The sequence below is a fragment of the Lissotriton helveticus genome, chromosome 10 (assembly GCF_964261635.1).
Source record: "Lissotriton helveticus chromosome 10, aLisHel1.1, whole genome shotgun sequence".
NCBI classification, from domain to species: Eukaryota; Metazoa; Chordata; class Amphibia; order Caudata; family Salamandridae; genus Lissotriton; species Lissotriton helveticus.
The window spans coordinates 534,224,194-534,296,282 of record NC_136071.1 but is presented as its reverse complement, the minus strand read 5'-3'; the positions used below and the strand labels follow the sequence as shown (position 1 = coordinate 534,296,282).

The window sequence follows — 72,089 nt, the reverse complement described above, 5'->3', positions numbered from 1 at the left end:
TCTGCGTGAGGGGCTGACTCCAGTGCAGTGTGCTCTTCTACGTGAGGGGCTGACTCCAGTGCAGTGTGCTCTTCTGCGAGTGGGGCCGACTCCAGTGCAGTGTGCTCTTCTGTGGGAAGAGCTGGCTCAGCTGCAGTGTGCTCTTCTTCGTGAGGGGCTGACTCCAGTGCAGTGTGCTCCTCTGCCTGAGCAGCCTCCAGTGCAGTGTGCTCTTCTCCGTGAGGGTCTAACTCCAGTGCAGTGTGCTCTTCTCCATGAGGGGCTGACTCCAGTGCAGTGTGCTCTTCTGTGGGAAGAGCTGGCTCAACTGCAGTGTGCTCTTCTCCGTGAGGGGATGACTCCAGTGAGGTGTGCTCTTCTGGGTGGGGGGATGACTCCAGTGCAGTGTGCTCTTCTGTGGGAGGGGCTGGCTCAAGTGCAGTGTGCTTTTCTGCATAAGAGGCTGACTCAAGTGCAGAGTGCTCTTATCCATAAGGGGCTGACTTCAGTGCAGTGTGCTCATCTCCTTGAGGGGCTGACTCCAGTGCAGTGTGCTCTTCTGCGTGAGGGGCTGACTTCAGAGCAGTGTGCTCATTTCCTTGAGGGGCTGACTCCAGTGCAGTATGCTCTTCTGCGTGAGGGGCTGACTCCAGTGCAGTGTGCACTTCTGTGTGAGGGGCTGACTACAGTGCAGTGTGCTCATCTCCTTGAGGGGCTGACTCCAGTGCAGTGTGCTCTTTTGCGTGAGGCGCTGACTCCAGTGCAGTGTGCTCTTCTGTGGGAAGAGCTGGCTCAACTGCAGTGCGCTCTTCTCCATGAGGGGCTGACTCCAGTGCAGTGTGCTCTTCTCCGTGAGGGGCTGATTTCAGTGCAGTGTGCTCCTCTGCCTGAGCTGACTCCAGTGCAGTGTGCTCTTCTCCCTGAGAGTCTAACTCCAGTGCAGTGTGCTCTTCTCCATGAGGGGCTGACTCCAGTGCAGTGTGCTCATCTCCTTGAGGGGCTGACTTCAGTGCAGTGTGCTCATCTCCTTGATGGGCTGACTCCAGTGCAGTGTGCTCTTCTGCGTGAGGGGCTGACTCCAGTGCAGTGTGCACTTCTGTGGGAAGTGCTGGCTCAGCTGCAGTGTGCTCTTCTTCGTGAGGGGCTGACTACAGTGCAGTGTGCTCCTCTGCCTGAGCAGCCTCCAGTGCAGTGTGCTCTTCTCCATGAGGGTCTAACTCCAGTGCAGTGTGCTCTTCTCCATGAGGGGCTGACTCCAGTGCAGTGTGCTTTTCTGTGGGAAGAGCTGGCTCAACTGCAGTGTGCTCTTCTCTGTGAGGGGATGACTCCAGTGAGGTGTGCTCTTCTGGGTGGGGGGCTGACTCCAGTGCAGTGTGCTCTTCTGTGGGAGGGGCTGGCTCAAGTGCAGTGTGCTCTTATCCATAAGGGGCTGACTCCAGTGCAGTGTGCTCATCTCCTTGAGGGGCTGACTCCAGTGCAGTGTGCTCTTCTGCGTGAGGCGCTGACTTCAGAGCAGTGTGCTCATTTCCTTGAGGGGCTGACTCCAGTGCAGTATGCTCTTCTGCGTGAGGGGCTGACTCCAGTGCAGTGTGCACTTCTGTGTGAGGGGCTGACTACAGTGCAGTGTGCTCATCTCCTTGAGGGGCTGACTCCAGTGCAGTGTGCTCTTCTGCGTGAGGCGCTGACTCCAGTGCAGTGTGCTCTTCTGTGGGAAGAGCTGGCTCAACTGCAGTGCGCTCTTCTCCATGAGGGGCTGACTCCAGTGCAGTGTGCTCCTCTCCGTGAGGGGCTGATTTCAGTGCAGTGTGCTCCTCTGCCTGAGCTGACTCCAGTGCAGTGTGCTCTTCTCCCTGAGAGTCTAACTCCAGTGCAGTGTGCTCTTCTCCATGAGGGGCTGACTCCAGTGCAGTGTGCTCATCTCCTTGAGGGGCTGACTTCAGTGCAGTGTGCTCATCTCCTTGAGGGTCTGACTCTAGTACATCTCTTTCTTGCACAAATGGATCATTAAAAGGTACAGTCTGGCCCTGTGTGCACCGAACTGTAGATGGGATGGCTCGTCTTGACTTCTACACATTTCTTGCGGATCGGCACTTATTTTTACAAATAACGAAAAAACCACACAGATCATGAAGACGGAGTATAAAAAAAAGGCGGCAAAATCGTCACAAAAGGAGAAAGCAGGGACCTGCAAGAGATAGAAATGGGGGCAGGGAGTGTCTGGCAGTTGATTAAAGAAGCATGATGTGATTTAAGACTGCCAGCCTTTGTGTTAGGCGCGCCAATGCTCAATTGCGCTGCCCAGGGCTTCCAAGCAGAGATTCAGACCCGGCACACTATCTTTTACATATTAAGCACTGTCATACTTCAGGCTCTAGTAGACCATGTGTTGTGGCGTGCATAGAGACTACCTTCAGAGCTCTCCACCTGTTGCACACAAAGAGACAGTTTTGCCATGTGCACTGTTCAGCAGAGAGACTGGCTCTAGAGCTCTCCTGTCTCACGCGACGGGCCAGTCTAGACAGGAGCAGTCTGGTCAGAGAAGTCAGCTCCAGGGATCTCTCTTTCTTGCGCATTGAGATGAATGAGATTTTAAACTGAGGCACATTACTAGCACAGGAAATGACAGCCATGAAAAGGGTCTAAGTGAGGAAACTTGTAATATGCTGCAGCATGGTCAGCATAATACAGGCTCACACCGTTGCGCCACCGCAGCGGGATCAGGGATCCCCGGTGGTTGTGGCGGTCCTGTGGCATTCCCACCACCGTATTTGTAATACAGCGGATGGGCCGACAGTCTGGCAGCCCAGGGACCGCCACAAAGTATTTGACGGTCCCACAGACTGTCGAACTCATAATTAGGCCTTAAATAATTACATACACCTATATTTAAAAGACATTTGATGGGCAGAGGGGGAATTTGCTGAGAGGTGGCAAGACAAGAAAGGGATGTGTCGGGAATGTATTCAATGTATAAAAAATGTAATTTAATTTCAGTTTCTGAAATTTTAAACCCAGTTTCCAGCAAAAGAAACAGTCCCTACATCCTTTTTGTGTAGTAAAGGATTTCCATAAATGAAGTGCAGTGGGTACTTCAAACACCAATGCTCCTTAGTGCTAGGGTGTCTGCGTGCAGGGGAAGAATGTTTATGAATAGGAAGGTCCCCCTTCCTGCACATAAACAATTTTGAAATGCTGTTTTGTCACTTCTATGTATGCTGCTTAATACAGCACAAATGGAAGTTACAAAATTTAATTTGAAAAAAAAAGATTGTTTATGTGCATAAAGGGTCTCCTTCCTGAACATACACAATCCAAGGCATTTTGCAAAAACGAGGATAAATAAAGCATCTCTCCTTGTTTCATCAAGTTAAGACCAGGTTTTCCCCGGTTTTAATGTTGGCACTGCCTTCCATTCACGCTGCCCTTGTAAATAGGGGGCAGAGCCAAAATCAATGGGTGTTGGGGTGGAACGCCCACCGTAACACCCACTGCACACACCTTTTTTTTTTTAAGTTCAAGTTTATTGAAACCAAAACATAGAATAAAAATATAATACAGTACACTCAATCAATAAAAGGCATATGAAAAAGACAAAAGTATAATTTGAGAGGATGTATGACATTACAACGCATGCTTTTACATCGCATGCTTTTACAATGCGGTTTTTACAATGCATACCATTACAACGCATAGTGCTTTGGGGCGCTGGATAGTGAATAGTTTAATTTACTATTCCAACTCCAGTCCCCGTGGATAGTAGGGAAGGTGTTGGATAGTACACTAAACCTATTCCCTATCCTAGAGCGCCCCCCAGAGCAATGCGTTGTAATGGTTTGCGTTGTAAAAGTTGCGTCGTAAAGGCACTGCGTGGTAAAAGTTGCGTTGTAAAGGATGTTTCCCACTTTGAGAAGATACAATAAAACGGAATCAATAAACACCTATATCTAAATCATGGAAAGGGAAACAATGGGGGAAGAGAACAAAACAAAAAATAAGCTAAATATGGCAAAATCGTAGAGTGGAACATTGTATGCAAATAGTAAAATGAAATAAATAGTATAAAATAGACAACAAATATCCAATAATTATGAAACTTCGTAAATCGAAGGAAAAAGACAAACGAGAAAAATCATGGAGGTTTATGAACATCATCAGATGGATTTTGGTGAGTAACAATAGTAGCGGGAGGTGGGGAAGAGAGCTTGAAGAGGTAAGTAGTAAGAGGAATCCATAATAAATCCCTTTTTACAGCTAAGGAAACGGGGGTAGCATAATTGGTATCAAGTCTATGATGGAAGCAAATAGCATTCCACCAAGCCGAATAACTGTTTTTCGTGGAGTCTTTCCAATTGGAGGTAATCAGGTGAAAGGCTACGGCCAAAAATAAGTCAAACAACTTAAAGTGAGAAGGGGAACGAGACAAATCAGGAGATAAATAGCCCAAAAGGACAGTGGAGGGGGAGGAAGGGAGTGTAAAGCCAAATACATTGTGCATACGGGACCAAACTAATTGCCAAAAGGAACCGATATTGGGACAATGAAACAACATATGGAGTAAATCTGCAGTCTGGCTAGGGCAGGACCAACACTTAGGTGAGAGGCCATGGGAAAATGAAGCCAGTTTTTGCAGGGTAAGTAATAAACGTTAGTATACGAAGTAAAGAGTTTGGGTAGCAGCTCTGGACGTTTTATGTATTTTTAACCACAGCTTGTCCCATAAAGAGACAGGCCAAGATATCGACAAATCCTGTTCCCAGGCCAATTCAGTCTTCGTTTTGAGTTGCTCAGAAGGAGTTATAAGACATTTGTAAATGCGAGAAGCGGATGGAGAGACCTCTAAAAAGCGGGAAAATAGTTGAGCAAGAGCAGGACAACTCAGAGGAAGAAGGAAGAGATTGAAGATATTGGGGAAGAACAGGTATTAAAAGGTCATATTGTTTTCTAAAGGAAGTGGGGAGAAGAAATTGAATTTGAAGATCAGCAAAAGGTAGAGGAACAATATTGAGCAGGAGTTGGGAAATCCAAGATAAACCCCTGGTTTTCCAAGATTTCCAGTAAAAAGAACGGTTTTTAATGGGAAGCAATTGATTTTGCCAGATGGGTTGGTGGGACAAAGAAGCAAGAGAGGGATAAGAGGAGGGTAAAAAGGGGATTAAAAGATGGCGGGTATGAGCAATGACAGAAGATTTCAAGAAAGAAGCATTAGCACAGAAGACAAGAGTCTCCGGAAAATCAAACGGTAAATAAGTAATTTCTCCATGGATAACCAAACAGGAGGATAAGTGGGAACTTCTGTGGAAAGCCAACGAGAGGCTTGTTTGAGGATAAAAGAACAATGGTATGATTTAAAGTCCGGAAATTTAAGACCCCCAAACATTTTATCTTTTTTAAGGGAAGACAAGGCAATCCGCGGAGGCTTATTTCGCCAGAGAAATTTCATCAAGAGTGAATCTAACCGTTTAAAATAATAACAAGGTATGCGGACAGGAATCATGGAAAGTGAGTATAGGACGATAGGAGCTAACATCATTTCGATGGAATCCAATCGGCCCCACCAAGAGAGAAAGAGAGGATGCCATCTGGTAATAGAATCAGTCAATTTCTTTGTAATATATTCGAAATTAGCCTTCAGAGTGTCCGAGATAGAAGGTGAAAAACATAATCCTAAATATTTTACTTCAGTCGACTGCTAGGAGAAGCCAGTATGGTCGAAGTAATGACGTTGACATAAGACATTCAGAGGTAAGACTTCACATTTATCACGATTGAGGCGATAGCCCGAGACTTGCGAGAAGGCGTCAACTTGAAGTAGAAAGGCAGGTAGAGTGGACTCAGGATTGGAACAATAGAAAAGGATATCGTCTGCATAGACAGACAATTTGACTTGATTAGGGCCGGGGTTGAAACCAGTGATTTGGGCGTCCTGTCGTAGTATGGTAAGAAATGGTTCCAATGCCACAATCACTGCACACACCATTAACACTAAGCATTGGGTGAAAGGGGCTCCTATTTAAAAGGCAGCGTTAAGCCACGTTTACTGCTGCCTTGTAAATAAGGCAAAGCCCCTATCGCCACGGGAAAGTCTCAAAAAGTGACATTCTCATGATGATAGGGGCTTGAAAATATGCCCCTAAAATCAATCCTTAGTAATTTGAGTATTTATTTTGTGGGCACACGTGTGTTTATTTTTTTTTAATTACTGTTTTAATGTTTGAAATTTAAATCCTAAAATTACTTGGGGGTCCCCGGCTTCCAGTGGTGACTCAATGGGGGTCCTCAGGAGTCAAAAGTTTGGGAACCACTGGTCTAGATGATACCCTTCCCCTCGGAGGTTCTGGCCTAGGTCTTTCCAGCAACTTCTTAAACAGTACTAGTGTGTCCATTACAAACCATGTATATGGCAAGCGATATTATTACTTAATTTATTAGTATTCAATTGACTTCAGAATGATTAACATTGACCTTGGGTTGCATCAAACGCTAGCAGCAAGTGCTTAACTCACTGAGCTGTGTTCATTACGGATGCTTCCAGCTACTGGAGGGAGTCGCTGGTGCCATAGATATGGCAGAAGCGCCTGATTTCACATACATTTTGTGTTAGCAATAATAAGAATTTTGAAGCGCAACAAAGGAAACAGAAATAAATATACTCAGGAAACCTACACATTGGAGATATTGTAAGTTGCAGCAAGGGGATGGAATCACTAAGGCTCCCACGAGGGGCAGACTCTTTACTTTGTAGAGTATCTGAACTATTTTTAAAACTCCACCCAAAAATTGACAGCAAGGACAAATGCAAAAGTAAAGCTGTTTTGACTTACTTTATTGGTCCTAAAGAGACTGCTTGCTACAGTAGCTCATGTGGTTAAGGCACCTGTTCCAGAGAGCTACATATATCCAGCAAGTCACAGTGTATTTATGGATAAAATAACTGTGGAAGTTAATGTACTTGCCTAAGGAATGTACATGTAATCAGATGGTCAGAAGTATGCTTTACCATAAAGTAGCTCAGGAGGTTAATGTGCCTGCTGGACAGCACTGCCTGCAGCCTGCAAAATTATTGTCCACATGCTAGTGAGATATCGAGATGGTTTCATGCTTTTATACGGAGATCTCTCTGTAACCTTCAGGCCACAATTTCCAGTTCTGCTAAAATAGTTCAGGGGTAATATTCCTTCTGCAGAAGGAGCCATTTTAGTGGCTGACAGCATTCCCATATAAGCATTCAAGTGTAAACTTTACAGAATTGTTGGATTGCATATTTATTGTTGTCAACAGTGATAAGAACTTCTGAGGTTGTAGTGATAGAAATGCAAAACAATTTGCTCACAGAAACATGAACTTAGATGGAGGAAGAATTCAGAAAAGGGATGGATTCAAAAGGTTTTTATTAGGGCAGGGTGTAGTTTGCGAAGTAGCGCTTCGCGAACCTGTGTGAAGTGAACTTCGCACTACGCAAGCTACGCGTAACACTACGGGAACTGCGTAGTAGCATGTTCGCACTGTGCAAGATGCCGTTTTCAATGATTGCACGGTACCGACAAGCATCCGGCACTGTGGAATCATTGAAAACTGCATCTTGCACATTGCGAGCTGTAGTTTTCTTCCGCTCGAGGAGATTTTTACTTGAGCAGCAGCTTTCTCAACACGGACTGGTAGTTTCACATCGCGAGCGGTCCCAAGCATACCCGATCAGTCGCAGTAAGAAACCAGACCTCCCGCTTTGAAAATCTTGCAGGGAGGTTTATTTTCCACGCTCGCGATCGGCAACTTGATGTTGCTGATCGGGAACGAGGAAAAAGTCTCGCCAGGATGTCATTTTGCTTGCTCGCCGTCACCAACTTGACGTTGAGGACCGCGAGCAAGCAAAAAATGACCGCTGCACTACGCTACGTGTGTTCGCACTGTGCTACGTGCAATTTGCGTAGTGCGAAGTTACACAGACTTCGCAAACTACCCGAGCATAGCATAGTGCTTCGCCCAGGCCTAGTTTTTATGATCAAGCCTGGGGTCTGCCAGTAAATTTTAATATCTTTTAAAACCTCTGCCCAAAAAAAATTCATAGCTAGAAACAATGAGAAAATAAAACTGTTGTGGCTTACTTATTTGCCAGAAATGGATCACACACTAAGATTGCTGATGTGGAAATATACCTGCCTCACAAATCTATCAATGGTGAGATAGCTCAGGGGGCTAATGCATTTGTTGCAAAGATCTTTGTGTATAGAGTAAGTTACAAGCTCCAACTCTGGTGAAAAGGCTCTGTGGATTTTACACCTGCTGCACTTCTTTCTATATAACATATAAGGTAAACCCATGAACCAATGCTGTTTCCAAGGTAGATACAATCAGTGTCATAAAGTAGTAATTAACACTATCACTTTTTGCTCTTTAGTTGAAGATATGCTACTGAGGGAAAAATACAATTCTGGTTAACCTAAGAAACATTCTCTGATCACAAAATACCTACAGAAGGCAAAGTGTCATTCCTGCCAAGGGGCACCTCATGAGGTGTGTTTACACCCTAGACGCAGCACCCCTCTGCCTACCGAAAAGAAAAAACATTGGAACCGCCCCCTCCAGGTGCGCCTATAAAGGACCACCTCTACTTGGAAACCTCCTGTGTTGATGACCAAAACAGCCCAACAGACTACAGTGGAAGCAGGGAGGGCAGGAGGGGAGTAAGAACTGAAAGATGGAGTAGGATCATACAACTCATATTAATGGCAAGTAATTGATGCATTACCAGTAGTGTCAGAGGAGAATAGAGGGGCGTGAGAGTGGGGTGGGGGAGACATTAACGAAAGGGGGAGGGACTGACCTGCCGCCTGCTGCATTTCCAGTCTTCTGTTCCTCTCGTGGCTCCACTGCAAGCACAGGCTCCAAGATTCCCCTGACGCCAATCCTGAAGCTGCTCTTATACACGAGAGCAGCTTCAGGATTGGCCTGAGCGCCAATGGTTTGAGCTTCCAATGAGACTGGGAGCCTGTGCTTGCTGTCTCCAATCCGGCAATGCAGCTCAGATTGGAGACAGCTTCAAAGTGCATAATGCTTTGGCCAACCTGAGATGGCTGGCCAAACCATCATGCACACTGATAACAGTGCATACCACTCCTCGTCGTGCCTTTCATCCCCCTGGCCCACCCACAAGAAAAAAAATAAAATGATAATAAAGCTGGGTTTATTATCGTGTTACGTTTAATTTTATGTATGCTGCTTGAAGGGGTTGCAACGCTCCTCCGCCATAGTGGAGGAGTCTCTGCTGTGCAATACCTCTTCATTACTGCCTGGTCCAAGTTCTCATGTCAAAGGTATATACAAAAGCAGGCAGGACCATTATCAATTGCCCACCAAGGCAGTCAGCCAGAAGGCAATGTATGACCAGATGGCTCCTTGCCACTGGGACATTACTTTTCCATTCCAGGACCTTTTTATTACATATCATTGGTCTGAGAAATATTGTTCTAATCAGCTCAATTAAAATTAACCAAGACTAAAATGCCCAGAATGCACTGATATATAAATGCAAAGCCCAGGCATGGAAAAGTGATGCCCCAGTGACATGGAGCCATCTGCTCATTGAACCCTGGGGGAGCTTGTTGTGCTCTTTTTAATGCTCAGTAAATCTTTATGCCGAGTTGCCTCAGCGCTGGAGTATGTAGAGCATAAAAAGTAGCACTCTGGAATCTTCGATCACAGTGTGTGAAAAGGCAGTGCACCAGTTACTGTTGGTTCCTGAGCGAAAGCCTCAAGTAGGAGTGTGACTTCAAGGAATGACTCTTCACTTGCAGAGGTCTTCAATCTGTGGGGCACGACCCCCAGGGGGGGGGCCTGAAGTCCTGGGAAGGGGGTCGCGCATTTCCAGGCCTAACTTCTGCCTCAAATTCAAACCGTGCGCTTCCTTTTGGACAAATACAACTGTGCTCCGTAAAATGCTTCAGTTGACATAGATTGAGTGGCATGTGCTGTAAAACTAAGAGGCCCAACAGACAGGTAAAACAATCCTTAAACTAAGCCTTCATGCCATGGTTCCTACTTGCAAGTATGTGTTTTTTGTGTTGTGGTTAGCAACTGGGCTGTAACAAAAACTGTATTTACACATGCTTAGTACCCCTGAAAAGGTGCTGAAGGGACAGTTATGTAAAAAAAATGCACTACTTACCGTCTGATCTACATTACAATCTACATTTTGGAAGCAAGTATAAAATAATGACTTACAAATTCACAGTGGTTTCTGTCACAGGCTGTGACCTCATAGCACTAAAAATAGACAAGTGACTATTTTCCACTGCACCAACCAATTGTAATTCTGTGGCTCTCTGGTTACACACAGACCTATGCAGTGCATTAAATAATAGAGTTTATATAATGTACTGTATAGTGAGTGCATTTACCATTGAGTAACAACTTTTAAAATATATTTTCCTTTTAAGCTACCCATTATTTTGTCTGTAGCTACCTGATGGTGAAAGACCTAAAAATTAACAAAATATTTTAGGGCTGATTTATGAGAGGCTTGCGCCACACAACTCCCATGGATTTTGATGCTGCCCCAGATTTACAAAACCATGTAAACCTGGGGCAGTGCCAAACATTACGCCTCCCTACAGCAGGCATAACAAGGGGAAATGTTTCATCTGCAGCACACATGGAAAGAGGAAAACCCCTCTCAGGATTGTTTTTGTGTAGGGAGGTGCCCCTTCCTGCACAAAAACCATCCGGCCTATGTTGGCGCCAGGCAGCAATTTATGTGCCAACATAGGGGGAAATTCCATAAATAAGGTGCATTCCTGCCCTTTCACATTGGCGTAGGGCAGCGCTGCAAGAAGACTTGTGGCGCCTCCCCACGCCAGTGCCTCATAAATGAGGCCCTTTGTTTTTAGCCACACCTTTGACCACGCCCCAACCACTGACCTTTGGTTTGCTAAACACGTTTTAATTTATTTCCCCAATGTATAAATGATTTGCTGGGGGAATTGGAGGCGTTTATGGTTGTCGATAGTTAGCAATAATGAGGAGGCTCAAGTTCTAGAAATTTTCGTCAGGAGGGGGTCCTTAATCTAGTTTTTGACTGGGGGGTCTCGGCATCAGAAAGTTTGAAGACCTCTGACTTAAATGGTCCGGACCAGTGCTTAATTTAATCTGGTGGTTTCCGGTGCTCAGCAACAGCACTTAATTGTCAACACCAGTGCTTGTGACAGTCTGCCACATGGTGGTGCAGTCTATCTAATTTAGAGAGGAGCAGAACAACAGTGTTTATTCATTCAAAATAGATTGAAAATGACTATTACCTGCCACCCAAGCCATTCTTATAGTTTAGGGGGCTTGCAATGGTCAGAATTGTCACACTTGTAGGAGTGTGATGGTTAGTAGCTGTGTTGGTACTATCATTGGCAACACTGGAAAGGCAATTCGTGGTGCAAGCTGAAGTGGCATCTTGAGAAGGGCCCTGGTGCTTATTTTTTTCTCTAAATGAAGCACTGAACGTAGCTTCGGAGGGGGAGGTGGGGGTTGGGTTGTCACTTAAGTCTCTGCCCCGCCATATTTTGGTAGGAGCTTGATTTAAATGGATGGCCAGGTAGAGACCTGTTCCAAGGCCTGATTTTTTTCACTTCCAGTGCAGAACACTGCCTGCTTAAAAAAAAACATTGACTAGCAAATTAAAAGTGACATACTGCTGATGATGGAAAATAGCGTGTCTATGACTACTGCACAGATTCTGCTTATGTTTCTTTCAGTTGTCTGGGAATGGCACAGCAGCAAAAACCATTTCCATGGGACACTAGTACAGGGCCGACTTTAGCACTGGTGATGCCCGGTGCGACAATCATTTTTGGCAGCCCCACACCCCATGACCGCCTCTTAGGATTTTCTCACTACCACCAGGCAAAATTGCCTCTCATCTCTCCAATCATGCGTTGCTACTAAACACAGTGCCCTACTGAGATCAGCGCCTCCCTACACAGGTCAGCGCCCAGTGCGGCCGCACCAGTTGATTTGCCCTAAAGCCGACCCTGCACTAGCACATGGAAGTAAGTGGCTAAACGACTGCAAAACCAACATGCAGTTGTAAATCAGATTTAAGAGTGTAAATGGCTTTTTGAACCAGGCCCAGTTTGTAATCTCTCCTGCTCTGGACCAGATTGAAAATGTCCTTCAAAACTCTTCCACGCACTGTGGCTTTGAGCAAAAAACACGTGACAATTATGTTTAAGAAAAAATCGTGCATGAATAGTACAACAACATAAACCTATTTTTTAAACATATATTTTAATAAAGGAGCAGTAACAGTGATACATTAATGAAAAGACAGAAAATACTGAAAATCAGCTATTATCCAGGTGTCCTAAGAGGTATATCCTCTGCCTCCTCTTCTCTTTACTGTACATATCCCTCTGACATCAGAGGTACATTTCATCTGTATTTGGAGGTCAGCACCGCAGATACTGAGGCCAGGAACTTGTCCCAGGCAGCCTGGCACTGAGGGGTGAATTCAGCAGGGAAATGGGCGGCCAGCACAATCTGAATGCAGTGGGACAGCAGCTGAAAGAGAAAGAACAAAACGGCTTGAAGAGTAACAACACCGCAGATAGCGCCCAGATTCACCATGCAGCATTAAAGGTCGGTAGTCCGTGTACAGTGAGCTGCATACTGACATGTAACATAGGAAAAAATACAAGAACGGAACGGGCAGCTATAGTACCGGTCAAGAGCTGCCCTGTAGAAGACAAAACCAGAGAGGAGTGTTGAATGGACCGCAATCCGGGATTTAACAGCTGTTTTACCCACCAGAGCCACAATCTCAGAGTAGTATTGATGTAAACAATGGCCATGACCCATAGTTTTGTTTTATTGGATAGCTTCCATCCACTGCAGGGGCGGGGGGGGGGGGCAGCCATTGCCCACTTTCAATCAGTGCTTCAAATGGGCCGGTACTGTCCGGTACGGAGTACCTACACTTCTTTAATTTGAAAGGGAGAGTACCTGCACTTTTCTGCAATGCTGAAATATATTTAATGGGAGAGTACTGGCACTTCTCAGGAGCAAACAGCGAATCTAGTGAGTACTAACACTTCTATATTTCCATGTAAAACACTACCTATAATCCACTCGGTGATGGTGGCTCCATAGCTGCTGGGCGGTGGTTGCCCTGCCTCGGATGCAGCCCACATGCAACAGTTTGGGGTTTGTGGAGGCCCTGCCCAGACTGCAGCCCACCTAAATCCAGAAACAGAGGCCCTGCCCCCGCAACAGCCCACACACAAGTTAAGTTCCATCTCAAGGGCTTGCGCCCCTCTTCCATACTCATTTATTATCAAAAATGTAACATAAACAACGCGTAAACCCAGTGGCAACGGATACAAATAAAAAGTGGTGGGGTGGGTGGAAGGGGTACGGGGGAGTGCGAGGGGGTTAAAATAAATGAATAAAAGACTAAACTGATGCTGCCGGCCGCCTCACGCCTCGGTGCTACTCTGCCCTCATGCTCCCAGTCAACAAAGACATTCCGGATTGGGGAAAAAATCAACTGCTTTAGGCATTCATCTACTCTCTCTCTCTCCCTCTTTCTCTCTCTCCATCAGTCGATTTTCCCTCTCTCTTTCTCGCCTTCTCTGATTTTTTTCTCTCAATCCCCTACCTCCCTGTCTCTCTCTTGGAGCCTTCTTGTGCCTTCTACAGTTAATGGCAGGCTTGGGGGGTGACCGTGACGGCGACACAAGAGCGCCCCCTGCCCTAAACACTGACTTGCAAGCGCTCCAGCCCAGCAGCGGTGCGTCCATTGGGGCGTAGGGGCGTAGCCCCACTAAGCCTGGTGGACGCACCTGCTGCGGCTGCTGCAGCAGAGAGCTAAACAGAAAACACCTAAATAAAATACAGCGGCGCTTAATTGACTCGAGTGTTCCGACCGGGACAGACCCGATACAATAGGGAGTGCGCAGGGGGTGGGGCTGGTTTACAACAACAATATCAGTGTGATGTCACAGTCTGTCTGACTCGACTGCGCATGAGGAATTAAGGAGAAAACTTGCCCGCGCATGCGCTTTAGCCAGGTTAGCCGTCAACTTTGAAGGGGCCAGGGGGGTGTGTCTTTGGCTGGGCCCCGTTCTGTAAAAATGCGCCAGGGCGAGTAGACTGTGTGACCCCCCAGCCAATCCTGGTGCTTATGCAGCCCCAGGATTGGCTTGCCCACCGCGCCGAAATACAGGCAATCATTATTGGATGCCGGCGCGTGGGTGGGTGGACTGATTGGCCCTGGATTTGGGGGACGTGCGCCGGTGCGCGCCGTGACGTTTCCACTAATTGCGCTGCTGAATTTAAGTTTCTTTAGGGCAGCCGGGCGGGGGCTCCCTCTCTGTCTCCTCGTGCGGGCAATACCGCCTCCCTCGAGCCCAAGTGACTTTCTGCCCATTTTCCCCGCACTTCTATGGAGTGGAAACTAGAGTGTCTGCTGCTGCTGCCTGCGTAACGGTAAGTTATAAGTTATAACTGCCTGAAGGAAAATAGCACTTCGCTATAAGCTGGCATGTACCTGGCATCGCCCCTCCACATTGGGCATGTACCTGGCATCTGTGTTTGTTTTCTTTAATGAGCGCGGCACTTCGAGCTCTTTTTGAGGTCCGGTGCGCCTCGCGCTGTCCGGCTCCCCGTGTCCCTGTGGCCCCTCAGTGCCCCCCCGTTCCTCTCAGTGTGTGTCCATGTGGCCCCTCAGTGCCCCCCCGTCCCTCACAGTGTGTGTCCATGTGGCCCCCCGTCCCTCTCAGTGTGTGTCTGCGCACCCCACGGCCTCCACCCGTCCCTCGCAGTGTGTGTCCGTGTGGCCCCTCAGTGCCCCCCCCCCGGTCCTCACAGTGTGTGTCCATGTGGCCCCTCAGTGCCCCCCGTTCCTCCCAGTGTGTGTCTGCGCCACCCACGTCCTCCATTATTGACATGAAGCGCATCGCTTGCCACGCCTGATCGCAATCGTGATCACTGTCACTTTTGCGGCCGCTTTGATGTTTTAACTGAGACACGTGGCAAATGCTTCTTGCTCATTTTATTTGCTTTGAGTTTACTTTTGTGTGTGTGGTTTTTTTTTGTGGCTTTGTAATCATGTCAGGCGGGTGTAATTTTCCTATGTCAAAATAAATACAGTACTTTTTAGTGATACCTTCCATGGATGAAATACCTTTCCCACCACAAACCTAAGAGAGTGTCCTGCTAGAGTTGTAGGAACCAGGAGGAGAAATGTCGTTTTAAATACCGTGGCAATGTCGTGGCCGCACCTCCAGGCTGCGTTTATGGCCTCCACACCCCGCACTGACAGGAAGGGCAGCCTGCCATAAAACTGCAGCCAGCCTTCATCTCTGGGGTGGGCTGAAGGGAATGTGAAGCTATCAGCTGCGCTGCTCTATCTGACTGTCACTAAAATCAAGGGCAGAAGTCAACATAAGAATATGGCTTGCTGATTGATAACACTCTGAATGCTGCTGGTGCAAAACTCCCCACTGCAAAGAAGAAAACGCATGTCTTAAGGAGTTGGATGCTATTATAAAGAGAATATTTTGCACAGCATTCTCTATTTAAGCAGCAGTTGTTCTAAACGTGTCATTCAGTCGCGCAGGCCTTACATCCTATTAACTAATATCTTCAGGATAATTTAGAGGCATGGAACGGGGTGGAGCGAGGCTATTTTACCTACACTTTGTTTTGATTGTATTCAGTCAAGTAAATATAAAGGCGCTGCCACCTTTTCAAAATAATGAAACAATGCGTTCCAGAATCGGAGCTACAACTGTCATGTGACCGTCATGTATCTTCTTCCAAGGTCTGTCCGCATATAGCATAATACCCATGTATTTTTAGATTGTATTAACTTCGAGGGAATTATGTTATGGACTTCACGACACCACCACATCACTCAGGGGCAACACTCTGAGACACCATCACATCACTCGGGGACACCACCACATCACTCGGGAACACCACCACATCACTCTGGGACACCACTAAATCGCTCAGGGGCACCACCAAATCACTCAGGGATAGAAGCTCACTCATCAGCCAGTATTCTATCATATTTTCGAGATTGGCGTGAGACAGAATATAGCGCGCTGGTGTGTGAGCTTATTCTAGCAAGAACGTTAAATACATTATTTGGTAAATTAATCTTATTATTATTCCTACTCATGTTATGAAATGCACTTAACGAAAGGCATTGTAGTGCAAACATCAAGTATTCTAAAACTATCTATCGGACAATTGTATTAGTGAATACAAGTGAACTCTCTGCCCACTGTCCTGTTCAGATTGCTCCATGTAAGAGTATTCGTGGTATGACTCGAGTGTTCTGGGCATGAAAGTGCATAGTGGAAAATAAAAAATACGTGCCCTTGTATGGGGGAAAGAGCAATGCAGGAAATCATGTTCCTCTCAGTGCAGAGCCTGTTTTATTTCCTTTACACTGAATGTGCGCTTGTACATCTGCTAACAGCTACGGTGCATCATATTCTGTACATCAGGCTTAGTGTCTTGGATGAAAAATGTAAGGCCCTGCTCTGCGACGCCGTGGTCCATTTCTATGAGTGAGTGCTTGTTTGTTTGTCTGTCTGCGCCAGTGTTTGTGCTCATGAGTATTTGTATGATTGGGAGCATATTTAATTGTATCTGTGGGAAAGTGACATTTTCGCAAGAATACCCTTGAAATGATGGAATAATGTGTTTGAGGGATTTTAACACATTAGTCTAAAATGAGAATGCTTTATTTCTTCATGGAGAAGATTCTGTATTTTGGTAAGCTAATGTTGCCAACAAAAGGAATGAATTTCTGAAATAGATTTAAAGCTAATATTTTAGCGTGAATCCATACTAGATTTAGTACACTTTTTTTTCTGACTTTATTTCTTTCGTTCCACAGGACATTTCTATGGTTATTATTTCGCAGCATGGATTGAGACATTTAATCATCTGTGCTATTGTATTGATAAAACTTTTGTTATGTAGTGACTACTGGGCACTTAGCATGTGATTAGTTTTACCCATATGCTGTATGACCTTGTTATCTCTTTGCAATTTGAAGCAGAATTGAACTATTTTGAAGGTTGTGTAACTTTTGATTTTTTCACCCTGCCCCTACCATGTAGATTCTGAGTCATAATACATAATTTAGGGTCTTCTTGGAAGGAACAGGATGGAAAAATAAGTGATGAAAGATGCTATATACATTTAGAACAAACATTTGCAATGCAATAGGTCTTGCATGTACGCAAGTTTGAGCTATTGAAAATGACAATACCTTTTATTTATGTTTTGGTTTTTAAAATTGATTCTGCTCTCTGCCATCAGCCAGCAAAAGCCTACTCTTTGCTTGAGGAAGGAATGGAAACCATAGAAGAGCATGCGGGGTACTTGAAGTCCTGTTTACTTCGGTTTCGCCTGAGACAAGGCATGCACTGTTGCCGAAATATTTTGTTAACAAAAAAAAACTTTAAAACCGTCTTTTTGCTCCCTTATTACTCACCATGATTGGCTTCCACTTTCCCGTGCTGCTGTGCAACATTCTTTCAGTTGAAAAAAACACGATGACTCCAACTCTGGCCTAGTCATAGCATCTTTTTAGGTCAAGCCTCTATTCAAGTATGGCGTTGAAGCTCTGCCCACTCTCTGCCCATATTTTTCATTGGCTTGTCATTGTCCTTTGTAAAGGCTGGCTTCAGATTCGTTATTAGGCTTGTTAGTCCCTCTAGTACCGCATTGTCTTCATTTTTAACCTCCCATGATGACTGACCCTTTTACTTCTTTTACACAGTACGTCTTATTTAGTCTGTAAGGACTATTTTCTTTAATGAGTTTCTCCTACTGCAGGCACGACCTAGCCTCCTGCAACATTCAGAGCGCCATGCGCGCTTTCACTTTCCAAGCAGCCCGGCACAACGGCAGCCGCTTCTTTGAAATTAAATATGTCTCACATTTGCAAGAATTTGAGCTATTGGCATTGTAAATGACAATGGCTTTTATTTACGTGTCAATTATCAAAACAGATAAATAAAAAGCATTGTCATTTACAATGCCAACAGCTTAAACTCTCGCTAATGCAAGACCTATTGCATTACAAATGATTGTTTTTTCTTGACCTCAAGCCATGTTGCACAGCAGCTATGCAACCAGCCTAAATAAAAAATGAGGTTAGATCTTGCATAGGTGAGACCTATTGGCTTTGCCAATGCCTGTTCTGCTGCTTTCATTTTGCCAGGAACCAGGGGTAGCATTGGCACTGAGGAGTAACCAAGGGCACACAGGGCTGCGTACATGGCAACATTTTGAAGCTGTAAAGTGGGAGTGTTTGGGAAAAAGAGGGATGCATTTTCCACACTGACCTATTGAAGCAAAGGCAATTTTAGGCAGGAGGCGCTAAAATAAGGAGTTGTGCATTTGAGGTGGCTGGAAGTCATTAGGTCACTTTCCGCAGCTTGGATCGTGAGAATAACGTGTGCTGGTCCTGTTTCTAGCTACAGCTTAAAGCAGTGGTGGTTTTGACTGTTGCTGGTGGCGCGCAGCTTGCCCCCACTGTTAGTGGTCTGCACATTATGCCAAGTCACCTGTTGGCTTATGTTATATTTACAGTGCGATAAAAGGCAGTTTGAAAACTGTAAGGAATGCATCAAAATAATTGGTTCAATGTCATTTGCGAAACCATGCATCCAACTGCATTGTCACGCAGGTCAGACTTGGGAACGAATGTCCAATTCAAATTGATGGTTGACAGGAGTCCTCGGTGTTCTGCATGTTTTTTCAAGGGAAATATCGTTGCTTAAATGCTGAATCCAAAAATGTGTCTTATACCATGCAAGGTAATTATTGTGCATAATGTACTGTGTTTACGGTTGAAAAGGCTGTCTTTTGTTCCCCTAGGAGGTGCTTTTAGTGTTTGGCTTGTTTTTGTCCCATGGGCCTTCCATTTGGCCACATAGGTTCCCCAGGGTGGCCCTTTGGCAGCTCTAAGCCCCATCTGCCTGACGCTCTTGCAGTTTTGACTCAGTCATAAATTGACTCCAACACAAGGCCCAGGTTACTCCCTGCGATCATTTAGTTACCAGCGTGGAACTAGGAAGACTGAGAGAGCCCTGTATTATTATTATTATTATTATTATTAATAATGGTTTTTATTGGGCGCAGACATATCACCCTGTTGGATCTCATGGCGCTGTTATGTATGACATTGATTGTTGGAATAAATTTGGAATGAATGACAACAAATTGTTCAGGACGGCATTTGTTTTAGCACTTTGTGAAAGCTGATAATCTAAATCATTGCGACTGACATGCCTTTATTTAATTGCCTCAAGCTGTGCATGGTGCGAGCGTGAGCCACACTGTTAAAACATGGTATTTCAAGCTGGTATTTATTTTCGAGGTGGACTCAGTGTGCCCATAACTTTTAGCGCGATCTTTGTGTGCACCATGTAGCCGGTTCTTGCCACCGAGATACACATATTTAATGCAAGTGGGTGTCTTTGCCATTCAGGAGTCAGACATCACTTAAGACGAAGTTGGCAGGTTTTGGAGGTTTTTCCAGCAGCATACGTAAAATATTTGCTTCCTTTGACTCTGGTGACAGACTGCTGAGCAATGTTAAATAAATGCTTGGACTTAGGGGGTCACTTTGATGTTACGAAACTAGTGCTCATGTAAAGCCTATGTTATGCCATCTATTAATGTAATAACTGCACTTTCACAATTGCTTTATTAACCTTCCTGCTTTCTCAAATTTGCTTGAAAATGCACGATTTTTCTTCTTTTTTTCCAAAATTTTCTTGGGGGGGGGGTTATCCCCCAAAACCCCCCTTTTGGGGTTCGGGCTCGCTCGCTGCGCTCGCTCGCTACGGTGCTGTATGCAAATCACTTTGCGCCCCACCACTTTCAAGTGTCACCCACCGCCCCTGCTCCAGCCCCCTGGGGAGCTGGCCGCTAGAATAAAAGACTGGGCCTGCCTGTTTTCCTTTTTGCTGATACTGTTGCTCAGTGATGTATTATGACGGCTGCACAAAGACCTGCGTTCACTTGTTCTCATTCCGGTAAAATACGTCCCTGATCCAAGACATCTGCTGCAGAGGCTTATATGTGAAGTTATTGGGTGCGTGAAGAGCACTCCGTGTTATACTGAATTAGTTGTTTAATCAATTGGTGCTACGATTATTAAGGATAGTCATTCCTTATAATGTCAATGATCAGTTATGATGGGTGAATCCGCCCACCTAATCGTGCACTGTTCACCTGGTGCTCCGCACCTTACGTAATGTTACTCTTGTTTATTCAACTTAAACACCTTTTTGAATCTTTTGCTACAACTTCTTTTAATCACATTTGCATTTTAAACATTTTTCTCATGTCATTTACTCTTTTCAAACAATGTTCTTTTTGAACCACTTCATTGCAAGTAAATCATATTCATTTCTTATTTATATCAGCAGAGGCTTATATGTTCATTGCAGGGGAGACAATGCCTAAAAACAGTTTACTGGGTAAAAACACAATTTACAGACGCCTGAGTTTTAGCTACAGGAGGCACCGTTAAACCCCTAAAAATGGCGCGGTGGGTTAACGTGCCAGCATCAGTGACCTGTGTCGAACCTGGGCTTCCATCTCCAATCCCAGTAGGTTACAAGCCTTTTGCAAGCATGTTTGTGGAACCCACAGATCACATTTTCAATACGAATAAGATAGTTGATAAGGTTAATGCACCCACTGCAATGATACAAGTGTAACCTGCCGGGATCTGGTTTAAATTGAGGAAGAGAGGACACAACCTTTCCTCATACTAAAGTCAATAACATCAGTGCCATTGAGCTTGGAAAAGGGCAGAGCAATTTCCAAACAAGGAATAAAATCAGTGCCGCAGATACTAGCCACCTATATTTGCAGTAGCTTCTTATCCCACTAAGCTATTGCAAGGATTCGTTTTTCTAAGATCACAAAAAATATTTCCTTCTAATAATTTCATTTGTTGCCTATTACAAATTATTTTTCAGCCTACCTGGTACCATCCTGGTGAATAGTTCTTGACGGAAGTTGCTGTGTTGTTTAAACTTTATGATCACTAAATAGTCGACACGTCCTTCAAATTCCACAAATCTTTTTGCCCACAGAAGGGGGCGGGGCCAAAATAAAGGGTTTCCTGGGGCAGAAGTGGGTATGTACATGGGAATCAGAAAGGGCTTGTTCTTGGCGAAAACCAGTGAAGCAGTGATCTTCGGGTCTAAAAAGTGGGCGTTTTTGGGCTGTCTTCTTGGCGCTAGAGGAGTCCTGCGAAAGCACTGAAGAGAGTGTTGCCACTGGGCTAGAAAACAGGGTGGCCTTGGGAAGCTGTAAGAGTGGGTGTATGTTCTAGGGAGGCCACAGGCTCAGCAGAAGGTAGGCCTTTGGGGACTAGAGAGACAGTGCCCTATTGGAGCCTGAAAAAGCATGTACTTGTGGGAGCAGAGGGGTGTTTCTTGGTGTAAAATCGAATAGAGGGCTCATGAATACTTTACGCACTCCTATGATCGAGGCCTAGCGCTGTGGTACATATAGAGGAGTGTCCTACAGGGGACCTAGACACCAACATGGCCTTCTCTAAGGGAGGTTTAACTGTGTTATTCGAGTACATTAACTAATCGAGGAATGGTCCTTGCCTGAGCCAGAGGAATATTTACCATGACTGGAGACATTTCTGTCAAATCTAAAGGTTTCCAAACAGCCCTATGGCCACAGCGGGCTTGGTGAGCTCAGGGGGTTTCTCCCCAAAAATACTTCACAAAATTAGACCCAAACAATGCATTGTCCAGAAGGGGAGCTTATTAAACAATCTAATTCTTTGAGTTGAAATGAGTAATCACGAGCAATATATTTATGTGGCAATCAGAACACTACATCTCTAGTAGCCACACTAGGTGCATAGTGGAAAATATTTGTTATTACGGATGTGTACGCTACTGATGACATAGGGTTGTGTGTCTTGTGATATGTCCTCTCTCTCTCTTTTTTATTCTATTATATTGGTTTCTATAAAATGCAATTAGGTTTCTCTTAATGTTGTGTCATATTTGTTTGTTAGATAGCGATGATATTATGGATTATTGTGTTTAGGATTATTTGTATATTTTAACTGTTTTTTAACACCTTGGCTGCTAAGGCTTTTCCCCTCCTGTGCTGCAGAATTAGGTTTCCCATTATACATGACGAGTTGACCTTGTCATGAGCACAGCTCCAGTGTGCCTCATGACGAGTTCACCTTGTCATTAGCATGGAAAAGTTTAATCAATACATTGACTTTGTACTTTTTTACATCTGATGTTGTCAGGATTATCTATTAGGAATATGTGGTCTCATTCTCAATGAATGCAGGTGGTATGAGTGAGCAAGAATGAGTGGAACAGATTGATTAAATAGGTGATATTTTCTCCAAAGGATAAAACTTTTGTGATACTTTGGTATATTACCCAATTCCTTTGGATAGAAGGGGGTCTCTCTTAGTTTTTGAATAAAGGGAAATATTTCACCATGTCCTGCTCCATTGGTGTCATACAAGCCCCAATCTCATCCCCATAAAATTGAGGCAGAATTTGAAAAAATAGGCTCACCTAAATGATGGTCTTATTCCCCGTGTCCCTCCGTGTCAACCATCTTTGACCTAATTATCTTGACTTCGTTCTCAAATTCGCTAAAGATCCCATGAGGGTACAGAGTTGGCATTGGATGGGCAGGGAAACATGCAGACACAGTTATATGGCTAGACAAATTAAGTGCCTAGACCAAAGAACGAGGGGTGAAGAAGGAAATGAGGTAATTAAATGGTCACAGGAGATGCACTATGAAGGAAGTCTAAGACCTCATGAAACATGGTCCATTGCAGTGGTGACTATGGACTATGGTAGGCTGCTTGTCAGAAACACCTTCAGAAAAAAAATCACAAAAATATTGAGTCCTAAACATTGTTTGCAAACATATCATTCCAATGGGTATAGCTTTTTTACTTTTAACTCCATTTGGACAATATTTCTGCAAAATATATTTCGGACGCAATGTTTATGTCAAACAATAGTCTTACTACGATATTCTGTACCATACCATTATGCAGTGCATGTGGGAAATGGCTTGCAATAAACATATTTCAGAGTGTTTGGGGCTGACAGGGCAAAATGTTGCCCCAAAGAAGAACTACAGCCTACTATGAGAGAAGGCAGCCAGAGCCCCAGGGGAGTGAATGAAAATGAAGGACTGCATTTTTTTCAGCAGTGTTTTGGTGTCCCTATAAAATATCTGCTTTTTTCATTTGTAAGATAATTTCTAAATTACGTGTACATGTATATTATCCAAGATGATTTATCTGAAAGAGGCATATGCATTCTTTTTTGTGTATGGCTTTGATCTTACTTAAACTATTACATATCATGGAATTGGTTTCTATTTTATTTTTTGGCGCCTTAGGGCCAGATGTATCACAGGGTTTAACCCATTCTGTGTCTATGGGAAAATGCTTAGTACATATGGCCCTTAGTAGGTAGTTAATTTGTAAAAGAATAAGTGCTGGGGTTCTCATAAAGAGACAGCTTACACCAGCTACTTTCTCCTGTTAGAGCCGCCTAAAACAGAACCAACTACTAACTATGAAACCCTACAAGTAGGGAAAGTATGTGGTGAAATGGCCAGAGCTGCCAACTGCATATCTGGGGAATCAGGTTCGACTCTCTACGTCGGCTCAATATCCTGTGTTTCTGAGAGAATCACTTAATCTCCTGCTGCCTACCAAAATTAATGTGTCCTTTACAGGTCCTCAAGCCCGGTGTTGATGAATAAGTGCCTGTGCTGAGCACCGGAAACCACCAGATCAAATTAAGCACTGCCCTTAGTGTGTTAGCTTGCTACTACTTACTGATTCGTTTACACACTGGCCTGTATGTGGATTAAGCTGATTTGGACTGTAACATAAAGAGTGTGATCAAATTTTAAACATAAAATATTAAATAAAACACCATCTTGACCTTTGATCTTTTGCTGAAAAGTGAAGGCACTGCAGAAAGAATAGTAGTTCTGTTTCTGTGCTTGCTATAATCTGTGATATTTTCTCACCTTGAAGTTCCCGGGGTCCACTCGGAGGTTGTAGGCGTGCAGGTCACTCAGTTTGGAAAGCGCCTGGTCAAGGTTGTCAAGGTTTTTAGCCGCTTCTCCGAGGGCGCCCAGCACCTTGGCACCATGGTTGCGCAGATCAGCAGATCCTGAGCTGGTGTCAAAATGGCGGAAATAGGTCTTGCTCTGGGGAAAGCTTCTGAAAAGCCTGTAATGTAAACATATTATTGCAGTTATCTTTCTTTCCTTCAGGGTACACCTACTCTGTTAGGAAGTGATCTGAAAGCTTAGGGTTGGCTGCACTTTAATAATCTTTGCTTCCTAGTTAGATTTCAGCATTGTCACAGCTAGCGTTCATATGTCCAGATTATAAATAGGCCAGTAAAGGCAGCTGAAATAGCAACAGCACTATTTGTGTTGCAGGCAGGCAGTATTTCTATTCTATATTTGAAAGGTGTGATGTTTATTTATAGTCATTACTATTTGACCTTCCTGGAAATTTTCAGAGTTGTTTGTAAAGGGTATTGTACATTGTTACAATTCTGCATCCAGTACTTAATTTGCAAATAAATGAGTGGTGCTGCCCGAAGCTTTTCTCAGAAGCAGCTGGAAGGCATATTTAATTTCAGCGCGTGAATACCAAGGCTGCGTAGTTTTAAATTGACCTCATGCCTCTTAAATCCACTACCAGACACCCAATTCCACTTTATCCCACTCTGCAGGTTCCTGCTTATTCCTTAGTGACATTCTTTCCGTCTTTCTTTTCTTCTGCCTTTCCACTTTGTGTGTGCTTTTTTTCCCTTTCTTGCTATGCGTAATTATCTGATGGGAATAATATGTGCCTGTCCCCAAAAACGAGTGCCAGTGGCCCCCACTGGCAACCACCGGCTCCAATTAAGCACTGTCTGAATAATTACAAGCTGTTTTGGTGACTGCAAAAAAATTAACTAACTTACTGCAGGTAAAACAAAATGAGACTAGTGAGTAAAGATGTAGGCAGAATGCTGTGAAAACGCAGAATGCTGTGAAAACGCAGAATGTTGAGAAAGCGCGAATGCCGCCACAGGGTGCAGAAAAAAATTGATTTACACTGCTGACCAATAAATGAAGAGGGCTCGCTGAAGCCCCTCACAAATATATTATATATGGGATAAAGTACCCCAGCTGTTCATTATAAGGGTACCGCAAGTGAGTTCTATACCAGTAGAAGAATGAGGTTGAAGGCTGAGTTCCTTTGTAAGTTCATGGAACTTCAAGCTGACTTGCAGTATCCTTTTAATGCATGGCATAGACAATTTGATTCCTTATATAACATGGTTACACCATCACCATTACCACAAACTGCACAAATCATTGGTGTCTTTCTATTTCATTTTTAGTTAAGACATGAAAAATAAAAGCCAAACCTGCACTGCAAAATTGAACACACTAAAATGCAATTAAAAGTTTTTGTCAAAGGATATTAAAGTCAGTTTCATGTAAATCAAAATTTTAAAATGTTGTGTTGAAACATAGAGGGATTCAAATTCTCTTGTAATAACTTATTGCGAGAAAAACATATATTGCCATAAACATCTCCTTTCTGCTGAATGCTTTTAATTTTAGGAAAACTTATCAGAAGTAAAGCGAGTTCCCGTTTTCCTTGTTTAAACGTATGCTTCGTGATATCTGGAGTCCATACTGTACTGTTCCTTGCCACAGGTGCAAATTATATCAGCCAGTGACCAAACACATTTTCTAGCGGCATAAACACACTTTGAAATAGAACCAGGGCTTTAGGTAGAATGAAAAAACTGGGGGGCGGGCCTCTCAAAGGGGCGTGGCCAATGTCATTAAGGCCGTGGTTCAAAAACAGTTAAGCTACAAATCTGTGCTTAGCATAGTGCACCGCCCGACTTGTATTTTGCTGTTTCTGTTATTGCATCCCGATATATGATATAAAAAATGACATCATACCTACAACAATTCAGGACTATTGGCTTTGTCAATGGTTGTTAGTTGCATAAGATAAATAAGAAGCAGCTATGGCTTGTATGTAATATTGAAAAAGCTTCCGCTTAAAGCTCTGTGACACCAAGACAATGTTGCTGCTTCTGAGTTTCAAAAAGAGAAAGGAAATCCAGAGAGAAAATGACCCTCTTTAAAGGATCTCCCTTCCCCCACAACGCTCCCCTGGCATGACGTCATGCCTTAACTTCTCCACTAGTGAGAAGTGAGCAGTGTGAGCATGCCCACATGATGTTCCTGCTGTCACTGCAGGCCGGGAAAAAACGGACCGTCTGTGCCAGGGCACAAAATAGAGCCCCGTTTCGAGGCCTCCTTTTAAAAACTGGCACTAAAGCCCTGAATAGAACCGTAAATTGCACGAGCTTCATTTCACTAAACTTCAAACTCACCTTGCCTGTATGAATGGAACCTAGGAAGGCCATTATTTAACAATGACAATGAGAGAGCACAAGTTTGAAAAAAATGTATAAGTACACCATATTTACAAGCACGTAGTTAGTTTAAACATGTTTTGCACACGAGTGTTTTATATTCAAGAGTGAAATATACAGAGTGTTTTATATTCAGTAGCGAAAGGTATAGAATGTTAAGTAGAGTAACTATAATTATAACGGTCTGAGATTAATGTAGAAATGTTGGGATATAGGTGAAAACCTCACGTTCTCATGTTAAAAGAATCATGTCCGAATTAAATGTAACTTTGAAATCCAGTATTATGTGTAGGCCTTAGGGCAATTCACAGCAAACCTGAACGTGCTGCTAAAATAATGTGAGACAAGGTTGACGTGGTTCTTCCAAATGTACTATTGAACTTAGGGTTAAAAGTATATGCTTTATAGATGTGTTATTTTAGAAACGTATGCTAGTTAAGAATGTTTGCTGTTTAAATCAAGTTAACGTTTTAAGAGTGCAGGGACCTGCTGCATGTAAATCAAGTAGGCCAGAGGAGATAATGTCATGTCGTTTAAATCGTCATGTGCTCGTTAGAGGAGAGGTCGCGAGGTGTCCAGCACAGAGCTTTGAGAGTGTTTTACGACTAAAGATATGGTGGAGTCTGGAATTTGAGGCCCACTGCAGGACGAGCTGTATGCAGGTGCGAGGGTCCTAATCAGCTCGAATGAAAGGGACTTTGTTCAGTGGCGCCTTGCGCAGGCCTGTAGGAGTTTCCAGGAATTTCAGGGGGTATCAGCGCACTGGAGAAGAAGCCTGGGAACCAAGGTCAACTTTAACGAGGGTCTTCAAGAGTACCATCATGGAGTTTGCCGCGCACAGAGATACCACGTGAGGGGCGTCCCAAGGGGCGTTCCTATCAGAAATGTGATTTGGTATTAGGGAAAGAGACCCGGGAGGAGAGCAGAGCAGATGATTTTGGGAGCCTAAGGAAGCGGATGGGTAGGCAGATAGGCTGATCAGGAGAGACCCATCATCAGAGAAGAGACAAAGAGAAGTGCGTGATCTTCTTAGGAAGTCACCACGGCTGACACCTAGAGGGTTAAGATCTTGTTAAGTAGGGATGTCACTTAGTATAGCGTAGGGACAGACTAACCTTAATTTTCTTTTCTGTAATGACTTTGAGATTGCAACTTATATCTATTTTGACAACCCTTATGGTTTTTGAGCTTGTACTTATTATTTTGTTCTTCAGACTTAGATTATTCAAGAAGTTCATGTTTATAGTGATACCTATTTACCTTTTGAATCTCATTTTGAGAAGTTTGTATCTTCAGTTATCTTTGACTTTATATTAAATCTTTAAAACTTTAATCCTGGTCAGTGGTCATTTAGAGTGGTGTAAGTTCTTAATTGACTAACCTAGTAGTAGATTATCTTTTACTCAATGACAGGTACCAACGATTCAGTCGACTTGGTTTGGGATCTGGTAAGATAACTAGTAACCAGAAATCCCGCGTTAGCAGTTGGTAGCAGAGTGAGGATGGTTATCTTCTTGAGGAAGGTAATCTAGAGAGGTTAGTTTACCCCAAGGCCCGAGACGTCGAGAGACGAGCAGCGGAAGAATCGTGTGCCGAAAGGTGCAGACGGTGCGAGAAAAGCAGCAGTATCGGAGAGTGAGTATAAAAAGGGTCATGCGTGAACAGATTACGGTGTTTTGTGTTGTATTTGTATTGTGATGTCTTGCGGAGTTGAATGCCTGTAGTGTGAATGAGAGAAGGTTGTGAGCGCGCGCAACCTGGTAAGCTGGTAACCTGGTAAACGGGTGAACTGGTGAAATCTTAAGTTCAGGCCAGAGCTTAAGTGGTTTTGGGTGTATCGAACATCCAGGGTAGTTGTCGACCATAGTACGGAGGTCACGAGGTACCATTGACCGCCGTGGATCCAAGATAGGGGGAGTGTAAGAGTGAGTGTATGAGTAACGGACGCTGGTCGAAAGTTACTGTGTGTGAGTACCCTATCGGAGAAGGCGACTGTCTGGAAGTAAACGGAAAGACATTTCGCCAAGTTAAGGTGACAACTACAGAAAGACTGTGGGCGTACAGTCAAAGAAAGGTGATCGCTTGGACGGAAGTAATCATTTTTCAGAGTATGAATGGGACGCGTGCATGACCGAGGAGACGAGCTGAGAAAGGAGGGGAACTGCTGCGAAGGGGGACGGGTGACGTCGGCTAGAGCCGCGCTGTGATTGAGCGGTTGGTGTGACGTTAGCTAGAGCCGCGCTCTGGTTGGGCGGCTAGCGTGACGTCGGAGGAAAGTCGCGTACGGATAGGCCAGTTAGTAAAACGGGGCTGAGATTGGTGGAATATCATCAGGAAGTAAACGAACGTAGAGTAAAGAGAAATCATGAAGTGTTTTAAGTGTTTGAAAGGGATTTTTAAACGTAAACGAAGTGAACATTATTATGGGGAAGAGGCTCCGCCGGAGGGTACGCCAGCTCATTATATGGCAACGAATGTGGGGCTGCATACCATATTGTGGATTGGGGCTTGGAATAAGCTTACGGAAGGGAATGAGGAAATGCAGTTCCCGAGGTACGGGACGTTTAAGTTAGAGGTGTTACATCGGCTAAAAGCAACCATGTCCTCATTGAAACCCTCGCCCAGACCAACACAGTTTGAGGCCCATAATGCATGGATTAAGGCTGCACACGACCGAAATTTGAACAGGCGTCAACAAAGGCTGACGCGATCGGTAAGGGCAGTGCGAGATTCCAAATGGGATGAGGAGGAAAAGCGTTGGAGAGTACAGACTATTGAGGTGGAAAAAATGTATCCGATGAGGGAGGTGTCAGGAGGAGGAAACCTCATGGAAGAAGACGAGGAAAGCGAGTCGGAGGACAATCTGATAAACAGATTGTTAATGGATAGACCACCTCCGAGAGTGGAGTTGATAGAAGATAGAGGGCTCGCAAGGGAAGATGGGAATGACATAGAGGGATATACACCACTCCCTATATCGGAATGGACACCTATCAAAGGCAGTGAAACACCTCAAAACAACACGGTACAGAGTGTAGTGGGAAGGTTTGTGGTGCAGAAAACGCCAGCCATCGAAAGGGTTGAGTCCTTTGGATTGCCAGATGCTCTTCAGGTGCCTGTTACCATAGGACCTATAGTATCGATCTATAACCCAGAGAGAGATAGAGAAGAAGAACAGAGGCAATTGGATAGAGATAGGATCGAGATGGAAAGGAGGAATAACGTGACAAATGCATGGAAGCAATTGCCAGGTTCGGTAACATGGAACACCCCATTAGACACAACTGTTGGTCCCAATTCAGAACAGGGAGGTCCGAGAGGACCAATGGATCTAAGGGGACCGCGACCAAGACCCTATTCAGAATTAAGAGCTGATTTGAGGGAATGGGACGGGTCCATAGTATCTCCGAGTAACAGGACAAGAATGGAACCAGAGTGGGAAAGCAGGGGTAACGGGACTGTATCTCACTGTGGGGCCAGCGAAAGCAGTCAGGGCCGGGAAGGCCAAAGTCAAGAGAATAGAGGGGATGCATGTCCTACAAATCAGAGAGAACAGCCGGAACAGAATACGAGGAGTATGGATTGTGAGGAAGTGTCTCGCCTCACGCAAAAAGAGGGAGACCAAAGAACGCAAGAGTACAGAGATAGGTTTAGGTGCACTCATCATTCACACGCACCTGGGGAAAATGTACAGCACTGGCAAAGAGGGAACAGTGAAAGGTCACGTCATACGTCGAGTGATCGGAGGTCACAGATGCATGGGGAAGAAAGAGGGAGTAATGGAACATCTTACCCTGCATCCCGTGAAACTAGCCAGGATGGGGAGAGAGAGGCTAGGAGGCATGAAGGAGTGTTTCACCACCCACCCCGAGAAGATGGAAAGGCATGGGACCTAGACAGATGGGAACAGGGGAGGACTCCCTTTAACTCACCAGTGCCTAGGCGCAGGACTAGGAGCTGGGACGGGAGGGAGGCAGAAGGCACATCTGGACCAGAGGTGCTGAAAGCTGCGATGAAAGTTAAAAGGCTTGATGTCTCCAGTCTAAAATCCGATCTAGATGAGATTATAGAAGGAACGGTGCCTTTAGAAAGGATCGATTTGTACGAACAAGACGAGTTGCTGTTCATAGCGAAGGATACTACTAGGAGAGCTAGGGCATTCCACGAGAAACTGTCTAATTTGGCCGACAGATATGCTGTAGATTTATCTAGGACAAGGGCACTGCAGAGTAACCATAGGTTACAATATTCAGACCAAGACCTAGATGAGAAGAGGACTACTGGATTGAAAACTCACATAAGAGAGCTGATATCAGGAATAAGAGTGTGGAGGGAACTGGATAAATGGGAAGAAAGGTGGTCGAAAAAGGGCACGGTTAGGCGAAGTACAAATGTGATGACCCCTGAGGGAAGGGTAATGCAGATGGAGGCATTCCCTTTGCGAGAAATATCAAACGGAAATTATGTACATGTGCCCTGGAGTAGAGGAGACTTAGCTGCATTTACCAACTCATTTCCGAAGTTGCGGGACAATCCAGTAGAGTGGTACAAACAGGTAGAGAGGTTTGTTAAAATTTCGAAAGTATTGTGGATTGATTTGAACACGTTGTTTGACATCGTGGTCCCATCTGATTTGTGGACCCCTTGTAAGACTAGTGTCGAATGGCCAAATGCTGAACCATTGAGGGATGCTCGAACTAATGGACCATCTGAGATTGTCATGCGAAAGTATGAAAGGGTAATAGCATGGCTGAAAGATAAGGTACCACCACAGGACATAGATTGGGTAAAAATAGACCGAACAAGGCAGGAACCCAAGGAGACAGTTCACGAGTTTTATGAAAGATTATTGAAAACATTCAAGCAATACAGTGGACTAGATGTAATGGATCCCAAAGATATAGGGCAGTTTGTGTCAAAATTTGTCTTGGGATTGAGACCTGATATTTGTTTGATGATACAGCAACATTTAATCTGTTGGCAGAACAAACCACTAGATGAGATTTTACGCTATGCGAGGTACTGCAGTGACGAAATAGATTCTAAAGCTAAGAATTTAAAGGAGAAATTAATGGTGGTGCAAATGCAGTCCGTTGGGAAGGGTGGCCAGCAGAAGCAGGGGATGGGACGAAAACCAAACGGGCAGAACAAAGATAATGAAGAAGGGCAGAGACCTAGGATAGACTTTGCCACTTTAAAGAAAACGACAAAGTGTCATCAGTGTCACCAGGTGGGGCAGTGGCGACGCGAGTGTCCCTTTAACCCTGAAAATGGAGAGCTAGAAGTAGAAGAGCAGGTTCAAGAAGTCCCAACTCCAAAGGTGACAGTTCCAAGCATTAAGGTGGCCAAAGGGGGGACTTCGGCCCCACGGGCCCAGTTCCCACAGCCACCGAAGGTAGCGACAGGGGGAAAGGTCTTTAAGCAGATGCCTCTCTTCATCGAGGAAGAAAAGTGTTATTACATTGATCCATTGACAGGACAACGTGTGAGCAGTGAAGAGGACTGTACCCTCGGGGCAGTCCTAGAAGTGGATCAAAGAGGGCCATTTGTTGAGGCAGAAGTGGCAGGGTGTCCCACTACGTTCTTAGTGGACACTGGGGCTACTCGTTCGACTCTGAGGTCAGCGGTGGTTCCAGACTTGCCAATGTCAGGGGAAACAATTCAGGTGGTAGGAGTCGCAAATAAAAGAATGACTAGTCCCTTGACAGAACCAGTGTCTGTGAAAATTGCAAACCACATGAACGAACATCAGTTTGTGGTTTGTGACTCGAGTCCGGTATGTCTATTAGGAAGGGATTTGTTGTGCAAATTGAATTGCACCATATACTGCACCCCACAAGGAGTGGAGGTACAGACTACCGACGATGATGCTACCTTTAAGGTGGCCAATTCAAAATTCTGTGTAGAACTATATCCTACTCTGACTGTAGAAGATCTTCCCCAAGATTTAAGAGATGCAGTGGCGTCAGAGGTGTGGGATTTCACAGGAGAAGATATAGGATTGATTAAAGGGGTAGAACCGGTAAAAATATTGGTAAAACCAAATGTTGAGTTTCCAAGAACGCCTCAATACAAATTGTCACAGGAAACGATTGCAGGAATAAAACCTGTGATTGAGTCAATGATACAACAGGGAATACTGAAAGAAATCGTGGGCAGTCCTTGTAACTCCCCGATTATGGGTTTGCAGAAACCTAGCGGGAAGTTCAGGATAGTGCAGGATTTACGAAAGATTAACAACATAGTCGTTTCATGTTGTCCCGTGGTACCGAATCCATCAGTGATATTGTTTCAAATACCATGTCAAGCAGAATGGTTCACAGTGATAGATCTTTGTCAGGCTTTCTTTTCAATCCCATTGGATGAAGAGAGCAGGTATCTTTTTGCTTTTAAAATGGAAGATCGCGTTTTAACATGGTGTCGAATCCCACAAGGATTCACAGACAGCCCATCCATCTTCAACCAGTTGTTGAAGAAGAATCTCGAAAATCTAGTACTGCCACAGAACTCGGTTCTGGTACAGTACATAGATGACCTACTTGTTGCGTCAGAAACAGAGGAAGCTTGTAAAGCAGACTCAATTGCCTTACTGAATCATTTAGCTGAAAATGGACATAAGGTATCTCCGAGCAAGTTGCAGTATTGTCTGACAGAAGTACAGTATCTAGGGCACAGGTTAGAAAAAGGGAAACGTAAGGTGTCCCCAGAGAGGATTGAGGCGATAATGAAAATGAATGCGCCTACAACACAGAGAGAAGTTAGAATGTTCCTAGGAATGGTGGGTTACTGCCGACAGTGGATAGTTAATTTCTCACTGAAAGCAAAGCCCTTACAGAAACTGACGCACAAGGAGGTGAGTGATCCGGTACCATGGGATGAAGAATGTCTGGTGGCGTTTTTACAGCTGAGAGACGATTTATGTCGTGCTCCGGCTCTGGGAATGCCAGATTACGAAAAGTCATTTTCACTCTATTGCTGTGAGAGAGAGGGATGTGCTTTGTCAGTCTTGGCACAGACCCACGGAAATGCCCGTAGACCAGTTGCATATTTTTCGGCTACATTAGATCCAGTAGCCGCAGCGTTGCCCGGATGTCTCAAATCCGTTGCTGCAACGGGTGTCAGCATTGAAAGGAGCGAGAGTATTGTGATGGGACATCCAGTAGTGGTGTATGTACCACATTCAGTTGAATGGCTAATGACCAGGACGAAGACGCAGCATCTGACCAATAGTAGGCTCACGCGCTACGAGCAAGTTATACTTGCCGCAGAGAACGTGACTCTCAGGAGATGCTCTGTCTTGAATCCTGCTACTTTGATGCCATTACCTACTGTAATAGAAGGCGAAGGATGTGAAGACCACGATTGCCTTGATGTGACTGAACTATGCACGAAACCCAGACCAGATATTGTGGATGAGCCATTGTCTGACCCCGATGAAATTTATTTTGTTGATGGCTCATGTTTAAGAGACGATACTGGTCGGTTGAGAGCAGCTTATGCTGTTTGTACCATTACTGGAGTTGTGGAAGCCGCTTGCCTGGAAGGAGTACATTCCGCACAGGTAGCAGAAATCATTGCCCTAACTCGTGCCTGCATAGCAGGAAACGGAAAGAGAGTCACCATCTACACGGACAGCCAATATGGTTTCGGTGTGGTTCACGATTTCGGGCAGTTGTGGTCTCAGAGGGGTTACATGACCTCCTCTGGTTCGCCCATTCGAAATGGAGAATTTGTGCGGCTGTTGTTAGAAGCATTGCAAGGTCCAGTTGACATCGCAATAGTTAAATGTGTAGCTCATACTAAGAATACAGATTTTGTGTCACAAGGCAACAGATACGCTGATGAAGTCGCACGCTATTGTGCGGAACAAAATTATTCTTTCTCAAAGGTGGAAATAGAAGGTGCAGAAGAAAAGACTGAATTAAGTATGATGTTAGAAACTGTAGACACTTGGGAGGATTTAAGAATAATGCAGGAGAACGCACCTGAAACAGAGAAAAAGGCATGGGAAATAGCAGGTTGCGTGCGAAGTGAAATGGATTTTTGGGTTTCAGCAGATGGGAGAGCTGTGTTACCTGAAGAATTAGCTAATCCCATGGCGAGAGAAATACATGGTCCAGTACATCTGGGAAGGGATGCTATGATGAGAGTGTTTAGGCAAACTTGGTATTGCCCTAAGTTTAGAATAGCAGCAGAATCAGTATGTAAGCGATGTGTTACCTGCCAACAACTGAACGTAGGCAAGCGAACACCAGTCACACTGAGTCACATTGGGAGGTCGGGGGGGCCTTTCAATAGAATGCAATTAGATTTCATCGAAATGCCAAGAGTCAATCGCCTTAGGTATGTGTTGGTGATTGTATGCGTATTTTCCAGATGGGTTGAAGCGTACCCTACACGTAGGTGCGATACACTCACAGTGGCTAAATTGTTGCTCAGGGAGTTGATACCGCGCTTCGGGGTGCCTGCCTCTTTGGAATCTGACAGAGGAAAACATTTTAACAGCGAAATATTGAAGATGTTGTGCTCCACACTGAATATCGATCAAAAGCTGCATTGTAGTTATCGACCAGAAGCTTCAGGAATTGTGGAACAAGTGAATGGCACATTGAAGAATAGATTGGCTAAAGTAGTGGCATCCACATCTTTGAGTTGGCCAGATGCTCTTCCTTTAGTGCTCATGAGCATGCGCAGCACACCTGATAGGAGGACAGGTCTCTCTCCCCACGAGATCCTGATGGGGAGGGCCATGAGACTTCCTACAGTTCCAACTACTGCCCTATTGAATATTACAGATGATCTGATCTTGGATTATTGTAAAGGACTGTCTGACGCCATCCATTCTGTGTCCCTTCAGGTGCATGCGGCTGAAGTTCCAGCATCGAGGAACTTGTGTCATGATCTGAACCCAGGGGACTGGGTCTTAGTTAAAAAACACGTCCGGAAGAACTGCCTAGATGTTCGCTGGCGTGGGCCCTTTCAGGTAATCCTGATAACGAACACCGCGGTGAAGTGCGGGGGGCTGCCAAATTGGATCCATGCTTCCCATACTCGAAGAGTTCCAGCACCTCTAGAAGGAACAGCTCCCATCCCAGACGAAAGCCCGGAAGTGGAAGAAGAGTTGCAAGAAGGGATTGAGGCAGCTGAGGGGGTGTCAGAAGAAGTTGGGAACGCAACGGATTCAGAAGAAGAGCGAAGGCAGGACGGCAGTGAGACAGAAGACGCAACTGAAGGAGAGAGCAGAAGTGAATACGACTCAGACTCAGATCCGTATCAGAGCGACCAAGAACCAAGTGAGAGGACAAGAAATAGGAGAATAAGGCTTGGAGCTGCCACTTGGCCAGCAAGGAGAAGAAGGCTAAGTTTGAGGTCGGCCCAAGAAGAAACGCTTACTCCTATATCCGAAGACTCAGATCCAGAAGAAGATATCCAGGATCAAGCCGAGGAGGGTCTTAGAAGATCAAGGAGGGTACGAGTGCCTAGCAGAAGATACTCTACTCCCGACTGGACCTACCTTGTTGCAGATGTCTGGGAGACACAGAACAGGGAGGATCAGGGAAGTGGAACTGGTCAGAACTGACCCGATCATCACAGTGCAAATAAGGTTTCTACTGCCAGGAGCGGAGACCGAAAGGTTGCTGACACTCAACATCGTTCATCCTGCTCTCCTGAGTGGAATAAGAAAATTGCTTTTAGAGACAGTTGAGTTTCCAGTTTGCTGTTCACGATATCCAATATTGGAGGGAACTCTTCTTCGTTTGGAAATGCTTGAGCGAGTAGTAGAAATGCTAGGAGCGCTTATTGTTGTGGATTAATACCATATTACGAATGTCTTCAAAGGGGCGCAGAACTGGAAAGGTGAAGAAAGTGATCTTGATTAGAACGGACCCCTTTGTAATTGTGGATGTAGAACTGATAGTACCAGGAGTAGAAATTGAAAAAACGTTAACTCTCAATTTCGTCCGTCCACTTGTCTTGAGCGAAATAAGGAGAATAATCCTAGAAAAAGTTGACTTTCCATGTTGTGGTACGAACTGCCCAGAACCTGAGGGAATGATACTTCGGATGGACATTTATGAAGACGTAGTGTCCCTCCTTGAGCCATACATAACTTTGGATGAAAATAAGACTTTTGAAAAGAAATTGTAAACTTGTTGCAAGATAACCTAGCGCCGAGTGGAAGAAGAAAAGTGATAGGGGTTTCCTTTTAGTGGATGGAGAAGGGCTAGGGTTGTCTATTCTCTACTGGACTTTGAACTGTTTTGTGGGAATAAATTGTCAAGCTTCCAAGTGTTCAAAGAAAGACATTGCAAGAGAGAAAGACTTTGTTTGAAAAGAAGAAGAAGTGAATGCTGGAAGAAAGTCAAGAACTACACTGTTTGAGAACATGGAGGCTGGCAACCCGAACCGCAGGGCAAAATGTATAGCTGTTACACTTTTAGGAGTAGTGGTTTCTCTTATAATTTTAGTGGTAACTGTTTCATTCCTAGTGGGACACGAAGGGGATGAAACCCCAGTCAAGGAGGATAGGGGAGTATCAACACCGAAAACTACCACTATTAAAGAGAAGGGAAACATCAATGAGAAAGACAAAGCGTTGTTAGATGCAGAAATAAAAAGGCTTCACACTGATGAGTCACAGGGAAATTACAAGTCAAATGCTTATGCTAAATTGCTTTATGAATATGTTGATGCCATGGAAGTGAAGGATTGTTACGTTTGTATGCAATTACCAGCTTCAGTGGAGGAGGGTATCAGATACCATCATCTTCCGTTGACATATGGAATAACGTGCAGTTTACTGTTGAGCATGTTTTATGGACGAGATGGATTCGAGTATTACTTCTCGAATTTCGACTCGACCTTGCCAGAGGTTCCGAATTTCAAGCATTTGAACAAGTGGGACTACTACAAAAGCGAAGACAGATTACACAAATGGTTTATTCCATGGAAAACGTTAGATACTTCACATGCTCGAAGAAACAATCTGACTTGTCAAATATCAGAAGTTGAGAAAAAGTTTATAGCACAGGTAGATACTAGATACAGGAGGCAGAAGATTTTGAAAGCATCAGGACAATGGGAAACAGATTGGACCAAGGAGGAAAGGGCACATCAAAGGAAAGGTAGTATTGGTCCAATTGCTTTAGATAGGGAGAAACGGGGGAAACTGTGCATCCACAGGAGTTACTCCTATTATGAGAATTTTTATGTAGGTCAAGTCAATTGTGAACATGCCTTTCAATTGGAGTATTACTCTAAGAATTTTCTGAAGGGGATGCAAGCCATACCAAATGTATATTTTGTATGTGGAAGATATGCCTATGTGAAGTTACCAGATAATTGGTACGGATCATGCTATCTGGCTGTTGTCTTCCCTAAAATATATCATGTTGAGAATTTAGACACGCCAAAGAAAGAAATACCAACTAGATGGAAGCGAGGGCTGGGTGCAGCAGAAGTAGTTGGAGATGTACTAGGTGCTGCATTCCCTTTCTTAGGATTGATAATGAATGACATCAAAATTAGGAGGTTAGCTACAGTCGTAGATAGGCTATCTGCTAGTACTGCAAGATCATTGATGTTGATAGAAGGTGAGATGCAATCGATTAGGGCAATGGTTCTTCAGAACCGACTTGCTTTAGACGTTCTGTTAGCAAAAGAGGGAGGAGTCTGTAAGGCTTTGAAGGTCCAGGAATGCTGTACTTACATTCCAGACAATTCAAAACCTCTAGAAAAGTATATACAAAACATCACTGCCATACACTACGAAATTGAGGACCTAGCAAAGGTAAATGTATGGGAAAAAGTAGGTCATGGAATGGGTAAAGTTGGAAGTTGGTTTGCCAACTTAGGAAAGGGTATCGTTTGGTACATACTGAAACCCATCATCATAATAGTGATTTGTGTAATCACTTTGTGGGGATTGGTGCGTTTGTATCAATGTTATAGAGCAAATAGGTTGCAGAGAACTATGAGGAAACAGGAGGAAGAGTTGACAGCAATGCAGGATTCTCAATATAAGAGTCTGAAAGCATTAGAGAGTATGAAAAGAGGTGGTACTGTCCTGACTTCACTTTAAAGGGTTCTACATTTTAGTGTCCTGGTGATGATGACCCCTGAAGGTCATCAAAGGGGGGACTGAGAGAGCACAAGTTTGAAAAAAATGTATAAGTACACCATATTTACAAGCACGTAGTTAGTTTAAACATGTTTTGCACACGAGTGTTTTATATTCAAGAGTGAAATATACAGAGTGTTTTATATTCAGTAGCGAAAGGTATAGAATGTTAAGTAGAGTAACTATAATTATAACGGTCTGAGATTAATGTAGAAATGTTGGGATATAGGTGAAAACCTCACGTTCTCATGTTAAAAGAATCATGTCCGAATTAAATGTAACTTTGAAATCCAGTATTATGTGTAGGCCTTAGGGCAATTCACAGCAAACCTGAACGTGCTGCTAAAATAATGTGAGACAAGGTTGACGTGGTTCTTCCAAATGTACTATTGAACTTAGGGTTAAAAGTATATGCTTTATAGATGTGTTATTTTAGAAACGTATGCTAGTTAAGAATGTTTGCTGTTTAAATCAAGTTAACGTTTTAAGAGTGCAGGGACCTGCTGCATGTAAATCAAGTAGGCCAGAGGAGATAATGTCATGTCGTTTAAATCGTCATGTGCTCGTTAGAGGAGAGGTCGCGAGGTGTCCAGCACAGAGCTTTGAGAGTGTTTTACGACTAAAGATATGGTGGAGTCTGGAATTTGAGGCCCACTGCAGGACGAGCTGTATGCAGGTGCGAGGGTCCTAATCAGCTCGAATGAAAGGAACTTTGTTCAGTGGCGCCTTGCGCAGGCCTGTAGGAGTTTCCAGGAATTTCAGGGGGTATCAGCGCACTGGAGAAGAAGCCTGGGAACCAAGGTCAACTTTAACGAGGGTCTTCAAGAGTACCATCATGGAGTTTGCCGCGCACAGAGATACCACGTGAGGGGCGTCCCAAGGGGCGTTCCTATCAGAAATGTGATTTGGTATTAGGGAAAGAGACCCGGGAGGAGAGCAGAGCAGATGATTTTGGGAGCCTAAGGAAGCGGATGGGTAGGCAGATAGGCTGATCAGGAGAGACCCATTATCAGAGAAGAGACAACGAGAAGTGCGTGATCTTCTTAGGAAGTCACCACGGCTGACACCTAGAGGGTTAAGATCTTGTTAAGTAGGGATGTCACTTAGTATAGCGTAGGGACAGACTAACCTTAATTTTCTTTTCTGTAATGACTTTGAGATTGCAACTTATATCTATTTTGACAACCCTTATGGTTTTTGAGCTTGTACTTATTATTTTGTTCTTCAGACTTAGATTATTCAAGAAGTTCATGTTTATAGTGATACCTATTTACCTTTTGAATCTCATTTTGAGAAGTTTGTATCTTCAGTTATCTTTGACTTTATATTAAATCTTTAAAACTTTAATCCTGGTCAGTGGTCATTTAGAGTGGTGTAAGTTCTTAATTGACTAACCTAGTAGTAGATTATCTTTTACTCAATGACAGGTACCAACGATTCAGTCGACTTGGTTTGGGATCTGGTAAGATAACTAGTAACCAGAAATCCCGCGTTAGCAACAATAACGGTTTCATTTGTATAACGTTTGAACATGAGGACAAAGTTGCACATCAAATCTAGAATAAAACTGGCCGCACAGTAGCCACTTCATCTTTCATTCTCCTCGTTTTGAAGTCATAACGCACATGCGTCACGACACGCGCTCGGACGTTACCTGTCCAGCGCTTCCGCTCCCAGGGCCTCGAGGTCGCCAGAGGCCTTTCCCCACAGGGAGAGCACCGCGGCCTTCTCTGCGTCACTCAGGGTCATCTTAGTGGCTTCGGTGGAGGTGGCGCTCGGTCTGCACGAGGTGGTCGGTGGAGAGGAGTCGATGCTGGTCCCTAAACTGGGTCCACTTATAAAGAGGAGGGGGGCTGGGAGACGTGACCGTTCCCCACGGCCGTTGGTCATTCCTGGCCCCCACCCAACCTGCTTATCTTATCTCCATGGGACGAGGGCCCTCCCTGCATGACCAAACGAGCAACATTATTTTCACCTTCTTAATTACCACTGAAGTTACAGTAACATTGTTCAGGAACAGTTTTATGGACACCGTCCAAACTTTAATTTAATTTTAATATTTACACAATATATCTGTCTTTGTGAAGGCAATTACATTCTAGCATTTATGTTCTGGGATTTATTGCGCACTGGCACATCAGTCAGTGGGAAAAAAGTTTCACATTTTGAGGTCTTTCATGGTTAGAAAACTGTGCTATGATTATTTATAGAAACCACATGTGGCAGACAGAGTTAGATTTAAGTGTACTGGAATATCTTGGTACTCTGAAGCAAATCCCAAATGTAGAGGGAAGTCATCTGACTCACACACTTTACTTTGAAGGACCATTGTATATACTGTCTACAATACGTTTAATTGCACTACCCTTATTGCAATTGTCTTACAGTTTTAGTACTTGAAATCAACAGGCTCAGGGCAGTGGCATTTGCACAGCTGACAATTGTGAACCACCTAGAACAAACCCTTGCTGGACAGTATTTTAATTTAATTTCAGAACCTTTTTTTCTATGCTTCAATATCTAGAGCATTGCATAAGGTCAAGAGTGTACCTGCTTGAGTGAAACACGTGTCACTGCCTACCTTCACTGGACTGTGAGCGAGCAGGTTTTAAGTGGGAATGCCCTTTTCCAGATACATTACTTTTTTTTCTTTCACTATTGGTCATTCTGCCGTGCCAATTTCGTCTTTCAAACCACTCTGCATTGTAAATGCGGAAGTGCATTTCTGACAGAAAGAAACACGGGTCATCTGGTTCAACATGATTTTTCTTGTAGCTGGGATAAAGAAAATAAGTATTTGGCACTGTCAAACGTCTTGAAACGTGTTGTTTAATTAACACATTAAAGTGTGCTACATGTTCTTACATTTCCTGCATCTTATTCTATTGAGTTTGCCTTTGAGCACAGGGCATAAAGCACATGAAGAGAATCCACTTTCATCTTTGATGTGACCTCTTCCAAGACGTGCATATGTAGTGACAACCCTTGTCATGAAGCCCACGAACGCAACACATATTCGCTTGAAGGTCCACCTATTCTTTTCTTAGTTTTTAAATTCCAAAGGGCTCAGAAGTGTTCTTCCGATTTTACAAATGACAGAACGCTTACAGAACATTATAACTTTTTGAAAGTACAAATATGATATGCATTTTGTGCCAAACATCAACAAAAGGTGCATTTCTGCAGAACACTAAGGGGCCGATTACAATGTCGGTCAGAAAGTCTCCGACTGCGGGTCAGGGGCTTTCCGACAGACATAGTCAATTTCAATTCCGACCATCTAATTACAATCTAGGCGGTCGGAATTGAAACTGTCCGGTCATTACAGCTGTCTTCCGGTGCCAGTTGGAGACCGGCCCGTAATCCCAATTGGACGACGTTTCCGCTGTCGTGATTACAATGTTTGTTTCCGACAGCCTTTCAGTGCTGGCCTTTCCGAAACTGAAAGGCTGTCGGAAAGCGAATTGCCTCTGTGGCCTATGGTTGTGGACCTGGTGGGGAGGGGGGAACATAGAGTGCCCTCTGTAAACCCCTGCACCCTGTGGCAGGCACCTGCAGGGATTTACCAAACTCCCATTTCTCTATGGCAACTTGTGCCTCAGCCAGTTTACGGCCATAGCGCAAGCTCCCTCCCATAGAGAAATGGGAGTATGGGACTGAACAGTGTGTGGTTGCATCGTAATCATGCAGTCAAGACTTTAGACTGGAGTTCGGTCGTCCCGATTCTGGGACGGTGTAGGTTAGAGGTAACGCCGACAGACATCGTGATAAGGCCCAAAGTTTTCTATAATGTGAAACGGATGAGAAGAATTGAGCAATGAGGATCACATTTAATTTCCCATGCGATACACCTTCAATCAGTCAATCAATCAGGGGTTGGTAAAGCGCGCTACTCACCCGTGAGGGTCTCAAGGCACTGGGGGAGGGAAAGGTAGGGCTGCTCCGGTCATTCAAAAAGCCAGGTCTTGAGAGCTCGTCTGAAGGTGTGCAAGGTTGGCGAGCGTCTTAATTCTACTGGGAGAGTGTTCCATGCGGTGGCTGCGGTGTAGAAGAAGGCTCTTCCTCCAGCTCTGATTTGGTGGATGCGTGGGACCTCTGCTAGGGCGAGGTTGGCTGAACGGAGGTTCCTCTTGGATGCGTGGAAGCTCATTCGGTCGTTGAGGTATTTGGGTCCGATGTTGTTGAGGGATTTGTAGGCGTGGGTGAGTAGGTTGTAGGTGACCCTCTTCTCGACGGGGAGCCAATGGAGTTCTCACAGGTGTGGAGTCATGTGTTCGTGGCGTGGTATCCCTAGGATGAGCCTGGCGGCCGCGTTTTGGATGGTTTGGAGTTTGCGTTGTATGGATTTGTTGATTCCGGCGTAGAGGGCGTTGCCGTAGTCGAGCCTGCTGGTGATGAGTGCGTGGGTGATGGTCTTTCTTCAGTCTGGGGGGATCCACTTGAAGGTCTAACGTAGGATCCGAAGGTAGTTGAAACTGGCGGAGGAGATAGCGTTGATTTGGCGGTTCATGGGGTGGGAGGAGTCGAGGATTATGCCGAGGTTCCGAGCGTGGTCCGTCGGGGTGGGTGGGGGTCCGAGGGCGGGAGGCCACCAGGAGTCACTCCAGGCGGAGGGACGGGGTCCGAAGATGAGAACCTTGGTCTTTTCGGAGTTGAGTTTGAGGCAGCTGTCCTTCATCCAGGTGGCCATGTTTCTCATTCCTTCCTGGAAGCTGAGTCTAGTGTCTTCCGGGTTGCTGGTGAGGGAGAGGATGAGCTGGGTGTCGTGAGCGTAGGATACGATGCTGAGCCCGTGCTGCCTGACGATAGGGGCAATGGGGGCCATGTAGATGTTGAATAGAGTCGTGCTCAGAGAAGATCTTTGGGGAACTCCGCAGATGATGTCGGTGGGTTCGGAGAGGAAGGGGGGTAGCCTGACCCTCTGTGTTCTATCGGAGAGGAAGGATCGGATCCAGTTGAGGGCATCTCCCTGAATTCCTGCATCATGGAACCTGGTGGTTAGTGTGCGATGTGAGACTGTGTCGAAAGCTGCGGAGAGGTCCAGGAGGATGAACGCTGCGGTGTGGCCTTGGTCGTGCAACATACGGATGTCGTTGGTGGCAGCGATCATGGCTGTCTCAGTGCTGTGGTTGCTGCGGAAGCTGGATTGGGAGGGGTCAAGGATGCAGATTTCTTCGATGAAGGTTGTCAGCTGTGCATTCACGAGCCTTTCTGTGACTTTGGCAGCGAAGGGGAGGAGCGAGATGGGTCGGTAGTTCTTGAGGTCAGTCGGGTCGGCCGATGGTTTTTTGAGGAGGGGCTTCACTTCTGCGCTTTCCAGTCCATGGGGCAGGAGCCAGAGGTCAGGGAGCAGGTGATGGTGTGGGCTAGCTCGGGAGCGATGGCTGTGGAGGCTCTGTGGAAGATGTGCGGGGGCAGGGGTCCGTGGGGGCTTCTGAGTGAGTATTCTTCATGGTGGTGGCAATAAGTTTGATGGATGCGAGGTTCCAGGTGGTGATTGTAGTTTTGGCGGTGGTAGTGGTCGTTAGGGTGAAGGCATACATTGGTTCGTTGAAGTTGTCATAAAGGGTCATGATCTTCTGGTGGAAGAAGGTGCTGAGCTTATTGCAGAGATCTTGAGAGGGTGTGATGTCAGAGGCTTCGCATGAGGGTTTGGTGAACTGCTTGATGACATTGAAGACTTCCCTTGTGTTGGCTGAGTTGGTGTTGATTTTTTCCCTGATGAAGGTTATTTTGGTGTCCCTTATCAGCTGGTGGTAGATCTTCATGGCGATCTTGTGGTCAGTGTGGGCTTCAGTGGTCTTCTGGTTCCTCCATGTTTTCTCGAGGCGCCTGCAGGCGCGTCTGGCCTCTAGGAGTTCGGCGGTGAACCAGGCAGCCTTAGGAGGGCGTTTGGTGGTTGTCTGCTGGAGAGGGGCTAGTTTATCGGCGCAGCTGGTGATCCACCGGTGGAGTTCCTTGGTAGCGGCGTCGGTGTTGGCGGTGGCTGAGGGGGGGTCGTGGAGGAGGGTGGTGTTAAGAAGGTCTTCGGTCATCTTACTCCAGTTCCGTCTAGGCGGGCGTGGGGGTTGTTTGGGTGCGGTACTGGATGTGAAAGTGAAATGGATGCAGTGGTGGTCTGTCCAGGAGTGGTGGGTGGTGTGGGTAAACCAGATGTTCGACCCTTCTGCGAAGATGGGGTCCAGGGTGTGCCCTGCAATGTGGGTGGGAGTGTTTAACTTAATGTATTATGCTCTGTCATGTCTTCTGATTTTATATTATGTTTTTGATTTGATTTTATATTATGACATGATGTTAAGAAGTTCTTATAACTTTCAGGATGTTCTCTCTGTGTTCCAACTTATGTCAGCTCTTTCCTATTGACTAGTCATCACATAGACAAATGTATGGTTTAGTGATGGATCCTGGTGGACAGAAATTGCAATAAAATGATAGATTGTTTAATGATGGATCATATTGGATAGAGATTGGTGGGTCATTTTCGATAGAGGTTGGTAGGCAGTATTGAGATTGCAGTAATGTAATACATTGTTTACTGATGGATCATATTGGCTAGAGATTCGAGGATAGAAATGTATTGTTTAACTATGGAGCATATTAGCTAGAGATTGTAATAGATCATGGATACTCACAAACATTTTCCTAGGTGCCGTAAAGTTTGGTCTTTGGTATAACTGAGGGCCGCACTGATTCCAGCAGGGGAGGGGGGATTTAAAGTGGGTGTAGGGGAAGCAAAGCATGTATATATTTTGGCTGGACTCAACTGCGCAATGTGAAACCAGAAAATGTGGGATGAATCCCAGTTTCTCTGCTTGACCAAATTGTGTGAGCCTGGGCAATTGTTTTTTTCAATTTTCCTCCTTTTTCTCATTATCACATATAAAAGGACATCGAAATGCATGACTTCAGGATGCGTGCTGTACAAAACCATGTTCAAGGCTTGGGTGTATTCTCTAATGGCATGGTTGTCAGGGTGGGGGTGGCATGGGAAGTTTGAAAGTTTCTAAATTCATGTTTGAAAACCATCACTTTAGAAAAATACTCCTGAATGCACTAATAAAATTTGATTTACTAAGGTGAAATTGATCTGCAGGTCAATGAAATACACTTTTTGAATTTTGAAAAGACTATTTTATACATGTTTTCTGTTTTTAAAAATGAAGGTGTTCCTATAGTTAAGGGCCTAGTCACTTCCTTTTGTTTAACTGTAATTAACCTTTGAATAAGTGCTTGCTGTATTTTAGTTTTTTAATGTTAGTTCTAAGTTGAGTAAACAGCAGCCTAATGCTGCCGTTCAGGGGGCCTTATGTAAAGGTCAGAAGGTCCACATGTGGCCACAGGGCCGTACTTTGAGTATCACTGGACTAGACTAATGTATAGTTTACTGATGGATTATATTTCATTGAGATTGTTGGGTCATATTGGATACAGATTGGTGAAAGACCTTAAATATAAATTGCAGTAGACTAATGATGGAATGCTTTGGATGATATTGGAAGGGACTGATGTAATGCTTAGTGATGGATTGTTTTGGATACAGAGTGCAGTAAGCTAATGCATTGCTTAGTCATGGATAATATTAGATATAATTTGATGTAACCTAATGCAGTATTTAATGATGAATTCTATTGGATAGAGATTGGTAGATCATGTTGGACAGAGGCTGGAGTCGACTAACGTACTATTTAGTGATGGATCATAGCGGATGAAATTGCATGAGAATAATGTATTGCTTAGTCATGGATCATATTGGTATAGTTTGCAGTAGTCTAACGCAGTGTTTATTGATGGATCATAGTGGATAGAGATTGGTAGATCATATTGGACAGAGACTAGAGTCGACTAACGCACTATTTAGTGATGAATCATATTGGATGAAATGTGTCAAGGATAATTGTAGGAAAGTAGGATCTGCTTCTTATGGTTACCCCCAATTTGTGCTAAATGTGAAACTGTTTTTGACTAGTTTGACTGGGATCCTGATAATCAGGACCCCAGTCTATCTGCTTTCTCCCTAAACTGTTATAATTTGTACTTAGGTATACCCCAGATTGGATACTGGGGTACCCTTGTCAGTCCCTAGTATATGGTACCCATTTACCCAGGGCATTGGTACCCCAGAGGCCTCCCATGAGCTGAAGCATGTATTATGCCACCCCTGAGAGGCCATGCAAAATGGAACTACAGGCCTGCCATTGCAGCCTGTGTAAATTGGTGCATGCACCACTTACTTAAGATATAGGTTTACTATATCTAAGGGGCACTGCACTTAAAAACTATAAGTCACCCCTCTAACAGGCCTTTACAATCCTGAAGGCAGGGTGATTGGTTCTAAGTGAGAGGGTGCCACTGCATGAGCAGAACACCCCTGCAGCCTACAGAGTACATTTGCACGGGTTGTCAGTGAGGCAGCCATTTACGGCATATAGAGAGGCATTATGCGACCACCTGATGACCAACTCTAAAACGGCTGAAACTAACCCTATCGTGTTTGGTGTCAAACATGGTAAAATCATACCCCCCAACCCAGTAACCAGCAAGGAAGGTATGATTCCACTCCTCAGAAGCAAGCTTCGTGGGGTCCCTGGTGTTCCCTGTACCTGCCTTCTAGTCCCGGACAAATGCAAAAAGAACAATTGATGAACAGATTGCAGAACAGTGTCATAAATTCACCCCAGTACAGAGATCTGGACCTAAATCCATTGTTTTTTTGCTCACCTTGCCATTCCAGTTTTGACCCAGCCATATGCAAATCAGTCTTGACCCTGTGCCCAATGGGAACAGTCCATCCCAAACCACCAGGCCCGGTCTTCTCTGGACTGGATACGAGCATCCTAGGACTGGTTTGGGCTTTCAGCCCTCATCAGCCAGGATACCTTGACTCCAGTGGCATGGAGAGCACGGGGCCCACATCTGGGAATGCCCGTCCCACTCGGGGTGACAAGCGCAAAAAGAACAATTGATCGACAGAATGCAGAACAATGTCATACATTCACCCCAGTACAGAGATTTGGGCCTAAATCATCGTTTTTTTGCTCACCATGCCATTCCAGTTTGGACCCAGCCATATGCAAATCAGTCTTGACCCTGTGCCCAATTAGAACAGTCCAGCCCGAACCGCCAGGCAAGGTCTTCTCTGGACTGGAAACAAGCATCCTATGACCGGTTTCGGGCTTTCAGCTCTCATCAGCCCAGACTTGGGTCCCGGGCTCACTGTGCCACTGGAACAAGCTATCCTGGCTGATGAGGTCTGAAAGCCCGAAACCGGTCCTAGGATGCTTGTTTCTGATCCAGGGAGGACCTGGCTTGGCAGTTCGGGCTGGACAGTTCCCACGAGGCACAGGGTCAAGGCTGATTTGCATATGGCTAGGTCTAAACTGGGGTGGCATGGTGAGCAAAAGAATGATGGATTTAACCCAGATCTCTTGACTGTGGGTGAATGTTTTGATTTATTCAGCATTCTGTCCATCAATTGTGTGTCTTCTAGTCCTGGACAGCACAAAATGGTTGTTGTCGAACAGAGACACATTTCTGCCCTCCTGCTGCTGAGCCAAGCTCGCGCATAAGGAGGCAGAACAATAGGCATCCTGTCACAGGGAGGTGTGACCACCTCCCAGACAGGAACTAGTGTATTAGGGCGGGGTGGGTGCGCTTGCAAGCGACTGAAAGTCTGCATGAGGGGCACATTTGGTGTCCCTGTGCATAGTCCAGTTCAAACCAGACCTGGGAGCCATTGGCTTCGGCTCTGGCGCGAAACTGGACAAAGTACATGGGAGTAATCTCCCCAGGTCCAGACTCTCCCCTGTTAGGATCTCCTGAATCTGTCCAACCCTCTCGTGTTTGTACAAAAGAGCTTAACTGGTTTTGGGACCTTAGATTTGACATGGTTTGATTTGATTTGATAAAGCTTTATTCGAGATGTATACTCATAAAAGCACAAACAAACATTTAAAAACACATTAATTAAAAACATTATTTCATACATGTGAGTATTTTTAAAACAGTTGTGCAGCTTCATCAAATAGGGAGATTAATAAAAATTTTAAAACAATATCAGGTTGCATTAAAAGATATAGCCCTCCGCCTGATGGACCATGCCCACCCCAAATACTTTGCTGTTCCCAGGACAGTAGGCATGTAGGTGGATGTACAAATAATTCTTAACCCCTCAACACCGCTAAATGCCCCGAGGTTTCGACAGACTGGGGCCAACCATACTCTCCTTGGATTGGCGTATGCCGCGCACAAAAATAAAAAGTGGACTATACTTTCGTTGGTTGCGCCGCACATTGGGCAGGATGAAATATTAGAGCTCCGCCATCTGCCCGTCAGGGATCTCAGGGGAAGGGAGCCGGACCTTAGCTGGAAAAATAACTTCCTGTCCATTGGGGCAGTGATACTGTCCCAATACTGTTCTAATACAGGACTCATTTTAAATTCCAGAAATCTACCCCCCATTGTGTCAGATTTTGTGCTTCTCCAGAGGCTACCATCTATGTAGTCCCAATACAGGGACTTAATGTTGTTTTTACTTGGAAATACTTCCCCAGATGGATTATCCCAGAGTTTAGGGAGGCTGAGCTCACCCAGAGCAACCCTGAGGTTCTTTAGCCAAGGTATTTTATGTAAGGTATCTGCTTTAATTAAAGCTAGAAACCCGTCGGCATAATGCCGAATCTCAGGGGTGGTCCAAAGTCGTCTCCAATAGAGAATGGGCCGTAGTCGAGCTCGGTCGCTAACCGATCTCCTCCCTAGATCGAGACCAAGCGGGATTAGTGGCACACTCTGTGGGAGCCCCATAATTCCCTTTAAAAACCTGTTCTCTGATGTTTGCAGGGGGAGAAGCCGCCCAAATCCCCACACTTCTGCCCCGTACAGGGCAGACCCTATAGCTTTGGCGTCATATACGAGAAGAACTGGTTTTATAGGCTTGGTTTTGGATTTTGATTGCTCCACCCGTAGTGCCCCCGAGATCTGCTGGTGCCTCAAAACCGCCTTTCCTATATGGTGGGACCAACCTTGCTTACTTGATATCTCAACCCCAAGATAAGTAAAAACACTAACTACCTCAAGCTCACTGTTGTTCAGAAAAATCCTTGGGCGAGGTCTACACCTTGGGGTAAAAGCCATCAGCTTGGTCTTGCTAACGTTAACTTCAAGGCCGTGCTCCTGACAGAAAACATCAAATATATTGAGAGCACGCTGCAAACCAGCCGGAGTCTTAGACAAAATTAAGGTGTCGTCAGCGAACATCAGGATCGGGACCCTGAGGCCCGCTAACGAGGGAGCATCTACACTTGCATCCAACATCCTACCCACGATTCCATTAATGAATAGGGAGAAGAGCAAGGGTGCCATAGCACACCCCTGCCGTACTCCCCGCTCAACCGGGAAGTTGGCGGTAGACTCCCCGTTCACCCCCCACTGGACCTTGGCAAAGTTACACTCATGTAACCTCATGATCAAGGTGAGCAGCTCGGGTGGAACCCCCGTTCTGTTCAAAACTGACCAAAGTTTACTCCTTGGGACCAGGTCGAAGGCAGCCCGCAAGTCGACAAATGCGACATATAGGCTGCCCTCGCCAAGCAAAACCGTCCCCCACCGCAACATGGTGAAACGGAATACTTGATCTACCGTGCTGGTAGCCCGCCGAAAACCTGCCTGGTAGGGAGACAAAGCATTATTCTCCTCGACCCAGTCCATCAGTTTGTTTACCACCATCTTCCCGATCACTTTTTGGACAGTGGCAATCAAACTTATTGGCCTATAATTGGCCGGGAGTGACCAATTTCCTTTCTTAAATATGGGTATAATAATTGCTCCCTTCCATGTTTCTGGGATTGCAACCCCCATTGCGATGGCATTTCCAAGTAGGGTCACGTACCTGGCCCATCGCACTTTATCGTTTTTAAAAACATCGGAGGGTATCCCATCTAAACCCGGTGCCCTACCCCCTTGCAAGCTACTAATTACAAGTTCAGCTTCTTTCGGGGAAAACAAACTTCCAATGCAAAATACTGGTGGAATTGCTTCCACGTCCATGACTTCCTTTACCTCTGCATACTGGGGTTTGAAGTACTCCACCCATGCCGCCTCATCGACGTTATTGTCTGGTTTATTTGGGATGCCGCCTCTACCCCATTTTACAATATTCCAGAAAAGCCTGGAGTCCTTAGCCCCCGAGGCCTCAAGCAATTCTTCCCAGTGGTCTTCATCCCACTTTTTCTTAGCCAGGCGAACACTAACGTTATATTGCTTCCTGGCTACACAGATCGCAACCTTATCCCTGGTTTTAATTGCTCTACCCAATGCTAGTCTGGCTAACCTACACTGCTTATTGAACCACCTAGCTAGTTTGGGTGGAACTTTCCTATTTGCATTAAAAGGTCTAATAAAATGAGGTTTTAAAAGGGAGAAGAACTTGTTATTTATATCTGTAATTGACCTACACCCTGGGGTTATAGGGCTTGCTGCCTCAATGGCGCTGATTGCAGAATCCACCTCTGTGTTTATAAAATCCATGGACTCCGCATTCGCCAACACACTTGGCCAATTAAGTCTACGTGTGTCGTTGGCTATATCGGGCAACACTCCATCACAAGGTTGCGAACAACATGTCATAGGCGTCCACCAATTATGGGTGACACAGAGGGGATTGTGATCGCTTTCCAATCTACCCTCAATTTTCATATCGCATACCCCCTGCCATAAATTAAGGCTACAAATGACGTAGTCTATTCTACTTTTGCTATAGCCATTATCAAATGTACAAACACCTTCCTGGTCGCCCTTAGTTCTTCCATTTAAGGCCCTCAGCCCGTATTCCAGACACATAGCATTTAGTAGTAATATGTCCTTCGTCCACCGTTTGACTGCAACCAAATTTAGGGTTGGAACACCCCATAGGGTGTCCTCCTCCTGGCCTAGTGGATTCTCAGTGTTATCCAACGGTTCAAATGTCCTATTTAGGTCGCCAGCCACTACCACTCTATTTCCCAGAGACTGTGATTCAAGGAAAGTATACAAGGCCTCTAGGGTCGGTGAACTCCCAGTGTTGGTACCCCTGGCATAAATGTTATAAATGTCTACCACACCCCACTTGTCCGATGTCATTCTTAACAATTGGATGTCCTTGGAACCCAAGTCCAGGACTTTTACTTTAACTTGTATACCTTGCTTAACCCAAACTGTTAAGCCTCCCATAAGTCGGCGCCTTTCACCTCTACTTGCTGGGATTGAAAAGTTTAAATAGCCTGATAAAAAAATAGGCTCACACGCCAATGTCTCCTGAAATAGACACACTTCAAACCCCTTGATAAAATCTATCCAGTTTTGGGACAATAACCGGCTAGATAGCCCCGCAATGTTCCACGAGAAGAACTTCCCCGGGATTGGGCCAACTCTGGCTCCGACCTCGGGGACTAATGTGGAAGATAGGTTAGTTGGGCTTTCAGTATTTCCTTCATGGACTATCCCAAAGTCCAGAGAGTTATTAACAGTTTCCTGGGAGATACTAGTATTTGCTAAAAATACTTCCTCTCGCCCCATACTATACATACAGGCCCCACAATTTACCCTCGTACTCACAGTCTTCCCACCGATGTTTACCTCTTTTGGGGACACTCTTGTGTCCAAACTAGGCACAATTAGGTTCCCACACAAGTCCCCCTTTTTTATCATATCTCCCCCGGTACTCAGGGAATCACCCGGCTTCGGTCACCAGTCCCAACCCAAATTTCTTGTCCCATCATGGGGCTTATAGATTTGACCATTGTAAAAGTTTGGTCGTAACATTGGCACAGGGTCGGGGACTCTCCCTAGCAAGGGAAAGTAACTAAAACTACCCGGGTCGTTATTCACAGCATGTTGGACATCCATTGATCTTGGGTAGAAGAAGGTAAGATCCACAATACCAACCCCTCCGCTATTGGTGCCCCAGCCCGGCTTTGTTATCCAACCTACCACCCTTGGATCTTGGAAATGTATTACAATACATTCCCCCCCCAGATTTTTAGGAGTACAACCTATCCAGTTAATACGTCTTACCCCGATAATCAAACCATCAACTTCCCCGGGCAGTGGCCTATTAACCCTCAGCCAGTGCATGACCTTATTTTTTAACATCTGGAAGGTTTCTCTTTGTCCTGCCAATAAAGGTGGAACATTGGTTAGGACAGCCACATAGGGGTAGGAATCTGGGGTAAGGTTCATAGGGGGTATCCTGGGGGGGGCTTCATCACTGGGAGTGTAGGGCGACTAGTGTCTGGAACAACAGGACGGGGTTTTGAGACATTTTGTAAAGCCTGGGTATTCAGAGTACCATTGCTTTTTCCGTGGCTGATGTTACCACCAGCCACAGAACCAGAACAAGATTTCTGGATGCTTGGTGGGTTTTGAGTACTATTACTTACGGGAATGGCATTTTTAGGACACTCTCTGCTACCCTTTGCCACAGTGTCTGGAAGCTTTGCTTTCCCCCCAGTGGTGCTACCTAGGGGACACTCTCTGCTACCTTTTGCCACAGTGTCTGGAAGCTTTGCTTTCCCCCCAGTGGTGCTACCTAGGGGCACTGGCAGTTCGGTATTAATCTTACTACTTTGTCCATTTCCTTTGGGCCCAATAACAGTGCTAACCACGGGAGGGTGCAATTCAGCCATAGGAGCACTTTCATCCTGTCCTGCAGAATACTGGGTGTTCCTACTCTCACCCGTCCTTAAATGGGACTTAATTAATAATTTTGTGGAGAAGAAGTTATCCAGACTAGCCTGCTCAAAATGATCTAAACGATCCGCTAGTTTTTTTAACTGGATCCTCTAAAGGAGCCAGAAGGGACTTTAACAGTCTCTCCAGCTCAGGGACCAGTAGCGGAATGGGCGATAGTGTCTCAGGTGACACTATGGCTATAGGGGCTAGACTTACTGGAACAACTTCCCCCTCTCCAGTCAATGCCCCAATAGGGCTACTCCCAACTAAATCCAGAGGGTTGGTACATATTCCCACCTTTCTGGTTTTTCTCGGGGGTTTTGGGACATAGCATTTCTTGGGAGCCACACTCCTCTTCCTTTTAGGACAGGGTTTGGATTGTACTACATGAGATAGTTCACTAGATTGAGCCATACTTGGCTGACCCATAGATGGTTCAGTAGGGGTGCTAGAAGGGATTTCGGGCAGAGTAGAAATGTCAGATTCTAAAGACAAGACAACCTGTGGCTCTATAGTAGGAGGGAAGGGGTAGGATGTTTCCAGTACAACTGGGAGTGTTGTAGAAGATAAGGGGGTGACCAGTGCCGGAAAGCTTTGTGGGATACGTTTTTCTACTGGATTTTTCAAAAGTTCAATAGATAACCTACGTTGCGCGCGTTTTTCCGCCATTGCAATATCCTTATCAATATCTTGGGTACATCGATTAAAATATTTATCCAATGGACCCATAATGGCAGGCCCTGCCTCAGGCACCAGAGTGGTGCTACTGAAAGATGAGGACATAATGTAAGATCGCCTGGACTTTTACCAAAAAAACAAGGAAAAGTTTACACAGCAATACGAGTTACAGAACACACTGTTGAGGACTAAATACCAGGAATGTAAATGTCAGTGAGGGGGCCTAGCCCGGCCTCCTCCGGCCCCTGACGTCCTCAGACGGTCCCGCCCTTGTCCCGGGCTTCTCCTGGGCACGCTCCCGCGCGCTCCCGCGCTGCGGGTATGCAGTGATCTTTAAGTAGCAAGAGGCGTGATAGGCGGTGGGCGGGGCCGGCAGGGAGAGCAGCCCAGCTGATGTGAGTGAGGCTCGCAGGGACTCCTGGTCCACGGAGTCCCTGCTTCCAGCTCGCAGCCCTGCCGGTCGGGTGTAGGAGTGCCCGTCCTGTATCAGCAGCTCCTGTGATTACACCGCGCTGCGGGACCCGCGGAGCGGGTCCGGCGAGGTGCTGAGTTTGACCCCTGTGGCTGGAGGGCCAAAAACTGGAGCAGCAGCAGTCAGGTGCGTTGGCAGCAGCGTTCAAAAAACAAATTGATCCCGCTGGCAGGCTCGAAGGTCCCCCTGTTTAACTCCGTGGGCGGTGGGCGGGGCCGGCAGGGAGAGCAGCCCAGCTGATGTGAGTGAGGCTCGCAGGGACTCCTGGTCCACGGAGTCCCTGCTTCCAGCTCGCAGCCCTGCCGGTCGGGTGTAGGAGTGCCCGTCCTGTATCAGCAGCTCCTGTGATTACACCGCGCTGCGGGACCCGCGGAGCGGGTCCGGCGAGGTGCTGAGTTTGACCCCTGTGGCTGGAGGGCCAAAAACTGGAGCAGCAGCAGTCAGGTGCGTTGGCAGCAGCGTTCAAAAAACAAATTGATCCCGCTGGCAGGCTCGAAGGTCCCCCTGTTTAACTCCGTGGGCGGGGCCGGCAGGGAGAGCAGCCCAGCTGATGTGAGTGAGGCTCGCAGGGACTCCTGGTCCACGGAGTCCCTGCTTCCAGCTCGCAGCCCTGCCGGTCGGGTGTAGGAGTGCCCGTCCTGTATCAGCAGCTCCTGTGATTACACCGCGCTGCGGGACCCGCGGAGCGGGTCCGGCGAGGTGCTGAGTTTGACCCCTGTGGCTGGAGGGCCAAAAACTGGAGCAGCAGCAGTCAGGTGCGTTGGCAGCAGCGTTCAAAAAACAAATTGATCCCGCTGGCAGGCTCGAAGGTCCCCCTGTTTAACTCCGTGGGCGGTGGGCGGTGCCAGCAGGGAGAGCAGCCCAGCTGATGTGAGTGAGGCTCGCAGGGACTCCTGGTCCACGGAGTCCCTGCTTCCAGCTCGCAGCCCTGCCGGTCGGGTGTAGGAGTGCCTGTCCTGTATCAGCAGCTCCTGTGATTACACCGCGCTGTGGGACCCGCGGAGCGGGTCCGGCAAGGTGCTGAGTTTGACCCCTGTGGCTGGAGGGCCAAAAACTGGAGCAGCAGCAGTCAGGTGCGTTGGCAGCAGCGTTCAAATAACAAATTGATCCCGCTGGCAGGCTCGAAGGTCCCCCTGTTTAACTCCGTGGGCGGTGGGCGGGGCCGGCAGGGAGAGCAGCCCAGCTGATGTGAGTGAGGCTCACAGGGACTCCTAGTCCACGGAGTCCCTGCTTCCAGCTCGTAGCCCTGCCGGTCGGGTGTAGGAGTGCCCGTCCTGTATCAGCAGCTCCTGTGATTACACCACGCTGCGGGACCCGCGGAGCGGGTCCGGCGAGGTGCTGAGTTTGCTGAGTTTGACCCCTGTGGCTGGAGGGCCAAAAACTGGAGCAGCAGCAGTCAGGTGCGTTGGCAGCAGCGTTCAAAAAACAAATTGATCCCCATGACATGGACAAGATTCTGAACAAGAAACCACTGAACTTCCACCGGCTGGACACTCTGGATTTCACTGGACTTCGTTTGGGGCCGACTTCGTCTCACTCTCAGTCTGAAGCATTATTTGTGCCATGCACCATACACGATCCAAGCAGGACCTATGGAGCATCAAGGACAACCAAAGATATCTCCCATGGGCTGAAGGAGTTACTCCTCTGCATTTGCGGGCACCGCAACACTGCTGTCTGGTCTGCTGACCCTGAGCTGCTACAGACTCCGAATGCTTCAGCAACACAGGAGGTGGGTTCCTTGCGGTCTGAGATGCCCTCTCACCAAGTTTGAGGTCAGAATCCCTAGTGGGGGCTGCAATACCCGAACCCCAGTACAGCGCGTACATTTGCAAGTGCATATGCTTGTTGGTGTTTCCCAAACAAGTGCATTAGGCTCCGAGTAGCCCTAACCTCTTGCACCATTTTCCACCACAAACTCTGGGCTCCTCGCACCAAGAGCTCTGTGGGCAGCTGTTTGGTGAAATCGCTCGAGGTCCTCTCACGACTCCTGTGCCCCTGGCCTGTGGCTCCACTTGAGGGTCAACTTTCCTTTTTCTGGGCTCCCCTGGCTGCTCCAGGCCTGTCCTGAGTTCCCTTGCTGTGGTGAGTCTCCTGGACTTTGCTGGCCCAAACAGTTCACATCCTTAATCTTCTGTGTGAGTTGCCGTTGCCAAGGCTTGTTGGTGCTCCAGTCGGACACCGACCCCTCAGTACTCGACATCCTATGCGGGAAAGCTCGTATCTGGTTTTTGGTTGTCCTCAACATCTTCTGGTCCCCGTAGCTTCGGAGTCAAGAACTCCATCAACAAACCTGAAGCACCCGACATCGGTGGGCATTCGTCTTCAGAGCCCCTGATCACTCCTGAGTGACCCAGACTCTGTCCCCTCTGCTTTTAGGTACTCTTCGACAAGAATCCACCTTTGGATTCCAATGGACACTTTTCTTCCTGCCAGCAGCGGCTCTTCTTTGAAGTCCTCCATTGTGTTTCACGGCGGTTTCCAACGCCACTACCGACCTATGCACCTGGCTTCCCTGGGATAGGTAACTCAGGCACCTCAGTATCTATGGGTGGGGTGGCTCTCCAACCGTCTAACTTCCACGGGGTTTCTTCGAATTCCATTGGGAAGGGTCCTTAAATTCTAAAACTTCAACCACGACTTTCCCATAGAATTGTATGGAGCACGTGGTTGTGTTTCCACACCGCACCTGTCCTCTGTGGGGTCCCTACTTACTCACCTTGGGTAGGTCCTTGGGGTCCCAGCAATTCTACGTCCTCTGGCCACTGTCTTGACTCGAGTCGTGGTTCGTGTACCACTATTTTAGTATATGGTTTGGTACCCCCCTGGGGCCCACTGTGTATTAGTGCTATTTACTATAATTTCTGTGCTTAAGTATTTTGTGCTTTGTGAGTATCTCCGTGTAGGAGATACTGTGTCGTACTAGATAGTGTTATATTAATTAATACATATTTTTATAACTACTGTGTTGTTCTCCTTTCATTTAACCAAGACTATAAGGTTGCATTCTGGTTAAACAAGCAGCTTAACATTCATTTAAGACTAAGCCTGAGGACTGCTCTCCACAGCTACCACTTGGATAGCTTTCTAAAGTTATCTTTAACCTCTTAAATCACCATAAGGGTTGTTTGAACTGGTGCAAGGTGCCCACTTTAATTAGCGGACAGCATATACCAGGCCAACTTCTCACATTGGTGTGAAGCGGTTGGGATTCAAGTCTACATTGGTGTACCAGATAAATATTTGTATTGATTAACTGAAAAACCACTAGTACTAGGAACATATAATACTAGCTTAGAATAAGTAAGTTCTAGTGAACTTTGGGTTGGGTAAGCCAAGGGCCTAGCACACCCTTTTTCCAACCTCAGAGAGTTTAGTTCCCACTAGGTTAGGTAGGTGCAACACCTCACCACACTTAGTATGTCTGCTAAAGGAGATGCCAGTGGCCCTCTGCCTTCTATATACAGTGAGCTTTCTTCCAGGAATTAAAAGCCCTGTGTGCCTCTAGAAAGTTGAAGACAGGGAGAAGTGCCAACACTCAACGCCTGGTAGAGTTGTTACTTCATGATGACTTAAGGAAAACCCCTGGGTCAGATGAACAGGAGTGATTGGGTGGGACAGGGAATGAGGACAGTTCAAGAGGTGACACCTTTTATGACCTAGACTCTAACCCTGACCAGGGAGAACCTGATGGTTGTCACCTGGACAACTCAGATCTTCAAGAGAGTGGAGGAGGCCAGGAGGGCCCTCTCGTCCCTCCTCCTGGAAGAGTGCAGAGTTTACCAAGGAGATCTAGATCTCCCTCTGCAGAGTCCTTTCACTCAGGACAGTCTCTAAGGACCTCTGTATCTAGCAAGAGGGACCACTCTTTTGATAGGGACTACCAACTTCTTGAGCTTGAGAAAACTAGGCTTAGTCTCAGGTAAGAGCAGTTGGCCCTAGATAAAAGTCCCTAAAAGTACAGAGAGCTAGAAAAAAAGTTGGGACTAGAGTGCTATGGTGGCAGCAACAGTGTCCCTAGAGTTAAGGAACATTCCTTTCATAATAGAAACATGAGCAAGATTGTCCCTCCCTACCATGTTGGGGATGACATCCATAAATGGATAACTGCTTTAGAGAGGGCCTGTAAAAGTACAGAGGGTCGCTCAAAAGCAGTGGGCAGCTATCTTGTGGCTCTCTTTTGCTGACAAAGGTAGAGATAAGCTCCTCGCTGTTAGAGAAGAGGATGCTGACAGTTACTCAGTTTTGAAGAGTGCTCTCATTGATGGGTTTGGCTTAACCACTGAACAGTACAGGATTTAGTTCAGAGACACCAAGAAGACACATAATCAGTACTGGGTAGACTTTGTGGATAGTGTTATTAAGGCTCTGGAGGGCTGGTTGCTTGGCAGCAAAGTACATGATTTTAATGGATTCTATAATTTGATTATGAGGGAGCAGATCCATTCCTTGGCAGTTGTTAATTTCAGATGGGGGCTGGCCCTAAGAAAGTTGTGGTTAGCTCAGACCTACCAGTAGAGAATGTTTGTTGGGCAATGATTTGGAGACTTCAGCCTGGGCTGAAGTAGAACTTAGGACTCATGCAGCAATGCTGGGCCTCTCTGTAGATGTGTTTGCTATGACCAGGTCACAGGCCAAACTGACAAACACTGAACAGGCTCTGGATCCTGGAACAATGGACCAAGGGCCTTCCAAGAGAAGGAGCAGGAGGGGTAAGGCGGGGGTTTCCCCCAGACTCAGAGTGAGGATCAGTCTCCTGAGGGAGATGATCTTAGTCCCTGTGAAGGAACTGTCTCAGATGAACTTGAACCTGATCAGGTTGAATACTTGGGGACAGGGTGCCCTTTCAGGGCAGAACTGAAATTGGAGCATCAACCCTGCCCCTCTCTTGAACCCCTGAGACAGCAAGCTGCTGCTGAGGCTGCTGGGAGTATCAGTGGATCCACAGGATCTATTGGGATGAGGGACTACTTTATTCTGGGGAGGGATCCCAAGCATGGTGCCAACAGAAGGTTGGTCATACCCCTGACGTTTAGGGGCTTCCTTAGCACATGAAATTCCCATAGCAGGACACCTAGTCCAAAGTAAGGCTTGTGACAAACTTGTCCCTCACTTTCACTAGCCTCATATGTCTGAGAACACAAAGGAGTTTTGTTGCTCCTGTATCACCTGTCAAGTAAGTGGTAAGTCAGATGGTACCTCAAAGGCCCCCCACATACCACTACCTGTGGAGGGCGTTCCCTTTGAGAGGGTTGGGATTGATATCATTGGTCCCACAAACCCTCCAACAGCCTCTGGACACAGTTACATACTAGTGGAGTGGACCAAGCCATTAGGTATCCAGAAGCAATACCCTTAGAACCACAACATCCCCTTTGGTGGCAAGGGCACTCCTGGGAATCTTTTCCAGAGTGGGTTTCCCTAAGGAGGTGTTAACTGAAGGAGGTACACACTTCATGTCAAGTTAAATCACTGCAATTTGCAAGGAGTGTGGAGTGAACTACAAGTTCACCTCACCCTATCATCCACAATGCAATGGGTTAGTTGAAAGGTTCAACAAAATCCTCAAGGGCCTGATCATAGGCCTCCTAGAAAGGCTTAGGCAAAAACCGGATGTCCTATTGCCCTGCCTTCTCTTTGCCTACAGAGAGGTCCCACAGAAGAGGGTTGGTTACAGCCCTTTTGAACTTCTGTTTGGGCATCCAGTTAGGGGTCCCCTGTGTTTGGTGAAGGAGGGATGGGAGTTGCCTCTCAAGCCTCCTAAACAAGACATTGTGGACTATGTACTTGGTCTCTGCTCCAGGATGGCTGAGTACATGAAGAGGGCCGGCAAAAACCTTGAGGCACGTCAAGAATTACCGAAAGCTGGGCATGACCCAATGACTGATCTGAATGTTTATCAGCCAGGCCCGATAATATGGGTGTTAGAGCCTGTGGCCCCAGCATCTCTCCAAGACAAATGGAGCGGACCCAAACTATCATTGGTTGTATGTCAATACAACGCGGTGTTTACACCGCACTACCATTACAACGCTGCTTTTACAACGCAAGTCGTTACCACGACTTGCGCTGTAGGATGCTGGACTTAGGAATTGTAAGATTTACTATTCCAACACCAGCCTACATACAGTAGGGAAGGTGTTGGAATAGTAAATCTACTATTCCTTAGCCTAGAGCACCCTCCAGCACAAGTCGTGGTAACGACTTGCGTTGTAAAAGCAGCGTTGTAATGGTAGTGCGGTATAAACACCGTGTCGTAATGGATGTTCCCCCTATCATTGAGCAGAAAGGTGAGGTCACCTACTTGGTGGACCTTGGCACTCCTAGGAGCCCCAACAGGGTGCCCCATGTGAACAGGCTCAAAACCTTTTGTGGACAGGGCTGACATGGGCTTTCTTATTGCAACTGATGAGTGACAAGAAGAAGAGAGGGACCCTTTCCCTGATCTCCTCTCTCCGAACCCTGATGATGGGCCAGTTTATGGTGTAGCCTTCGCAGGCAACCTCACTGACCAACAGCAAATTGATTGCAGGAAAGTCCTCAGTCAATATAGACACATGTTCTCTCTGACTCCTAGTCAGACCACCTGGTGTACCCATGAAGTGGACACAGGTGAGATTCTACCTGTTAAAAATAAGATTTACAGGCAAGCTGACCATGTCAGAGCTTGCATCAGGACAGAGGTCCAGAAGATTCTAGAGTTGGGAGTCATTGAGCCCTCAGATAGCCCTTGGGCTAGCCAATGGTCTTCGTACCAAAACTTCACACCAAGGGTGGTAATAGAGAAATAAGGTTTTGTTTTGACTACATGGGACTCAATGCAGTCCCTAGGACTGATGCTCATCCAATTCCTAGTTATATAAAAAAAAGGTTTGTAGTGGCACAAGTTAAATACACAATTAAACATATAACGAGCCAGTGTTTTTAATCCACAAGCTTGTGTGATTTATTTCACAATTATACCCATATTTTATGAAACCAATATATACATTAACACCACGTCATGTTAAAGAACACAATTTCAACGGTTTGACATTACATGCACAAACAATTACAAATTGTGTGGCACCACATGAAATTGAAAAAATGAATGAACAAATGGATAAAACATAGCTCACCAATCCTGCATTGATAAATAATCACTCTGGGGCGGAGGTCGTCTGAGATTTACAGACATCAAATATCAACAGTCTCCTGCCCATGTGTGCAGCCCAGGGACTTGAAATTATAAGTGTTCACGCTAGGAGAGAAGTTGTTTATAAACTTTTCTCCTCTGGCACTTGTAGGAGTATCTTTTCCCTGATGCCGGGGTCAATGCGTTTCCAACCCCACATTCATTTTGGGGTTTTCATAAGGACTATGACTTGTTGGTATCTATTTACAGGGAAAACAAAAATGGTGGTGGAGGTGTTGACTACTAACACCTATCTGTCACATTGTCCACTATAACACCCTACAATGCTTAAAGGTGTACTTTATGTGGGATCTGCTCAAAGAACAGGAACTGTCCGAAATAACTCTTGAAACATTCCATGAGGACAACATGGTACACGTCCAGAGAGCACTTACTCACTAAAAAATGTAAGCCACCAACGGAACGCCTGGTTTGTGTCTCTACGTTTGGACCCCATACCAATTCATTTAAAAAGATCGTAAGGAACAATTGACATTTAGTTGAAGGATCAATCAGGACCATTGGACCACCTTTATTTGCCCTAAAAAAGATTCGCAGTATTGGGCAAAAGAAATGGAGACCAGATGACCAGACACCCTCCGCTCAATGTTCGATTTCAAACCAATTGAGGGACACCACAAGTGTGGTAACTGCACTGTTTGACCATTGAAGGCACAACCTTTGCTGACGGCAACATCAGCTGGCAACATGAAAAATTCTCAAACTGCAAACAAGAAATGTGGTATATGCCATAGGATGTCCCTGCCAGAAGATTTATATTGGCAAAACTAATCAAGTAGTCAAACAATGCATCATACAACATCGTTCCAGTATTAAAAATAAAATACTTACCGCCACCATGGTGAGCCATTTCATCACAAAATGCCATATAGACAAAGATTTGAAGTGGACAGTACTCTGTGTCATTACGCCCAACCCTCGAGGGGAAGATCTAGAAAGTCTGCTACTACGGAAAGAGGCTTACCTCATTATGAAAGTTGATACAGTAATGACTGGTTTAAATGAGATGACTGATACTCCAGACCAAAGCCATGAGGGGAACGGCCATCTACAGCACTCCTTTCCCACCAGCTCCAGTCTCCTGCAGCTTTTTCGCCGCCGTGAGGGGAACGGCCAGCACCTAATCGCGCCTGCAGCCCCCGTGCCTACAATTCCTAGGGGGCTGCGCGAGGCACTTGTGGATCGTGTCATCAGAGGGCACCGGAGGCACTCAAAGCCGGCCCGGCACTCACGCAGCGTGGGACACGCGCGGGCGTGCCCGGGCACTGCCCGGGTCAAGCCCGGGCCAAGGGCGGCCTCGTCCGTGTCCGTCAAAGCCAGGAGAAGGCAGGGCAGGGCCATTCCCTTTTCATTTGAACAATTGCTGCCTTCATCTTGCGAACTTGGTCAGTGAGTTTGAAACTTTTATTATTGCTGACTGTATGATATTTTGCCTTAGCCTTTGATTGCAGTGGGTGTTCTAAGCATGAGTATGAGCAAGGGTAACTGCAAAGGGGCAGGGAGCCAAGGGGTTGTGGGCACTCTTGACCCCTTCCTTATTAGGGCGGAGTCAGTTTTAATCCATGAAATTGAACTTACGCAGAGACGACTCTCATTGGATACACGCCGAGCTTCATTAGAAGCTCCCACATGTGGGCCCCTCCCTAACCCAGTCAGCCCGGTTGAGTGCAACCCAGATAGCATACCCCAATCGGCTCCTGAACCTTTGATAGCAATCCTTGAATATTCACCAACCATAGATATTGAACCAACTGTTATATCACAATCTCAGTCAAAGGCCAAGGGCGGCATGGCTCCAGTTATTGCAAGGAAAAGAAAGGCGGGGTTTACCTCTTACCACTCAACAAACTAGTAAGTGGCTAAAACAAAAGGTTACGCTTGAGGTAAGAAAGGCCCCCCTGAAGAGGTAGCTGTTATTAGCCCCACTAGCCCAAGTGTTCTTAGACGTCAATGCCTTTGTAAGCACCCACAAACTGATTTGAAAGATGGTATATTAACCAAATTAGAGGGAAAGCTAACGGCAATGCTAAAACCTCTGCTACACAAACTTGCAGACATTGACACTCGACTGAGCAATATTGAGCAAAACTCCTTCCTCCAACTAGTCAGAAATCAAATGGAAGCATAACAGCTCAGGGGAGACCAGGTACATGTTTGGCTTCTGATTTAAATCGGCCCTTAAAAGCCAGTGATATTACTGCTAAAATAGGCACACAGGCCCTTGTACCAAACACTTAGTACAACCCAATCCCGGCCATGGAGGAGTAATAACTGGGGAAAATCCTAAGGGTTCGAATAGGGGTGGTCCAGCTACTGTCTATGGTAAGGGACACCTCAATTTAACCCCTGAATCTACGCCCTACACTTTTGTGCTCCCAAATGTTCCACCAATAGTATCTAATTTTGAGGAGCACTGGTCTACATTAAGAAATAGGGCACTCCACTTGTTGAAAACCAAAACTGGGTTAGGCAGCCACTTGTTCCAGGATTTTAAAATGATTTGCAGGGTTCACTGGATAGGGAAATCGAATAAAACCAGCAGGGGTGATTGCATAGTTTTGAATTTTGGGTCCCCTGATCTAGTAAAAACAATTCTAGAAAGAGCAGGCACAAGCGGGCAGGGAAGGGATTCACATCCTACCACTTGGTTTCTTTTACCGCAATCCTCCCCCTCTACCGGTATATAGATGCGATCTCCCGGCTAATGCTCATACCCAGGGGATGTATGAGTATAACTTGCCCGACCTATAATCGATTTGATAAGGCTTTTTCAGACCTGGACACACAGGACTGACAATTAGATAGGTCGGCCAATGCTAATGAAAGCGAGGGAAATCTGTCAAGGGACACGTCAGTTCCACGACCAATTATCATGACAAAGGAACAAGAAGTCCCGGAATTAAGAAGTACCCAGCCAGCAGTTCTAGCCGACCATCACCTACAGGTAGTGGGCGATGCAGAATACGTGCTAAGTGCTAGTGGTGGAATACCTGAGACCCCCCATCACCCCATGAGAAGTAAAAATGATTTTGATCTTAAAATCCTGAGCTGGAATGTTGCAGGCCTTGAGTCAAGGTTAGCTGACATAGATTGGCTGCGAACAATATCCGGTCAAGATATAATCATGTTTCAGGAAACATGGGTCACACATGATTTGTATATAGAAGGGTTCCATTGTTTTTGTTTAACAGCACCTAAGCCCGACTTTTGCCGTGCATCCGGCGGTTTATTTATTGGGATTAGTGTAGCATCGGGAGGGAGAACCAAGGTGATACCCACCAACAGTCCCAATATACAAATACTGGAGTATAAACGAAGGGTCCCTTTTTAATTAATACATTTTTACAATAATGATTTCTATTCTGTCCCAAATAGAAACTTTATTGAGCTTTTTAAAACTATTTCAAAATTAGATAAATACCGAGGCTCAGATGAGTGTATGGAGATTTTTCTGGGGGGGGGACTTTAATGCTAAAGTCCCAATTGACTCCCAGGGTATGGATACATTATATGCAGACCCAGCTGTGCGAAGGGGCTTGGAACTAGACACCTTTCTTAGTGAACATATCCTTGTTAATGTAATGAATTTGGGTTTATCTTTCACAAATCAGCAGGCACCGACGTTTAGAGGAAGGGATAGTTTCTGAATTATTGATTTTATTTTTGTTTCTCCCTGCCTCGCAGATCGCCTACTGGCCGCCGAGGTTTATATAACAGATTTTGGGGATCATAATCCCCTGACAGTGGTACTAAGACTAGCATCCCGCCTTGTGTGTGCAATCCTTCAAGGGGCTAGGGATGAAACCCCATCGACAGACAAATTAAAATTGAAATGGAGGGGGGTTGATAGCGGTAAAATAGTTGAGACTCTGTTAGAAGGGCACTCAAACTTAATTTCCTCATGTCTATCAACCAGAGACCCCCCGGAAGGGTAATTGAAGATTTCACTAAATTCTGTTCTGTGATTAGATCACTTCTGTCGGTGCCACTTCGTCAGGACGATAAAGAACCAAGATGGTTCGATCACAATTGTTCGGAGGCCAATAGGAACCTACGCAAGGCTTTAACCTCTAAACCTAGGTGTAGGGCAGACGTAAGGGCAGCTAGGAAGATGTACAAAATTGCAATAAGCGAGCGGAAGTGCATTCTCCTGGGTGAACGCTGGGAAGTACTATCGAAGTCAGCTGGGGGAAAGAATGGCAACGTATTCTGGTCCGCAATCAGGGACTTGCGCAATATGGGCCAACAATTAACACCAGTCAGCTACACCATTTCCAGTAATTCATGGGAGAATCACTTCACTAAAATTTATGCTACGCCGCTACATGGCTTAGATCACTATGTGCAGGGTCACCTATGCTGCCTACAGATAACGCTGTCGGAGGTAGAAGAGGCGATCGCACAGAGCCTAGGTAAGAAGGCTCCAGGCCCAGATGGGCTTCCCATAGATATAATAAAGTGGAAACCAGATTTTTGGGCCCCAGTTCTTTTGAATGTTTTCAATAGTATACCTCAAGCCCCCATGCCTGTTACCTGGGCTACAAGCATTATTGTTCCAATTTATAAAAAGGGGGATAGATCAGAACCAATTAACTACAAGCCAATTTCCTTGCTTGACAATACATTAAAGATCTTGGGTCAAGTTATACACAATAGGATTTTAGATTGGTTGGAGGAAAGCGGTATATTAGACCCATGTCAACTGGGTTTTAGAAGCAGGGTCGGCACAATAGAACAGTGTTTGAACCTTAATTTGGTTATTAGTAAATATAACACTGTCCGATCTTCCCCTGTTTATTTAGGGTTTATGGATCTATAATCCGCTTTTGGTTTAGTTAATAGGTCTAAACTCTGGTCAATTCTGCTGGATTATGGATTGGATGAATCCCTGGTACATTTCTTGGCATTTTTACATTCTGATCTCAAGGCATAAGTCAGGATTGACATGGGTGGGGAGGTGTTGGGTGCAATTAGGGTAGGAAGGGGAGTCAGCCAGGGGTGCGTTTTAGCACCCCTGCTTTTTATTATTTATATTAATGGGCTGAGCAATTCCCTGAAACAGTCAACTCAAGACGTCCCCATAATTAACTGCAAACCGTGACCTTTACTTCTCTACGCAGATGATGCGGTCCTTATGGTCCGCACTCCAAATTGTCTGCGTATTTTGGTTAAAAGTTTTGTAGAGTACATGGACGGACTGGACTTACGTGTGAATTTTAAACAATCGTTTATCATGTCATGCGGACCAGGGAAACGCCAGCTCAACTCTATAATGGTAGGGAAAGACAGATTAATTTCCACCTGTACTTTTCCATATTTGGGGATGGTCTTTGCTGCGAGCGGCTCGTTGACTGGGCATTTGGTCCACTCCGGGAGCAAGTTCTGAAAGGCCATCAACTTAATTTTAAGCCTCCCCCACCCAAAGAAAACAGGTGCTATTGAAGCAATTTTAAGGATTTTTAAATTGCAATGCGTCCCAGTAGCCACATATGGGGCAGAGATATGGGGTTTGGCGAAGAATCGGTGCATCCAGCAGGAAGAAAATCGGTTTTGTAGAAAGCTGCTGGGTGCACCGATTTCTACTTCTCAGTATATTTGCCATAAGGAACTTAACTTGTATTTTTTCTGTGATTTTATTAACGCCCGACATGCGTTATTTTGGCATTCAGTTTGGAAGAACAAATCTGCTACTCTAACGCAAGAAATTATAACTGACTGCCTCAAGTGCGAGAGAGGAATGGATATTCCTTGGCTCTCAGGGGTCTACCAGAGTCTATGTAGTATTGATAAAGGTAGCCTCTTTCTAGACCCAATCAGAGCTGATTCATTCCATATAAATGACTTGAAAAAAGCACTTTATGCATTTTATAACGCAGAAAGGGTCAGGGAAAAATCTTAGAAGTCCACAGTTTCTAGCTACATGGGCAGGGAATTGTATAGGTACCCTTTATTAATATATCTTACCCTGCCAATGGTAAACTGGGAAAGAAGCCTTTTATTCCAATTAAGGGCGGGAACTGTGAGATTTCTGTTAAGTTTTCCTCTAGGCTATCGGCCAAACACAGAAAACATACGATGCCCCTGCGATGGAGTGAGCGCACAAATTGATTTGCACTTTTTCTTCGTTTGTAAATATTATTTAAAATATGTAAAATGGTTTTTAACTCCCTTTTTTTAAAAACATAGACCGCTTTCCCTGGGGGAATCTTATCAGATGTTGCTTTCTTTGGACAATGAAGAAATAGTTTTTCGCACCAGCACTTTCTTGAGAATTGCCACCCGAGCTCAATGATGGACAATCCTTGACTTTCCTTTTGTTTAGTAAATTGTAAAATTTGTCTGGTGCCTATTACGATTTATCAAGTTTTAATAGGGACTTTTATAACACCATTGTAAATTTGTGGATGTGCTTTTATGTATTCTCGGAATTCAAATAAAGATTTATGAAATTAAATGAGATGACTGAGATAGCCAGGATATAGACATCAACATAAGTTCAAGAGTGAGACATAGTCCCAAGGGTTGTTCTATGAACTCAATTGACCAGAATGCAATAGTAACCAAAGTGGAGCGTACCCCATTCCCCTAGTCCATTCCGGGGTTTGTCAGAACACATAGCTGCCAAGGTTCCAGATTGCTATGTGTGACGTTTGCATAATTTCAGTGTAATTATGAGTGATATTATGAGTGATATTTCAGGGACTATGAGTGACACCTTCTCGCTAGCAAAATAAAGATTAGGGGAGCATATGAATATCAGAAAATACACTCATTTCAGCAATGAGAAACTTTAAGAAAATCTTAAACGTACTGCACAGGACCAGAAATTGAAAGGTACTAGCCTTGTACTCTGACAGACACTCGGGTGGGGGTGGAAAGTGGTACGTTACTTACTTAACTCCATTCTTGGTTATCAAATCTTCATCCAGGCAGCCACAGCGCTGTGTGTCTGGACTCTGCAGCAGGCTCAAGCTTCTTTGCGCCACTCCCCCACGGCAATCATTTTAGGTCTGCCACCCTTGCCCAGTTAGTTCAGGGAGCCTGTCCGAGTTGTCTCCTGGCAGCCTATGCATCCGAACAAAACGTGTGACGGTCGGTCATAGGTCACCACTACGACCATGCAACGCACTGCACGTTCCCGATCAGCCTCGGCAATACTGAATGGTCTGAGGGCGGCCCGGCCTGTGCTAGTACTACACTCAGCACTCCTGGAGACAGCACAAGACAGCTGGGAGCAGGGCCGGTGGTGCCATAATGGTTGTGAGCTGGCCAACGCGGTATTATATTTGCGGCACCCTGATGTGGTGGGCATGAAGAGACAGCAGTGCAGCACACCACGGCGTGGCGAGGACTCCTGACTCTATTTGAATCCACTGCTGCAACCGCTTTGGCCCCACTGTGCTCACTGACGGCAAGTACGGTCCCGTGTCACATCCACATAATTAGCACCTCAGGGCACCCCTGGTGAGTTCCTGGCTGCAGAGCCAGTTACAGCATCGTGCTGACAGGGCGGCCCCTTAATTGGCAGCAACTGTGTCAAAGTACTTAAGTCGCGTGGCGCGGCAGGAATAATTCCAGCGCCAGCCTGGAGCCACTTGTCACATTGTAAATGTAGCCGCCTAGCGCTGCCGCGCTCTCACTGACTCAGCCACGATTAACTATTTATGAACTACTAGAGCAGCTGCTGGCACTGGCAGCACGTCTCTTGCAGCAGGAGCCGTGCACAGGCACCGCCGGTGGCGTGAGCTGGCGAGTCCCCAAATGCGTGACAATACATTTCAGTGCAGTGATGCGGAACACCACACTGAAATGCATGAGTGTCACACCTGATGCCTGATACTTGGCAGGACTGCTTCTGGTGTTCAGAACACCAGCAGCTACAAACATTTCACAATCCAAGCCACACATGACTAAGATTGTTCCTGGAATAAGGATACACAAAGCGTTTGAAAGCAGGCAAGTTATTCTTTCTCCGGGGTTCGCTAGCTTAAAATGCAGTTCACAATGATAATAAGAATATTTAAATGTGCTTAAACTTGAAACAAAACCGCCATTGCTAAGGCAATAGCGCGAGACGAGTCGGACAGCCCAGGCATTACTGGATGCATATGAAATGCCAAAATGTCATTTAAACGCGCTTCAACTTGAAATGAAACTGCCATGCAAAGACAGCAGTGCGAGGCGAGTACGGCATCACACACGTCACTGCACATACGCGTTATGTAAAAAACGTTTGGCTCGCAATGCGCCAGGATTAATATAGAAGCATCAAAAATCCGGGTCTCCATGTAATCAGTGATATTTTCAACAGCTCGCACACACAGTAAATACCATGCTCCCGGTTCCAAATCACAAAGTTAAAGGTTCTGTACTCCTCCACAGATAAACAGCTGAACGAAGATTGACTCCTGTATCGAATCAATCTACATCAACAGCTAATGCAGGCAAATTCCTTTTAAAAATTAACCCGTTCATTGCTAATGCATTTTTACATATCACAAAGAAGTTTATGCAAACATCCCTTTGTAATCCTCACTTTCACCGGCAACCATTTGGCCCTTGAGCTACCATCCCCATCCAAGGCGTAAGGGTAGATCCCACATAAGGTACACCTTTAAGCACTGTAGGGTGTTATAGTGGACTATTTAATGTGACAGATAGGTGTTAGTAACCAACACCTCCCACACCATTTTTGTTTTCCCTGTAAATAGATACCACCAAGTCCAGGTCCTGATGAAAACCCCAAAATGAATGTGGGGTTGGAAATGCGTTGACCCCGGCATTTGGTACAAGATACCCCTACAAGTGCCTGAGGAGAAATGTTTATAAACAATTTCTCTCCTAGCGTGAACACTTATAATTTAAAGTCCCAGGGCTGCACACATAGGCAGGAGACTGTTGATATTTGATGTCTATGAATATCAGACGACCTTCGCCCCAGTGTGATCTTTTATTAATACAGGACTGGTGATCTATGTTTTTTTCATTTGTTCATTCATTTTTTTAATTTCATGTGGTGTCACACAATTTGTAATTGTTTGTGTATGTAATGTCAAACCGTTGAAATTGTGTTCTTTAACATGACATGGTGTTAATGTATATATTGGTTTAATAAAATATGAGAATAATTGTGAAAAAAATCACACGAGCTTGTGGATTAAAAACACCAGCTCGTTATATGTTTAATTGTGTATTTAACTTGTGTCACTAGTAACCTCTTTTGTATAAAAAGTAATGTGGTCCTCCTTTCTAGTGTGCATCTTGGACCCAAACCTTTCATAGGCTTACACACCATCCAATTCCTAGGACAGATGAGCGTATTGACACTTTGGCCTCAGCTAAATTCTTGAGTACATTTGACCTCACGGCTGGCTATTGGAAAATCAGACTAGCTGAAGATGCCAAAGCAAAAACTACATTTTCAATCCCTAGTGGGAATTATTAATTTATTGTGATGCCATTTGGTTTGAAGAATGCACCTGCCACATTCTAAAGGCTGGTGAATAAAGTCCTTACAGGCCTGGAAGCCTATAGTGCAGCATACCTTGATGATATAGCTATCTTTAGCTCCACCTGGGAGGATCCCTAGGTCCACCTGAAGAATCTATTGGAGGCAGAAATTAGGCCTCGCTATCAAGGCTACTAAGTGCTAGATATGGCAGCGCAAGGTTGTGGACCTGGGCCACCTTGTGGGTGGAGGTCAAGTTCAACCATTACAGAGCAAAATCAAGTTCATAATGGACTGGGTTGCTCCGACTATCCAGACTCAGGTCAGAGCTTTCTTGGCCCTGACTAGGTACTATAGAAGATTTGTAAAAGGATATGGGTCCATAGTGACTCCCTTGAATGATCTTACATTAAAAAGAATGTCCAAGAAGGTTCAGTGAACAGTTAGCTGTCAGAAGGTATTTGATGATCTCAAGTAGGCTTTGTGCACTGCTCCAATTCTGGAGAGTCATGACTACTCCAAGCAATGTATGTCCAAGCAGAGTTAGATGTAGAGGCTGTGTTGCACCACAGAATGCAGAAGGTCAGGATCATCCAGTAGCTTTTATCAGCAGAAGGTTGATCCCTGGAGAGAAACGTTGGTCAGCTATAGAGAGGGACGCCTTTGCTGTGGTCTGGGCCCTGAAAAAGTTGAGGCCATACCTGTTTGACACTCACTACATTGTTCAGAGAGACCACAAGCCCCTACTCTATCTAAACAGATAAAGGGTAAAAAAAAAACTTTTGAGGTGGGCCATTTCTCTACAGGAGATGGACTATACAGTGGATCATAGACCTGGGAGAAACTATGCCAATGCAGATGGACTTTCCAGATATTTCCACTTAGAAAATGTAGACTCAGCTGGGCAAGGTTAGTCTCATCTCTTTACGTTTGGGGTGGGTTGTGTAGGAAAGTAGGATCTGCTTCTTATGCTT

At 45.5% G+C, this 72,089-nt stretch overlaps 1 protein-coding gene across 1 annotated transcript; it reads right to left on the bottom strand.

The window, feature by feature from the left end:
• Positions 1 to 12,393: 12,393 nt before the first annotated feature.
• LOC144785378 (hemoglobin larval subunit alpha-like) lies at positions 12,394 to 40,368 on the bottom strand. Its single transcript, XM_078664327.1, has 3 exons — positions 40,274 to 40,368; positions 24,064 to 24,268; positions 12,394 to 12,522 (listed from the first exon to the last, which is right to left on the bottom strand). Exons 1-3 carry the CDS (start codon positions 40,366 to 40,368, stop codon positions 12,394 to 12,396), a joined length of 429 nt encoding a protein of 142 aa, XP_078520453.1.
• Between the last annotated feature and the right edge of the window lie 31,721 nt (positions 40,369 to 72,089).

Excerpts from the sequence above, each read along its gene's own strand:
- LOC144785378 (XM_078664327.1), bottom strand. The coding sequence starts at position 40,368 with ATGACCCTGAGTGACGCAGAGAAGGCCGCGGTGCTCTCCCTGTGGGGA. Across the intron at positions 24,269-40,273 it reads GGAGCGGAAGCGCTGGACAG|GCTTTTCAGAAGCTTTCCCC; the intron begins GTAACGTCCGAG and ends TTTACATTACAG. Across the intron at positions 12,523-24,063 it reads TGGACCCCGGGAACTTCAAG|CTGCTGTCCCACTGCATTCA; the intron begins GTGAGAAAATAT and ends TTTCTCTTTCAG.